Raw genomic sequence first — 72,089 nt, forward strand, 5'->3', positions numbered from 1 at the left:
AGCTTAGAATTGCAGGCTGAAGTCTCTTGATATGTATGGTGTCATCTTTTCCTTTAACAAGTTGAATCAAAAAGATTCACTCGTTAAATGTATGTTGTGGTTTAACCTGGGATGCGGGTAAGTTCCACACAGCTCTTCACTTGCTCCCCTCCAAAATGGGAAGGGGGAGAAAGAATAAGAAAAAAGGTAAAATTTATGGGTTGACATAAAGACAGCTTAATAGGACAGAAAAGGAAGGGAATAACAATAATAATAATTAATAACAATAATAATAATAATAATAATAATAGTGTGTGTGTATATATATATACACACAAAACAAGTGATGCACAATGCAATTGCTCACCTCACCACCCGCTGACCAATGCCCAGCCAGCCAGGCCACAAGCAGTGGCTGCCCCACCCTGCCCAAATCCCCCCATATTATTGTTCAGCACAACACCATGTGCCATGGGACATCCCTTTGGGCAGCCCGGGCCAGCTGTCCTGGCTGTGTCCCCTCCCAGCTCCTGGTGCACCCCCAGCCTCCTCGCTGGCAGGGCAGCACCAGGAGCTGGGATGTCCTTGGCTCTGCATGAGCACTGCTCTGCCTCAACTGAAACATCAGTGGGTTATTAGCATTATTATCACCCTAAATCCAAAGCACAGCACCATACCAGTTACTAGAAGGAAAAATAGCTCTATCCTAGCTGAAACCAGGACAATATGGTTAGATTTGCTAACAAATGGTCTTGCCTGGTTTTATTCTCAAAAACTTACACTGCAAATATGAAGCTGAAAATGCCAGAGTGAAGTTCTTCAGTTGTTCTGGATTAAAGAAATCACTAGTTGACTCAATTCACAGTAAGAATTTATTGAATTTTTTGCAATTTGCTTTCTCAAAGCTTTTTTTTTTCTTTCCCCTCTATGGACAAACTCTTCATTCTTTAAGACATGTCTTTAACACACGTGAAGCAAATATTTTTTAGCAGAAAATATTGTAAAATTTCATTAAAACTCTCTGTATACTAAAAATTATAGTATTTTTAATATAAGCTTTTTAAGATTGTATCTTATATTCATCATCATAATAGCTTCCATAATTATTTTTATGCAATAATTTGAAAATAACACATATGACTCTCTCTTCATACCATCCTATAAATTTCAGGTATTTCAAGTATTAATTTAAAGAAAATATTTTTATATTATTTTAAAAACAAAAAAATCCTCATGTATATTTATGTATTTCTTATTAAAATATACTTATTAGTATAAGGTATATAACAAAACTCAAATGTGATTGATTACTTACACTTCTTTGAAGACAAATTAGATGTTTAGCTGTGTTAAATTATTCCTCTAAGTCTTGATAATCTTCCATCGACTTCCATGGGTATTGCAGCAGCCTTTATATGAGTGAAAAGAGAAGAATCTGTGACTACCAAAATAATCTTGAGGTTATGTGTGATTACTTCAACTGCATATCCTTGTAAAAAGGAATATTCTTTTAATCCATTCTCTTCAAATAAAAAGTACACAAGCAGAATAAAAGTAACTTCAACACAACTTGTTTTTAGAGTGTCAATGTATTATAAGGATCAGAAAAAAAAAAAGAAAAAAAAAAGAATTATGGCTTAAAAGAAAAAAAAAAAAGAATTATGGCTTTAGGCCACATATAGAATTTACACTTCAAAATGACACTTGCAGATGGACATAGAAAGGTCTGAGGGAAATACTTCTTTGATCAGAAATGTTTGTAAGTGTTTTTCCCTCTCCATAATTACTTTTTTCCTGCACAAATACTAGTATTATTTTGATTGAGAGTTCAACAGTACCTGACGCTATCAATACCTAGGGGAATCAATCTATAATTTCCTTTGGTCTTTTCAATTAAATGCTTAATAAGAGACATAATGCCTTAGTGTTTGTTTGTTTGTTTGGGCTTTAAAACATATGTCTAAAAGTACAAGTTCCTTGTAGTTTTATAGCTATTTACACCACACATTTAACCCAAATTCTGTCTTCCTGGGAGGCTTCCCAATATCATGGGTTGTTTACATTGTCTCTTAAGTCCCTAAAACCAATGATAAAGTTAAGTCATTTACTACAAATTCCAGATCTGTTAAACAATGATCCATGTTGTTTATTTTAATTAAAATTCCTGACAATATTTATTGGAGAAATATTTTATTAAAGCAAAGGAAGATTTCCACTGTGGAACAGGTACTTAGCTTGATAAATCACATTATAAAAAGATTCCCCTGATACTACAGAGTGTAAATACGCAAGTGGCAGTGATTTAACAGTATTTGTGTTCCAGTTGGGAAAATAAACAAACGTTACTGCATTTCTTGTGCTCTCAAGTTTAGTGGTTAGGAGACTGGCAATTTTACATGGCTTTTTCTTCTCTTTGCTTGTCTCTCCTCTCTCCCTCCCCCCACCAATTCTCCTCAAATTTGGGGTTTGGGGAACAATCATGGTAGTTTTCAAGAAAAGAAAGGCACTCTAAAAGCTATAGTTGAAGGTAAATACAAAGGACAACATACAGGTAAGATACATGTCATGGTACATAGGGTGGTACAGCAGCATAGAAAGAAATTAACTCCTTTCAAGAGCAGGGTCAAAAATTCACAGTTGAAGGCACTGATGATCAAGTATTACCATTTTCCCTCCCAAATTCCATTTCAGCTAATTGTACCGATACTTCCAAATAACTTCAGTTAAAATGATTAAAGGTATATTTAAATTTTTGTTTTGTTTTGTTTTGTTTTGTTTTGTTTTGTTTTTTCAACCCTAAAGCACTGTGCCTGGCCTGGGCTTGAAAGGGTTTTTCATGAGGTTGCTAGCTGATATGGGTACTAACCTCTAGCATGGAGAAATAACAAACCATGGTGATGGGGCTGGGGATTGATGCCATCTTTGTTCAGCACAGGCAGATACAAAGAACATTGGTCAGCAACAACTTAGGACCCTATGGCAAAGAAAGAAATGTGATAATTAATGTGCGTATTACATCACAGACGCCAACAGATACTTTATATATAAAAGGTAGGAATCTGATTTGGATATGGCAGATACTGATTCAAGCTTTTTTTTCCTAGCATTTTATGCTATAAAATGCTTTTTTTTAGCATTTTTTCTTTCTTATTTTGACCAGTGAAGTTTAAAAATCATTATCTGATTTTTTGGAAACAAAGTAATTATTTTTTTTTTAATTAGCATGTCTTTTGACCAGAAAGATGCTCATTTTTTTCATAATTCATTCAGGATGGAGCAAATATCTGTGAAATAATAGAAGCTACATGTAGGACTGCAAGGAATTTATCAGCTTTAGTTCTTTACAGTTACTCTAGAACATAGCAACTTGTGACCGGCTTATTTACGGAAGAACATCATCTTACTTGATAAAAAAAAATAATCAAAAGTGCCTTTATGTCAAAGATATCTCCTGTGTTCTGGACGCCTTTAATCAGACATTGGGTCTAAACACTTACGTGTATTTTTGGATAATTTCTCAAGCAACTTTCATTGTCTTCAAATTAATATCTAAGGAAAAATAGCATTAACTTGCATTCATGTGTTTAAAAAAACACATAGGTAAGAATGTATGGGTTTATTAACCAAAGGATCAAGTGATGGCATGTCATGCTTAGTGGAATCCTGTACTGGGGAAATTCTAGTTGTACACTGCAGGAGGGATGCAAACAAAAAATGTCAGATATAAATACGCACTACTCTTTTTCCGAAAGGCTGCCCTGCACTTCTTCCCTTTTTCTGACTAGCTCCAGGTACGCAGACTGGCCTGAGGCCCTCCGGGGGCCAAGCACATAAAGAGGGAAGAGGGGCAGGACTCGGGAAAGGAGGCAGGCTGGGAAAGGTTTTTTGGTTTGGTGGTGGGTTGCTTTGTTTGTTGTTGTTGTTTTGCAACAGAAAGCCTTGAGTGTACTTAACAAACTGAAGACATCTTGAGACATTAACTGTGAATTTCTTTGGTTGAATCAATGGCATTTTCAGCTATGACAACTAGTTCCAGCAGATATTCATATGCTTAATGTTGTGTCCAAATAAATGAACTTCTGTTAAATACAGTCCCTTGAAAGTGGTCCTGCAGGAAATGCCTTCTTTAAAGTACCTATCAATAGGATGATTCCTGAGCATCTCAAACACAATCACAGATGAAGCAGTCTCAGAGAAAAAGTCATTTTTGTCACTTCTTAGAATTTATAAATGTGAAGTCTGGACAGTGAATTATGAGACTAGGCCAACGTGGTAGCATTGGCTTCACAGAAAAGGCTTTTGGAGGAAACTCTAAGTGGCCTTTAGAACGAAAGTCCATGTTTCAGTTTCCTCTGATGACTTGAGTGTTACGTATCATGGCACTGCTCAAACACCACTGTCAAGTTTAAATAAAGCATTGTGCTGTGCTCTCTCTCACTGTCTCTGTCTTCTGATAAAGCCTATATGCATTATGGGTATATCAAAGCCTTTCACTATGAGAAATAAAATCAGGCATCATTTAAGGACACTGGAAAAAAGCTGTCTCCCAGAAGTCCAACTCCAAAAATAACATTAAGTCAAAATATTTTTCTGAGAAACAGAGTTTTACTTTGAAGAGTGGCCAAGAAGTGAATACAGGGCTAATTGGTTGCAATGATAATTACCAGCAAAGTGGATTTGTTAGTAAACACTCACTCATTCCAGAGGGGCTAGCCTGCTGCTCAAGCATGGCAAATCTGTACACATAACTCCTCTTTACGCTAAATCTTAAACACATTATGACCAAGCTTCTTCCACTTTAATGATATTTGTGAAAAGGCAGCGATGGCACAGAGTAGCAATAATGCAATAAAATACCTCCGCAATATTCATTTGCTATCTACAAGAGGGGATATATGTGGTGTTTCATCTTACCACAAGATGTATGCAAAGATAACTTTTAATTCCCAAAGAAAAGAAAATAGATCAGAAGGGAGAGTACTGCTTGCAAAACAACTCTTCCCTAACAGTTCTTATAATGATGTGAAATTTCATCTCTTAACACTGTGAAGTGGGCAATTTCCAAGCCTGGCCTGTATATTGCTGTGACTGAAAAAGAGACAACTTTTAGGTGTCAGGTAAGATAATTATCTTTCATAGCTCTGAATAGAGATGAATCTGTAGAAGAGTCATTTATGATACAGCAGGAAGAGATGTCAGCTAGGTAGGCTGTCTACTTTTAATGTGAAGTGAAGGAGGAAACCTCTTGTCATCACACTTGGAAGCCAAACAAAGTAAAATCTAAATGAAAAATGTTAGCACTTGAAAAAGATTTCCTCCAAAAAAATTGAAATTCAGAATTTTTCAACAGATTCCTTTTTCCACAGATTCACATGACTTTTAGTTCTCCAGACCAGCCAAGCTGATGGGCAGTCTTTTATTAATACACCTGATTGGTACTTTCCAGGGATTTCTTCTAACACAGGAAATTTTCTGTCACCTGCTGAGGAGAACGGAATGGCATCACCATGGTTTATGAAGTCCCTGTGCCAATTGTGTTTCTTTTGGTAAATCTAGAAAGGATTCCTTAAGCAGAGAGATGGAAAGATGAACTGTACCACATTCATACTGAACACTCTGATCGCCATATTTCAAAAGCTTTTTGTTGTTTTTTACAGAACAATTAGGAAATCATATAATCCATTTGCTATTTTCTAATCACATCTTACATGTCACAGACCTGTGTGGGAGAAAGGTAGGATGTGCTCCCTAAAGATGTTTCTTTTAGGTTAAATATCATTTGAAAAGTAATTACTGATGCTTAAGGTGGAATAATAATGGCACTCAGATCATTAGAATAATGTAAAAACATTAATATAGTATCATGAACATTAATACCATCCAAGCTCGCAAGACCATTAGGACTTACCACATTAAGGAAGAAACACGAAAACCTACTCATTCAAGAGCACAGTGGCAACCAATTTATTCCTCTTATCTTAAACTACAGTCTGTTAGGAGACTGGAAAGGTTAAAGAGAAACAGTAGAGGGAAAGATTTGCTTTGTTTATGGAAAACCGTATACTCCAAAGCTAAATAACATACAAAGTCATTTGAAAGATTCTCTCAATCTAATTTTCTCTGTTTCCATACATCAAAAGAAGATTACAATTTTAAGACACATGCTACAATTACTCAGAGAGCTTATCTGTAAATGAGATTCAAAAACATGACATGAACATAATGTGCTGCCAGAAGACACCACGACACAGCTAATCTGCCTCATATCACATTTCATGTCACTGTTCCCATTGAGAAGGGAGACTACCCTTGCTTAAAGATATGTTGTGAGCACAGTCATGCTTTCACTGAGATCCCTGACAAAATTTTCCTCACTTCAGCATACAGCTGCACATTTATTTATGCTATCTATTGTCTTCTGCGTTAGAAGTAAAATAAAACAAAATAAGAGCTGTCTGGAAAATACTTTTCTATGCAGCTTTTATCAGAAAGGAATTGGCATGCAAACACATACCAAAAAAGGCCCCTGCAGGTCCTCAAATCCTTTGTTATGCACAAAAATACATCATGAAATCATTAAGCAAATAGTACCGGATTTATTCCTTGTTAAATACAAACACTACGAAAAACATCATAAAGAAAGTTTTCCAGATGCATTTTCACAGAAAACTGAAAATGAGAACACATACTTATAGCCTGCCTGTGTTTGCACACTAAATAAGAGATAAAAAAGAATGGCAGAGACCTGAGCTTTAGCATGTCTGAGGGTCTAAAGTAATCTGCATTTCCTGGAAAATTTGCACTGTTCAGCAGAACAACTGAAATCCCAAGCCAGTGCAATTTCACTGCAGTTATCATCTATGGTACAAAGGCAATGATTAGGCTTTTTTTTTTTTTTAATGTCATCAGAAGGGAGTCCTTCTGGAATAAAAGAGAGCAAAACGGTGTTCAAATGAGCTCTTTCAAAAAATTCAAATTTAAGGGGATTCCATCTCTAACAAGTATTCTGTTGTCTCAGGGCAAAGGAGCATTATAACACAGCCCGGGAAACATTGTTTAGGACTCTGCAAAAAGATCACCACAATCAAAAAGTCCAGTCAGAAGACAATGAATAGACAAACTTCAGTGCATTCTCAGCAAACCAGCTGGCATGTTTGATTTCTATTTCAAGTAGATTTCAGATGCATTATTATTTCACAGCAACAAAATGACAGAAATTAAGCAAATGATAAAGATCAAATCAACTTTTTGAACTTCCATGATATACTTTTATGTAATAAACGAGGAACAGCTGAATTAAACCAAAATAAGTATTTATGTTGTATCTCAGATGATGAGCTACTCAGAGAATAAATATGAAAAAGCAAACAAACCCTGTATCTAACAATCTTTGATAAGGGATATTCCACCACCAATATCATAGCAGCAGGCCTACAAATCTCCTTCACTATTATGTAATTCTGAAGTCAGAAAATGTTGTTCTTGGTATCTGGGGAAGAAAGACTGACCGTTTTGGAAGGAAAACTCTGGTACAGAAGAGAACTGAACTCAAATCTTTTTAGACCCAAACCAGCCCTCATTAGACTAATCTTACTTGTTTGGCATGGACTTGCTATTCTAGGGTATTGCAAAACTCTCATTTTTTTTATTCCCTCTACATTTTAAGATTTCTGATGACACCGTGTGAGTCAGCACACACAAGCAGCAGACCCATGGGTAAAATGCAAAGAGATTTATTTTCATTACCTCGCCAGCTGAGGTATCCCCAAAGCAACACCCCAGCAGAGGCACACAAGTGAGGATGCAGGCACTGCTAAGCTCAGTCCATGACAGATTACCAGCCTACTGTTTACACATGGTTTTATCCAGAGTTTGCACAGGCACAGTTTTTACCACCATGCTGTGATTCTCACTGTGCTTCTTTGATCTCTGCAGCATCTTCTCAAGCGCATCTGATAGGGTGCCTCCAAGTCTACCAAACACCTATGTTATCTATACACACGTGCTACTTGCCAAACACACAGAGCACAAACAGCATGAAATGCAATCTATGTGCTTTCCTACATTACTACTCCCCAGATATTATGCATTCCCAGATGCAAGGTCACCTGAGTGTCTTTACAGTTCTTGCCAGTCTTCTGTTCTGATCCCATCCTACTTGCCAATCTTCTGTTCTCAACCTATTCCTCCCAACAGACATCCACAATGATTGTCATTATGACATTTTGCAGTAGTCTGAAGTAGGTATAGAGTAGCTACTCAATAATTTCCTCTTATGTATATATACATATTCAAGTAACTTTTTACTGAAATTAAAGGATAAAAGCTGTGATACACACCAGGATCATATAGTAGCTTCTCTTAACAAATTGTCACAGGAAATATTAAAACATTTCTACTGTACCCAGCTGTTACATGACAAGAAATCCCAGAAAGAGATCCTAAACTAGATCTCTGTCAACAGTGTAGTCTAATTTGTGTATTGAAATATATCTTGAGATTTTAATGGAGCCAGTTTTGTTAACTTCTGATTTTTTTCTTACTCATAAGATTTTGGTCAGGGCTGGCATGATTTTAATGTTCAGAGACATTCTTATTGTTTTATCCACCACTGAGCGCAACCGCTGATTATCTGATCTATGCATATTCACACCTCTTTTAAAAAAGCAGCTAATTAAAGTCTCAGCTGTCCTCCTCTGTTCTCAAATGATAATATGTATTTACAGGAAGAAGGCAACAGGAGGAAGGGAGGAAAACTTCTTTGGCACTTCAACTTCTTTGGTAAAAACAGGCCAGTTGATTGTTTCTTCCACCTTCCCTCAATTCAACATTAGCTTTGGGAGAGGAGAAACAGAAACCTTGCAAGCTGGAAGAACACAGCTGATATTGGGAAGAACATAATAAAAATTCTTCTGAATAATACTGAGGCTATGGAAATACCAAATGAATTAATTTGAATTTTCAGGCTTTGGAACAAAAATGGAAAATGTATTCTCATGCCATTAGAGAGAAAGAACAAGAGAGCTTCTGAAGTAGGGCAAGAAGATTAACTAACTCAACAGTCATAAATTTAATAAAAAGTTCTTTACGTATCTTCTCATATGGCTGCTACTTGTGAATGTTCTAATAAATTAAAATTCCTGAAAACCAAATTAATATGGATTTTTTAAAATATATATTTATTTCCATTTGCTTCCTGCTTTTCATTCTGGCTTTAATTACTGTGTATTTGTTGTACTACAAGCACACTATAACAAAAAGTTTCACCCAAGTTGAAGACATGCAGTCCCTTCATTCAACTACAGCTCACAGTACTTCTTGAGGCTTGGATAACTTTTTTTTTTTTTTCAACAGTGAAAAATTAATCATCTGAAGTAAACATTCAGTATATTGCTGTGCCTGTTTTAAATCCAAGCTGCAACATCTTGCTCTCTGTCACTAGTGAATTCTACGCTGTTTTCTCCGAATTAACAATACCTACTTCAAGTTCATTCTTTTTGTTCTCAGATTTTGTAACAAGACATTAAAAGGAAATTATTCCCTTCCAAATTGTTAACTTCTCTGTCAATGTGTCAGATTAGAGTACTTAAGTAATCTTACTCTAATACTATAAATGTCTTGTTTCAACAGTTCATTTTCATACATCGAATTACTTCAACCATTGTAACGGTCTTTAATTACTTGGGCATGCCAAGTTAAAGCCACAGTAAGACAGGAGTATGTCCTTCAGACAGCAGACCAAAAATGGTGCAAAGCAGTAAGCCCTCAATGGAACAGCCTCCTGCTTTGGCATATAGAAGAATGTAGCATTTGTTTCGACTCTAGGTTAATTGGTGGTATGACGGACACAGAAAGTACAGAATATATTAAAATACATTGTTCACAATCTCCCTAAGCAAGAGCCTTAAGTGACTTCCAATTCCTCTGTTTGAACAAACAGACTTTGCAGCCCTGTATCAAAAAATACAAGGATGCTTTCCCCAGTAAATACAAAGCCCTGAATATGCTACTGAATGTGCTAGGAGGGCTTCTGAATTCAGTTATGTCTCCTGAGGAAAACTTATGATGCAGTTTTTGACTAAGGATTACAGGCTCAGGCTGCTTGACATAATGGTCATTTCTATACAGATAACAGTATTTTAATTGCCAGGGCAATGAAGCACTTTGGTTTAGTACAGATGAGTGTAATTCATCTTGACTGGTCTCTCAGCTATTCCTCTAAATTGCCTCTAATTTCTTTAGAATTAATTGTGCAAAGTATAATATAAACTCAGTTGTTTTTGTCACAGCTCACCATTCCTGGAAATCCTCCAATGGCTGACAAGTGGTTTTAATGAAGCACCTGACCTTTAACTAAGTCATCTCCAAGCTTGTTAGCTATCATGCTAATGATGGAGTTTGAACAGATATTATGTGTTCAGGGACACGTGCACACACAGTGCTACATTTAAATAAAAATATCACCACTGAGCTTATGAAATAAAATGTTCCTTAGATGGTAAGTCCTAGAACTACGGTTTCAAGGCAACTTTATTTTAATGTGCAAACACAAAAGAGGTACATTACAATTTAATTGCTGTATTACTCTTCATTTTTCCCTACAGAACTGAAGTCACTTATTCATGACAGTAAGGATTTTATTGCAGTCAATGATTACTGTGTGATATTCAACATGACACACTTTTCATACTTTAATTTGAAAACGGAGCTATTAATTACCTTGAAGAATGTTTGTATTTTTTAGTGCTACACAATGAGGGTCTGTGTTATTAGCACATCTCCACAAAATGAAGGTTGTATTCTTATAATTTCCTATAAGAAATCAAGAGAAACTTCAAGGATTTAGAGTCATGAAATCACAGGAAAACACGATTTGGAAGGGACCCATCAAGTATTTTTATACAAAAAAAAAAAAAAAAAGTTTATTTGTATTATTTGTACAGTGGTCTCAGACTTATGGTTCAATTTTTGGACTGTCTTGTGTCTGGGCTCGACAATCCTTGTGAGTTATTTCTAACTTGGGATACTCTATGATTCTATATGCAAATAGCTTTTGACTCTCTCTGTTTAGTTCTGCAACACTCACCCTGGAGAGGTTCTCTTCACCAGTTTTCTGGGAAGCTTTTTCCCATGTCCAACTGCCCTATCAGTGATGAATATTTTCTTAATATGAACCTACCTTGATGTATCATTTCAACACATCTGATGTACTTAGAGAGATTCCCTTCACTCTGGAAAGCAGAGCAGAGCAGGGGAAAGGAGGGGGATTGCTGTGATGCAGCTGTGGTGTGGTGCCTGTGTTGTTTTCCAAAAACACAGGAGCCAGTGTCTGGCTGAGGTTGGAAGGCACCTCTGGAGGTCACTTGGTCCAACCCCACCTTTTAAGCAGGGCCACCTAGAGCAGGCTTCTTAGGACCATGCCCAAGGCCGTGGTATTTGCAGGCCTGTCAGTCTAACTTTGGTGCCAGGTGAAACCATGAAGAAGACCAGTCTGAGAGTTATTGAAAAACACTTCAGAGACAACACGCTCATTGGTCATAGCCAACATAGGTTCAGTAGGGGAAAGTCCTGTTTAACTCACTCAATTTCATTTTACGACAAGGTTACCCATCTAGGTGACAAAGGGAAGCCAGTTGATGTAATCTTTCTGGAGTTCAGCATAGCTTTTGATACTGCTTCTCACAGTATCCATCCAGACAAAACGTCCAGCATACAGCTAGACAAGTACATAGTACGATGGGCAAACAGCTGCCTGAAGGGCCAGGCTCAAAGGGTTATGGTAAGTAGAGCTACATCAGACTGGTGGCCAGTCACCAGTGGGGTTCTCCAGAGCTCCATTTTAGGGCCAGTTCTCTTCAATGTTTTCATAAATGATCTGGGCACAGAACTTGAATTCACACTAAGTAAGTTTGTAGATGGTTCTAAATTAGGAGGAGCTGCTGACTGCCTCCAGGACAGAGAGGCCTTGCAGAGAGACCTTGACGGACTAGAGGGTTGGGCAATCATCAGCTGTGTGAAGTTTAACAAAAGCAAGTGCCAGATTCTGCACCGGGGAGCGAAGAGGCAACCCTGAATATACGTACAGACTGGGGGATGAGAGGCTGGAGAGCAGCCCCGTGGAGAGGGATGCAGAGGTTCTGGTTGGCAGCAAGTGGAATAAAAGTCAGCAGCATGCCCTGGCAGCCAGAAGAGCCAAGCACACCCTGGGCTGCACAAAGCCCAGCGCAGCCGGTCCGGGGAAGCGACTGTCCCGCTGCGTTCTGCGCTGCTGCGGCCTCATCTCGAGTGCTGTGCGCAGTTTTGGGCGCCACAATGGAAGGAGGATACAGACCTACTGGAGAGAGTGTACAAAGGAGGGCCATGGAAGTGGTGGAGGGTGTAGAGGGCAAGACATGTGAGGAGCAGCTGAGGTTCCTGGGCTTGTTCAGCCCAGAGCAGAGCAGGCTGAGGGGAGGCCTCGTGGTGGCCTGCAGCTCCCTCACGACGGGAGCAGAGGGGCAGCTGCTGAGCTCTGCTCTGCGGGGACAGCGACAGGACCTGAGGGAACAGCATGGAGCTGGGACAAGGGAGGGTCAGGCTGGGGGTTAGGGAAAGGTTCATCACTGAGATGGCAGTCGGACAGGGGAAAAGGCTTCCCAGAGAACTGGTCACGCCACCAAGTCTGCTGGAATTCCAGAATCATTTGGACAATGCTCTCAGACACGTGGTTTGATTTTTGGATAGTCCTGTGTGGATCCAGGAGCTGGACGTGATGACCCTCATGGGTCCCTTCCAACTCAGGAGAGTCTGTGATTCCATGTCCAGATGTCTTTTGACTCTGCCTCTTTACTTCCAGAATCTCACCCAGCAGAGGTCGTCTTCACTTTGGAAAGCAGAGCAGAGGAGGGGAGAGGAGAGGAGGGGGATTGGTGTGATGTGGCTGTGGTGCCTCTGACAGCACAGAGGATGAGTCCCAGCGGGGGAGCTGTCATCAGGGCAGGCAGCAGCAGCGCCACCACACTTTGGCCTTGGCCATTGGTGAGTGCAGATTGCACCTCCTGCAAGCCATGGCTTGGCTGATCTTCCTCGCCCTGGCTGTGCTGGGCACTGCCCAGAAGCCATGGTTCCTGGATGATCGTGTGGATGCGGATGCAAATGAGCGAATGCAGCATCATGCGGAGCAGCTGATTGAAGGCATGGCTCGGCTGCTGCATGAGATGGAGGAGAGGAGCCAGGAGCAGAGCGGGGTGGCCCTGGGAGCCCTGCTCTTCACTGCCTTGCAGCAGTGGCAGCTCTGGACCTTTATTGACCTCCTTGTCCTGCTCTTCGGGCTCTGCCGGTGGCTCAGGAAATGGAGACTTGGGCTTGGCAGCAGAAGCAAGCAGGGCAGCTACCCAGGGAAGAAGGAGAAGGAGAAGAATGATGGTGTAGAAGACGACAGCCACACCGATGACACCTGGGATCTGGGCAGGGTTTGGGCCAATCGCACCCAGTGGCCGGCGCCGTACATGGCCGAGAAGTGCAAGGTGGTGGAGGAGCTGGTGGACAAGCTTCCTGGTGCCTGCCAAAGACTCTCCGGGTAATCTCTCTTCAAGGCACGGCTGCAGCCAGCCATCAGCGTGGGCTGCTTCTCCGAAGACGGGAGTACCCGGCAGGACAACGTCCTCTACCGCCTGCTCGTGCCCCTGAGGCCTCCCCCCGGGCACGCCTTCCACCTGGAGCTGGGCGCCGAGGGGGAAACGCCAGCGAGGAAGCCCGGCCTGCGTGTGGAGTTGGAGTGCGCCTGCGCGAGGGAGCGGCTGGTGGGGGACATGCTGTGCTTCCTCCACCACCCCGAGCACGAGCTGAGAAGAAGACAGGAGCCCAGCCTGCTGCGCACCCTCTGCACCGGCTCCTACCTGGATGTGGAGGAAACCACTCGCTGGTTCCAGGCCTTCATGAAAGCAGCCTGGGAGCTTCTGCCGCAGTCGCGCCACTGCCGCCTGACGGTGCTGCCCTCCCGCCGCTCCTGCAAGATCAGGCTGGCCAACGCCTCCCAGAGCACCCTCTCCATTGAGATCACGCTTGGGGTGCAGCTAGATGACTCGGACTCCTTCCTGAGCCTGGAGTAGCCGCGGCCAGCTTCACCAGCAGCACGGCGCCACCAAAGAGCTGCGCTGTGGCAGAGATGCAGTCTGTCGGGCACACGGCCAGGCATGCCCGACCCCACAGCTTCCACCTCAAACATCTGCAGCCCTGCGCCCATATGCTGGTGAGCAAAGGCTTTTCCCCCCACACCCTGAAGATGGCTGCGATTCACCAGCTGACAGCCACAGCCCTGGCAAGCCTGGCAAAGGAAAGATTGCCCCCTGCGCCTGGATGACCTCCTGCCGTGCCTCTGCTGCTGCCTGGAGAAGAAACACCTCAACTGCTTCCTCGAGAGGGAAGGCAACGAGAGGGTACCTGAGGAGATGGATAGTGTTGTCCCCGGCCTCCCAAACAGCTGGACTGCTCAACTTCTTCCAGGCAGTGAGCACCCAAACTCTTGGAGGGAATCCATTCCGTCAAGGAGCTTCATCCTATATATTGATGACAATAAACAGCCTATGTGAACAAACGCTCTGACCGTGTCTTCGCAGCACTTTGTGGGGGAACATGGGCACAGGGTGCTGAGTGCACTGCTGTCACAGAATTAGGAAATGTTTTCCAAAAACACAGGAGCCAGTGTCTGGCTGAGGTTGGAAGGGACCTCTGGAGGTCACTTGGTCCATGGTGGCCTGCAGCTCCCTCACAAGGGGAGCAGATGGGCAGGTGCTGCACTGTGCTCTGCAGGGACAGTGACAGGACCTGAGGGAACGGAATGCAGCTGGGACAAGGGAGGCTCAAGATGGATGTCAGGAAAAGGCTCTTCACCATCAGGGTGGTTGGGCACTGGAACAGGCAGCCCAGGGTAGTGCTCATGGCACTGAGACTGAGTTCAATAAGAGACTCTCAGACTTACGGTTTGATTTTAGGATTTTTCTGTGCAGTCCCAGAAGTTGGACTTGATGATCCTCATGGGTCCCTTCCCACTCAGTTTACTCTATCATTTTATGATTTCTATAACTTAAAAATATAACCATTACTTTTTTTTCCAGGTTTTATTTTTTTTTTTAAACTTGCACAATTAGCAAGTTACAACCTAGAAAAAAATGCTGTGCTTGGTTATTTTTGTTTTCGTTGATATCATTTCTAAATGAGAATAATTGCATGGAAATTTTGAACAGATTTTATGTGTACGTTGTAATGAGAAAAAATGATTCACAGGTAAAATCCAACTTCTGCTTTGTTTTGGAGTTTCCAGTACTCTCACCAAGACAACGAAAATTTAGTGTGGACACTCTCAAAATCAAAAGATGAACCAAATATTTATATTTGGCCATTCTCAACTTGCCTTGCAAATCAAGCTGTCCTTAACTGAATGAAGGAAAAAAAAAAAAAAAAGAAAAAAAAAATCTTTCAAGATGGTGAAACAGGTAACCACACTAACAAATCAGAACTAGAATGACATTTTAGAAAGTTGTCACTCCGGTCAGTATTAATTACAAAATGTTTCTGAAATATCCTATCTTTATACAGCCCTATTTTTGTTATTTCCTTATTGATTTACTCTTGGCTTTAGATGTCATAATTACGTCAATTAAGATATTACCTAACATCAGTCATGGGTATTCTTTTTCTTTTATTCATTATGCTCACAATTTTTCTCTCCAATCCGGAACTACATTTGAAATAGGAAAAATTAATGGTCATTTCTGAGCCTGAGAAATGAGAAAATTTTGCAGAAGAGAAGAAGAAGAGAAAAAACTGACAACTTGTTGGGCCACTATGTGCCACAGAGGATTTAGTATAAGGTTCTTCTAAAGCAAGCTCTGTGTAACAAATATTTTTCCTCATTATACAACAGCATATTGAAATTTCTAGTGTGTTTATGGTATTATTCCATCCTGATGAAGTGATTGTAGCAGAAATAAGAAGGATGGAAGGTATTTAAACGCAAGTGTCACAAGGAGTCAATATGTTCAGTGGACTACACACTGAGCAGGATCTCAGATCTCATGTCTACTCTTGGCTATGACAGCAGCCTGCTCTGTGACTTTGGGCAGGTCATGCTCATCTCTCTTTTTTTTTTTTTTTCCTTTTTCATTTTTTTTCACTTGTGTAATTTTCTAGTTACATTGTGAAGGTTCTTTGGCCTAAACTGTCTCTCATTTTTACGTAACTGAAATAAGGAGAACACAAGTAAATATCAACACCACTGTGTAATACTGAAATACATATGATAACTCAGAGGATGTACAACTCTTAATTACGTAGTTGCTGAATTAAAAAAAATCTAAGTTCACTAAAATTATTTTTCCCAGTTTTATGCCAGCATCCTCAAAGAATTTGTATGATGCATACCTATGGTGACACCGTGAAACACCTTATTACTTCAGCAGGTCTTAAGGATCTTTTACACTTGATTTATTACGTAAGCATGTAATGTGCCACTTAAAGAAGTAATATATACATGTATGCCACTAAATTTGGTTCAACTCCTTTTTACCATAATAGAAACTGAAGGAACGTGGCACCTTCTAATTGTTCATCACTTTCACTATCCTGAACCCTTGAATAACCTTGGCAAGTCTCTATGATTCTATGTGTTCCAATGAGAGGAAACTAAGATTGTGAAATGTCTATTTATTATTTATGATGTTACTTGAAGCAGGCATATAAATTATAAGTATGTAACAGTAATAATTTTTAGAACCACAGAAATATTGTATATAAAAACTGTAAGAAAAACAAATATAATTTTATATATACGTATGTGCATTTTTACAAACATACACATACAAATATAAATATAAAATCCAGATAGTAACCAGACTATTAACTTACATTTTCTACTCTTAACAGTAGGGTAGCTCACCTCACAAATCATATTTCTGTTTGAAATGAAAGGTGCACTGCTGCCAGCATTTTGTAAGAAATAATGACACACTTTACTACCTGTAAGTGCTGACTGAGTGCTTCTGCTCTTCCTTCCCAAGGTGACTGTAACACAGATTGATGAAAGATTCGGCAGGACTACAAAGGTTAAAGATGCAGACCCAGAGCTAGAAGGTAGCCCTGACACTGATGGAATACAGTACAATGAGAGTACCCACATTATTGTCCTATCCTCTGATAACCAGTGTAATATGAAAACTGACTACAGGAGAAGGGAACAAATTAAATCCATTAATCAAGCATATCTGTGCTAAACAGTTGTTCTGAACAGATGAACAAATGAAAAATTTACTGTTTGTTTCCATGCTTGCTAGCGCCGGAGAAGAAAATTAATTATAACACTGTGGCTAAACTATTAGTTAAGTTTTTTCTTGAGGAAACTATTTATTGCTTTGTCAAAGAACAAATGAACCTCATTAGTAAGATTAGTTTCAGCTGATCATTTTGCATTAGGACAGACTAATAATATACCCTTTAAAGATACATTGAAAGAAATAACTCTGAAGAAATAGAATACATTTTTTTACCTCTTACAGTATCAGACTGTTAAATCAGAAATGTATGATTTGTTATCCAGCTAAAAATCAACTCTGCTTTCTTCAGTTTGTTCTGATAGAGTTAAGTATATGGCTGTTGACTATAGTTAGCTGTTTGTCAGTGATTCACAAATGGATCTCTCTAGTCAAGGGGTCTCAAAATTCACTCTAAAATTCTGCACTTGAAGTGAATTATCTGAAACCTACCTAATTCTTAAACAAAATGAAAACAACAAAACCAAACAACAAAACAAAAACCCTTAACAGGGAATATTTCCTTCCTTCCTTCCTTCCTTCCTTCCTTCCTTCCTTCCTTCCTTCCTTCCTTCCTTCCTTCCTTCCTTCCTTCCTTCCTTCCTTCCTCCCTCCCTCCCTCCCTTCCTTCCTTTCTTAATAAAATGAAATGAGAGTCTAATACAAACTCAATGAACCTCTTCCAAAAAATTCCATCGATGGAAGCAAGATATACAAAAGTTCTCCAACCTATAGGGCAAACAGTACAGGCTGTTTTTTCTATATTGCTGTGTCATCCTTCCAGAAACTATTATTGAAGTAGTCACTCCCTTTTGGAATGAACGGAAACTGGCGTTCTATGAACTGTAAGCCATCATAGCAAACTCTTACTTACAGTTGGTCAGAGAAATTACATACCTTTGCAGTACAACATTTATGCTGACATTTCTAATCTCTTTTTCAAAAAGGAAGTTCTTCATGGTGAAGCCTCTGGTTTACAATGGGCTCTGCTACAGTGCTGGATTTCTCATGATATAAACATTTCCCATGGGGAACTGAACTGAAATCATGCAGATGAAACAGCCAAACATCAAAGAGTAATTAGCTTGTCCATGTGTAATTGACCTGATTCCCACTGGAACTCTACAGGCAAAGTAGTAGTAGTCAAATACTTTAGTTAATGAAGTCTGTTTCCATTGGCTTTATGTCTCTTGAGTGCCAGCCATGGTAGGTAAACCTACACGAAGAGCTTACAAAGCTTGAGACCTTTAAGCAGTGCTTTCTTCTACATAGCCTCCTCATAGCAATCTGCTGTTATTCTTCACATTTGCAGTATTAATAATGCCTGTTTTTCTGTCCAATACCTCAATATCTTATTTTCATAAGCCTTGAATTCAACTGTACTTTGCCAGTGACCTCTGTCAAACCTAGCTGGAATTGAACAACAAGTTATAATGTTACTGAGAGGAATGAGGAGAAAAGAGTTGTAACAGCACATGGAAACTCATAAATCCCAATTACATAGGTCGAATTTTCTTCTAAGTCTAAGAGCTGCTATATCCCATGATTACTCTTCTCCTGATCCATCCGGTTGTACAATCTGTATTCTTAACTGTTGCAAGTATCAATATTTAAAGATAATGTTTTGGTGCTAATGGCTTCTCTAAATTTAATTAAAAGAAAAAAAAAATCCTGTTATCAGATTAGAGCCTTTTGTTTTTAATATAGCTTGTTTAACTCCAAGAAAAATCTTGATCAGATTTGGAAATCTGACCTACTGTCTCTGCTTTCTATTGCTCAACTGTTTTAGCTGTTTTTTTCTTTCTAGAGTAGATAGTGAAATGCAACAGAAGTTAATCCAACAAAGGCAGCTGCTAAGACATCTCTGACAGCCACCCTTGAAATTCACTTCAGTTGCAAAAAGGCACTTGGTATGATAGGGACAAGTGATTTCTGAGGGTAATCTTGAAAATTACCTCAAAGACTTAACTGTAGACCTCACACCCTTATCATATGTACTGGCATTCCTGTAGTTTAAACAAGGCAACCTGTCTTTACACTGTTACAACTCCATTTTGGCAATAAATCCATCCAGCCTTAAGCTATTTTAGCAGGAAGGAATGTATTCAATACAAGTCCCACATGGTGTTTCAGTGTTTGCCTTTCATAATCCGGCTACATGATGGGTGTCCAGAGGTTATCTTTAACCATATTTCTCTTTACTATGACAGGATAAAATCTTTGACATTATGTCCTTAGTAGTAGATGACTGCATTAGCCCATATTCTCCAGAGTAACATTTGACAGATTGTAGTGTGAATGGTGCTATCTGGAAGGAAATGTGGTGTGGGCACAAAGGACCATGATTCAAAACCTCCCTTCTTCCACTGCTGGAGCACTTAGGCCTGGTAAGAACTGAAGTCATCCTTTGTGAAAAAAGCACTTTAAAGATTAGCCAGAAGAGCCTTCTCCTTTACAGTAGTAAATCTTCGGTGAATAATGGGGAACTGGCTACCATAAAAAGACGATCTTTTCTTCCCCTGTACTGCCTTTGATGACTCTGGCCTATAGCTGCACTCATAATTTTGACTGATAAAAAAGTAGTTTCTACTTCTTGCGTGAAGGATGTGTACTATGTTGTATAGATTGTGTAAACAGTAAATGGAGATGGCACATAATAAAACTATCTGAAATCTCTATTACTGTGAGAGAAGTTTCCAAGTCAAGGTAGACGAATAGAGAACGATAATAATGTCAACACTAAGTATTTTTGAAACACAGTGGAAATTATACTTTGGACTACCGATGATTAGCTACAAATTATAAAAAACATGTTTAGATTTCCTTCTAAATGATACGGGGGGGCTGTCTAATCAAATGCGCTAGGAAATGGATAGCGGATGCTATTATATCTGCAATATTTCATAGCATCAAATGATGAATTAACAGAAGATATATATTATTAAAATGGAAATTATTTACTTTCTTTATTCAGATTCCCTACTGAAAATTAAAGATTAATGAACAACTGAGAATATGCAAACAGAATATTGGAATTTTGAAGACTCACAGATTACCCAAACAACTTAAGAGTTGTTTTGAGGTCAGCTTGAAAAAGACAAATTCCAAATTAAACTCCTACTAAAAGTGCCACTGTATGTGATGTGAAAGGTTTAAATTATTGGTCTGAAATAGGCAAATCCTAAAACTCTGTGTCCCATTTTAGAAAGTAGTTGCTTCATTGTTTAATGGAATCAAGTACTTTCTTCTGTTATTTTTGACAAAATGCTTCAAAAGGTCTCTTCTTTTCTTTTTCTTTAAGTCAGAATAAGAGAAAAAAAAACTTTTTTTTTTATGAATAGACTTTTTTTTTTTTCTGGGTTGGAATTGCAGATGAATCGCGCCATGCTAGATGAGACTTTGGAATCCCTGGAATGTACCAATTTTTGTCCCCTGCCGTAACACGTTAATCTATTTTACTCGTTTCAGAAAATTATGTTGACATAAGGTCTTTTAACAGGTTTGTTCATTGAAATCTCAAGGGTGCTTTTTTTCCCCCCACCAAGACATATAATTGATTCTGGGAGAATGACCTCTCTTGAGGCTCTTTGTTGTTTCTGTGATAATTTTGTGTTTCTTAAAGTGGTACTCTGGTCTTTAGTCTTTTGGCTGCCTGCTAGTGTAACATGGAGTCTTCAAAAACTCATGTAAGACTAAGTTTTTGAGATAGTCATCAATCATCTGATAAACATACTTGCATCAGTATTTTATCAGAAAGCTCAAGTGTTACCAGGAAACATAATCAACCTGACTTCAGACATTCATGATTTGGAAGCAGAAAAACAAAAACAAACAAACAAACAAAAAGCACAAAAAATAGCAAAACCTTATCAGCTTTGTAATAAGCAGTTAGAAGACAAACAGCGTATTTCAGTTAGGTCTCTGGAGACTCCATATCCCCAGAAAGGGTCTTACTGCAAGCACCTGAGTAATGGTGTGCTTCTGGAGTGCCCTCCTAGCACTACCATATGCATCTGTACAGACACACAAGACACACTGCTCCTCTTCATGTTCTCAGAGCTATCAAGAAACTCAGCAAGGCCCATGCTTAGATCATATGAACCAAATTAAATGGTAAATACATGGTGACTCCTTGCAAAGCCTTGTTCCTGACAAGAACAAGTTTAAGCTCCTACACCAGTCAACAACATTGACCACTAACTGCTCTTTGTTATGATAAAATTAACTTCTCTGTCTTCAAGATTTGTTATATTGCCTTCAGATATATCTAATCCCTAATGGTACTGAGCTACACATTTCTTACCTTATTAAACTCTTGCCTCAATGAGCGCTGAAAGCTGAATTAATTTCAAGAACCAGCCACAATCTTCTCTATCAAGTTTATATCTATATATATAGTATATATCTATATTAATATATAATATAATATAATATAATATAATATAATATAATATAATATAATATCTATATTATATATAGAGTATATATCTATATTAAGTTTACTTTCTTAAAATACTTAAATCCAGCTTTGACCAATGAAGGCATTTCTCCAGTTCCTGTCTTAGACCTAGGATAAAGAACCATAAGAAAACATGAAAAACAGAAAAGAATTTTTCATGTCTCACAAATTATTCTATTCTAGTTTGTTCAGCAATTTGAGACAGTTTCACTCTAGGTTGTTTGTTACTTTAACAATATAAGAAGCACTTTCTCATACATTAAAAGATTATTCCTAAGGAAAGAGTGAAGTTAATGTATGCTCATCTACAATATTACAAAAACTTTGCAGCCAGTGTTATCAAATGTATGATTTTCAAAAAAAAAAAAAAAAAATCCGAAATTCAAAATTTTCTACAAATTAAGCCAAAATCAAACAACAGAAGTATGAGAAAAAGATTTTTGTTAACTAGATTTGTTACATTTAAATTAGATAACAGATAGATAAAAACAAAACCAGATTTCTTTCCCTTAGAACTTCATGTCAGAAAGTATAACTCCATATCTGATGAGAAAGGAATAGAATTCAGAAAGACGGGTCAAATAAAACCTCTCTTCACTGCTAACTATCAGTGTTTGTTCCACTTCAAAGAGCTCCTTCTACAAACAGAAGTTTCTCTGGTTAAACTAAATTATCAGGGACCAAACATTGATTTCAATTGCTCCCATCTGGAATGACTCAATTGATTTTAATGAGATAGACAGAGTAACAATAGCAAAGTCTACAATGTTACAATATAAGTCAACATAGCTTACTAGGATTTATACTGAAGAAACTTGTATCAGGACGTGAACCCCATTCACGTAGTCAAAACAAATAAACAAATCCCCCTCTTTCCTTGGTAAAACGAAGTCTTTTAAAAAGAAAGGGAAGTTGTTCTTGTGAAATTTCTATCCCCTTAAAGAACTTCCCAAAATAAATCTGATTCTACCCAGTCATAGGGCCCAGTCTTGTCATTTCTACCTGACATCTGTTGCACTCCAGTTCACGTGGTTCAGTAACTTTCACGTAACAACAGTATTAAAAATTCAGTGTAGTTCTATTAATTGAAAGTAAGCAAAGAACAGATGAGTTTGGAGTTAAATTCTGAATCACCAGATAGATTTCAGATATACCTGTTTGTCCCATCCATTTTAAGACATTCCAGTTTCCAAATTGCATTGCTTTCTACTGCAACTAAGTGAATTTGCAACAAAGTAGAATTTATTAAAAAAAAAAAAAAAAAAAAAAAAAAAAAAAGCTAGCAGTAGCTCAGCATTTTGCAAACTTGGGCCAGTGCCTAACTACAGGTTTCTGAAAATCTTAATCATAGGATTTATTTCTCTGCTGCAACAGAGAATAGAATAAATGAGATTATGAAACCCATAAACTGTTCCATTTTCACTTGGTTGGATTTCTAGACAGGTAAAATAAAGATAAATGTTCTCCAAATCAGGCTTCTCATTTTGACATTCTTATTACAAATAATATAAATTGTATATGAAGCCCTCCCTCAGATCTGAGGGAAAGGGCTTTCACATAAGGCTTTGCAAATTTATGATCAGCATTGTTGCTCTGTGTGTGTGTTTGGAATGGTATTTCAAAGATTTTTTACTGGAGATTAAGATCCTCTATTTCTGTATGTGAATACTAATTCTTCTTCAAAGTTTTACCACCCAAAACTCTCTATCAAGTGTGTGTTATTTCATATATAACCCACGATTAATGCAAAATATGTTACTAGGTACACCTAAGTTTGACAGCTTTTCCACATTTCTTTTTATTATCTAATATTGTTCAAACACTAGATCTTTGTTGTCTGCTAGACTTCCACAGTATAGTTCAGTTTAGCTACTGCCATGACAGTGGTATCAGTCACGGGAAAATAATGAATTTTATCTGCTTTCTGCTGTATCATATACCTTACTCTGTCTAGTGTCAAAATCTTGTACTTTAAAGCCCTTCCAGAACCTCATGGATTAATCACAATCACTGTCATTTAGTAACGTTGTTATAATGACATCAATGCATGCAAGACAAACAGCAAAATCTATATAGTAGTTTCAGACAAAAAGCAAAAATCTCTCAAGCAACTGAAAGGACAGTTTACACAGGCAGAACTCAGGCCCTTCACTAGTGCTTGACAACAACACACATAGTTCCTCCTATAATCTTTGACAATTTCAGAGTTTCAATAGCCAGAGATTATGGATTCTATTCGCGTTTCCTTTAGTTTTTATTTTTTTGTTTTCTTTTTTCAACCTCCAAACAGACTGGCTTTCAAATAGCATAGTTGTTTCTAGCACTATGAATGTTCACTATTGACTAAGAAAGAGAGAAAATGAAACTACTTCACAGTTACGCAATTCCTGGCAGTAGGTATGTTGTACAGGAGACCTCCACCAGCAAGTGCATAACAGGACTGCGCCTTTTCCTTTCGAAAGGGGCAGGGTGGTTCCTGAGAGCATGCTGTATCTTCTAAGCCTTCTTACAATTTTCTCAATTACTTCTTTGCTCACTGCAGTGTTTTTCCTTTAATAGCTGGTCTGCCTTCTATGTTGATAAACTGTGATCTTCTACTAAATGGTCCCAGTTCATATTATGTTTATACGGCCATCTCCTTATTCAATAGAACCAGTATCTTCATTAAGAGAACTGCATTCATAAGCACAGTAGAGACCACTGAAAACTGATTGTATCTGCAAAAAGGGATTTACATAGTTTGAGAGGATCTACAGGGAAATCAAGGAAGCAAAATTATGTATGTTGTTCTTTGCAGAAGAGAATACTGAAAAACCTTGCAGGAACCCCTTAGAAAAGTGAAGTGTTGACAAGCAAAAGATCATTAAAAATGGTATTTTGACATGGGCCTTCTAATTTTTGTTTTAAACTAAAAAAAAAACAACAACAAAAAAAAAAAACAACTTTGAAAATAGATGTGTGAAAAGAATGAAAGGTTCAGATAAAGGTATGGAATAGAAACCGTAAATGTAAGACAAGATTAAAAGTTCTTTAAAAGAATACAGTACTACAATAATATGCAGTAAGCAGACAAGAGGATAAATAGAGCTTGTCATCCCTTCATTTAGAGCATTATTAATGATTTAGGTTGACAAAATTGTAAAATAATGCAATTCAAATTTCAGGTATAAAAGGAAAAAAAAAAAACAACATTTGAAATCACTCCGCACAGTATTAGAATAACATGGTAAGAATGCTTCCTACTTTTGGAAGCAATCATTTATCATTTTCACATTAAGTTTAGTTTTGTCCCTCTACCAATTGATGCACCCTCCCTGAAGGGGTACAAGAACAGGTATTTTTCCTTGGAGAAAATAAAACAAAACAACAATGCACTAACTGTGTTAAACAAAAAGAGGACAAAACCAGAATTATTAACTGCCTTTCTGTATCATTTCAAAAATACAGACTGCATATGTACGTGCACAGATACAGAGCTTGGGAGCTGTTCAGAAGTCTGTAAGTCTGTTCCACAAATACTCGGACTGACCAATGAAGAAGTTCCCTAATTTGCAGAGGAAGCTTAGGTTGTCTGGCTGACACCCTAAATCTGAAGAGAATATAACAAAGAACTTCTGTCATGGCAGGAAGGGAGGAGGTGCAATTATATGTAATCTGAGGACAATAAATGTAAACAAATTTGAAAACTACTTCCAATGTTGTCACAGGTAGTTAGATACAAGCAGATAACGTTACATATATAAACACAATATTCTTTTAAGGAACTATTTTGGTGTAAAGTAAACAAGCAACAGCCCTAGAATGCATGCAAAATGAAGGACTGTCACACAGAGGTCTTGAAAGTATGGGGTACGGACAAAGGCCTATGGCTATAAATACAGGTGGCTACTTACTGATCCACCTGGACACGAACCAGATTTAGGGCATAACAAAAAAACACTTACAAAACAAGGCTTCATGCATGGCTTAATTGTGCTATTGAGACCATTATTTATCTTCACAGAAAAACATATTCTAAAGAGTACTGAAATCACCTAATAAAGAAAAACTTGAATCTTGAGGAATAATTAGGAACAGAAGGAACTCTGAAATTGCATAGAATTGCATTTCAACAGATGAAACCTGTACCTATCTAACAGCGTACAGGTTTGTCTTTAGATTGTATGTATGCACAATAAAAACCACTGGTTGGACCGGCACCCTACTTCAGCATCAGGTATGCAGAATTGATCGCTCTCATATCGCATAGTAGTATGTACATAAGTATTATTTTGGTTGTCAGTAAAGGAGAATTATATTTTCATTGCTTGCGTTTGGTCTTATACTCTGCCCTTGAAGCTTGGTTTTCATTTCAGATGCAACAGTGAATCACTGGTAGCAAGCAATACAAGAGAGATTATTTTTTCTGGCTCATACCAATGGAAGTTGGGGAGCTTTTATCTTCAGGTTTTGATTCACAGACAAGGACAGAAGATATTGTGAATTTAATAATGCAGATAATGAAAACAGAGCAGCACTATGTCAGTGCTGACTTTCACTGGATGTATTACTGCAATCTCTACCTCTTACATTTCTAACTTCTCAAACAAATTAAATCAGTTCTTCACTTTGAATAACAGCTGGATTTTAACAGTTAAAAGATGACAAGATGGCCATATATTCTCTATAACACTAAGACCTTCCTTCTGGAAGTTTTATTCTGTAACTACGATTGCCTGAAGAACTTAACTTCCATTAGAAATAGGTAAGTTTGTGCGACCACATCCTAGATTAATTCTCCTTAATGCTGGAAGGCATCTATGAGCTGCCTCATCTCCGATTCACATTGAGTCACTACAGTGTCTCATGGTTTCAAAGTCAAAAACTTCCAATCTAGATGTGAGATGTATTTAATCTTCAAATAAGCTTCAGTACAGCTTGGCTCTCTTCTGTCTTTATCAGCATGAGCTCAGTGACACCTGGCTCTTCATCAACATTAACAGTGTCTCCTGAGTGAAACACTAAGACGTGAAATGAAGGGAACTGAAAATAAAACATGCCTACCTAGGTAGGCAGCGAGAACATGAAGTTTAGGGAAGATCATGCTGCTTTGTTAGAGTCGTCTCTTTTGGATTAGACAAAATAGACACGGGAAAGTTGCTTTTTTGTAGAATATTGTGTAGAATCATGCCAAGGTTATAAGACCTTTGCCCTGGGTCCTGACACTGAAGAATTGTTCTTTACTGTGTACTTTCCACTGTTTTCTCACATAAAAAGTCCTACAGAGGATTTGATCATACCTTCTGCTAAGACTATTTTGAACATTTCAACATAAAAGAGTATTTTCCTCCTAACATTCCATCCCTTCATTTCAACGTATTGATTTCTTTTCTGATCCCAAGTGATGTCTTTGACAATAATCCTTCTCTCTCTTAAAAACTGAAGTATCTACAAATATCTGAAAGTCATTAAGCTCAGGTCATTTAGTAATATGAATCATTACTTAAATTTCCAGGAGCTTTATTTTCTTTTGTTTTCTCATGTTAATTGGCCTTTCCATTCTAATGAATTAACAGATGGGTAAAGAGAGGAAATGGTTTCGAAGAGAAAGAAAAAATAGATCTTATTCAAGAGCAGTTTTAGATCTGAAGTCCTTTAATTTCCCTGCTCTTGCCAGATAACCACTTCCTATGTTCCACAGAAACATAAGATTACATCATCCAGGTCCCACAATGGAGGTTCCCCAGACTCTGCATCCTATTGCTTATTCCTGCCATAAAAACAAATCAAGTATTGCACCACTATTCTAAAATCATTTGAAATTACTTTTACAATATGAGATCCACAACAGATTCTGCCCCAGAAACTTCAAAAGAAAGTGGATACCCAGAGAGATACCAGACAGAACTACTTCCCAAGCACCAGTAATAGCATGCATTGGTACTGGAGCAAGACTAGTTTCTATATAAATAATCCTTCCCTTTTATACTAACAACAGATGGAGATTTATCAAGGAAGTCCACAGAAGTTCTTATGTAAGCTTGAGATTTGGAAATCATTCTTTACAAGATCAAACTGCTTATCCGATTCTGATTTCTGTTTCTGATACTTATCTGATTCTGATTAACTGTGTTCATCTTTGCAAATGGCACTAGGAGAAAATAAAATAACTATTTAGTGTTGCATAGCCGTTTTATACAATTGAGATCAGGCCAGTCATTCTCACCTCTATGCCCAGCAGGATTATATAGCAGATTGTCTTGGAAACTACACTAAAGCACATGGAAAATAAGGAGGTGATTGGAGACAGTCAACACACCTTCACTGAGGGCAGACTGTGCCTGACATGTCTGGTGGCCCTTCTACGATGGGGCTACAGCATTGGTGGACAGGGAAAGAGCAACTGATATCATCTACCTGGACTTGTGCAAAAAGTTTGACACTGTCCTGCATGATAGCCTTGTCTCTAAATTGGAGAGACATTAATTTGATGGATAGACCACTCAGTATGTAAAGGAATTGGCTGGCTGGTCATCCTCAAAGAGTTGTGGTCAATGGTTCAATGTCCAGGTGGAGACCAGTGACGAGTGGTGTTCCTCAAGGGGGTCAGTACTGGGACTGGCACTGTTTAACATCTTTGTCAGTGACATGGACAGTGAAAGTGAGTACACCCTCAGTAAATTTGTTGATGACACCAAGCTGTATGGTGCGGCCAACACACTGTAGGGAAGGGTTGCCATCCAGAGGGACCTGGACAGGCTTGAGAAGTGGGCCTGTGCAAACCTCATGAAATGCAACAAGACAAGTGCAAGGTCCTGCACCTGGGCTGGAACAATCCCAAGAACAAATACAGGCAGGCAGAGAATGGATTTAGAGCAGCCCTGATTAGAAGGACTTGGGGATGTTGGTTGACAAGAAGCTTGACATGAGCCAGCAACATGTGCTTGCAGCCCAGAAAGCCAGCCATATCCTGGGCTGTATCAAAAGAAGCGCGGCCAGCAGCCTGAGGGAGGTGATTCTCCCTCTATACTCTGCTCTTGTGAGACCCCAGCTGGAGTGCTGTGTTCAGCTCTGGAGCGCCCAGCACAAGAAGGACATGGAAGTATTAGAACTAATCCAAGTGAGGGCCACAAAGACGATCAAAGGGCTGGAGCACTTTCCCCATGAAGACAGGCTGAAGGAGTTGGGGTTGTTCAGCCTGGAGAAGAGAAGGCTCTGGGGAGACCTCATTGCAACCTTCCAGTACCTAAAGACAGTCTACAAAAAAGCAGGAGAGGGACTCTTTATCAGGGTGTGCAGTGATAGGACAAGGAGTAATGGCTTTAAACTAAAAAGCATAGATTTAGATTAGATATAAGGAAGAAATTCTTTACTCTGAGGGTAGTGAGGCACTGGAACGCGTTGCCCAGAGAAGCTGAATTCCAGGGATGCCCCAGCCAAGGAAGCATTAAGTCCATGTTGGATGGGGCTTTGGGCAAGCTGTTCTAGTGGAAGGTGTCCCTGCCCATGGCAGGGGGTTTGGAACTAGAGTATCTTTAAGGCCCCTTCCAATCCAAACCATTTTATAATTCTATGATTCTAATTCAAGAACTATGGTATACTTTTATGAGAGATGTAACAAAAATTTGAATATTTTAGGTTTTGTTTTTTAAACTCCTTCTTCCCTTATTAGACTTCTGGTCATTAATTTTTTAAGATGCCACAAAAGTTTTTTTCCAGCCTATATTCCAGAAAAGGTATGAGCTAATCAGAGGGGGCAAACTAGGAATACCTTTTCTCCCATTCTGCATTTTCTTCAGTACTGTATTTGTATACACAGACATAGCTAGATTCATGTAAAATCTTGGAGATCTGCAAAGTTGATTTTCAAATCACATGGGTAGAAGTGAGATATTCTGCCTTCTTGTCCATAAAAGCCAACTTGCTAAGCTTCATATTTAGAAATGAATGTATAGACAGAAGACAACTGCTGTTCACTGTGACTTACACACTAATTTTAAACTAAAACTTGTTTGGAACTCAAATACAGGTTGCCACTTAAAATGTCACTGTACAATTATTTAGTATGATCTACTTTTCCACGATACATAGACTAGATTTTAATATTGTAGATATAATATTGCTTGTATAAAGAGAAGACAGCTATTTAATACTATCTAGAATTCAATGTGCATTACATTGCCCTTTGTTGGGGCACATACATTCTTTTTTAACGAATTATCTAGAACTTGGTCATCTTACAACCATACAAGACATCAGTAATGGTCCAGCAAGCAAAATCCAATGTTAGCATATATAGACTCTTTCACAGAGGAAAAGTACATAGGAGAATTATTATTAACTTTCTTTGCAAATATGCATTTTGTAGTCCCAGAATATTGCAAACAGTATTTGAAGTATAACCTTTAAATTAAACCTACTGGATAACAAGGCTGCTTTATCCAAGACTTTCTTCCTCAGCTTTGTTCTGCTCTTTCTTTTAAACCTGAGATTAAAGCATTTAGCTTCTGCCTATATTTAAGCTCTTAAAGCTTTCTACCTTATAACAGTGACAAAAAGCCCTGCTTCTGTCAATAAAATGTTCCGATGACCTGAACATCATTTTAGTGATAGGCTACCTGAAGGAAGCCTGAACAACCTCTTAAACTATACCTGAAAAGTGATGTAAGCATTGTACTTCATTTCAGATGCTTGTCATGGTTCTGATGTATGAAATTGCACAATTTAGCAGTGGTAGAGGAAGAACATCTCTAGGGGAAGAAGGGTTGTTTTTTATTTTTAATTCATTATGCTGTTCTTATACTGCTACATCATACTTACACAGCTGATCATTTAATGGCACTAAAGCAAAGATTAACATTGTCAGCACTGTGCCTTCACCCAAGTTTCTTTTCAAAAAATAAAACAATGTAAAAAGAAGCACTGTTTAGTGGGAATCACCTTCAGAAGATATATATGAAAAGTGGGGATGGAAAGCAAACTATGACAGCAAAGATTAACACTTCTGTCCTGAAAGGTTTTGTGCTGTTCAACATAATACTTACATTCAGTCATACTTAGTACGTTCAATGTGTGTTTACAATACACCATTGGGCACAAGAGTCATACATACTCTTTAAAGGGGTGAATTGTGAGGAAACAGCCAAGAGACAAAACAATGTGGTGGATACTAAAAAGCTATACAATGCCAAGGGGAAATGGAATGAGTTCACAGAAGTGCAATACTGCAATGAATTATTAAATATTCACTTACATACAGACATCTCTGGGTCAGACAGTCCCTGAGCAGCAAACTGGTGTTCTGGGAACTATCACTGTGTACCTGCTTTTTTTTTTTTTTTTTTTTTTTCCCCTGGTCCCTAGGCAGCCTATTCTGGTCATTCTCCAAGACAAGATACTAGATTAACTGGATCCATCCAGTGGTTATCAAAGGCCAGCTTTATTTTATATATACAGTCAGCTTTTACAGCTTTTATAGAAGGTTAGCCCATTTGGTTTAGAACCACTAATAATGGTAGTAAATTCTGTAGTTTCATCTTTCCTCAACTGCCCCTTCAGAAAGGAATGGATACAGTGAGCTAAGCAAAACCCTCCTGAATGCAAGCTTTGTGTAACTTAAAGAACAAACTCTAAAGGTTCCAGCAAAGTTTTTAAAACTAGAAAGAAAAAACAGTAGCAAGTCATGAAATACTCAAATTTTTCCTATTAATCTATTCTTGAAATTAAAAATAAAAATGAGCTCCAAGCAGAACAGCCAATATGTACCACAGAGGTGGTTCTGTGAATATTTTTCTCAATGATACCAAAAGTCTGTTTTTTTTTTTTTTTAAATAACTACGGTTTGAGTAATAATCTACAGAAAATTTGATGAAATATGCATATAGTATCACTATGTAATCCTGGAACGACAGATGTCCTAACTAAATTATCATGTATTTTATAGGTCACATAGATGAGTTGTTACTTCTTACAGCATAAGTTATTATTGATTCAGGAACTGCTAAACTATCTTATTACATATTTAATTACAAGCAGTCAGGTTTAAACAGTTAAAGTTGTTTGTAATGGGTCATCAAGTATCTTTGAGAACCATTCCATTGCAAGTGAGCTCTAAAGGTCTGTCTAGCCCAGTACCCTGTTTCTTCACAGTTGCCAGCAGAAGACAGAGCACTCAAATTATATAGCTCCCAGCTTTCTACAGTTTATAGGCCTTCTGAGACAGATTAAATATTAGTACATAATAAAAGGATATTCACAAACATTAAGTATATTTATATTTAATATCCCTTGATTACTTTTTCTATGTTTGTAATCACTTTAGATGATCACTTTTAGAACTAGTCTAAAGCTACGGCTTTCTGTGACAATGTGATCTTCGTCCATCTGTTATATGAAGGGTATACTTAGTCCCATTTTACAATCACTCCCAGTTTTTACTTGGAAAACTTCATCTTCTTCACCACAGTCCTGACTTTACAGTCTTCTATCATATCCCCCTTCAGTGCTCTTCAAGTCTGAAGAGTCCTCTGTAAATTATTCGTACAGAAACCATTCCACAGCTTGACCGTCTTTATTGATTTTCCTTCTAGCTTCCTTCCTAGAACTTTCTAGTTCTACTATACCTTTCTTAGATGAATAGTTCTGAGAGAAAAAAACAAAATCTTCCGGTATTAGACTAGGGATTATATTCCTCTGTGTCACAGATCTTACGAACTATTCGGTCTTTTTATTGGCTTAATTTTGAGTCACCATTCACTGCTAAGTGAATATATTCTTCTAAAACAGAGAATATTTCTACTTCCAGCATGTGGAACATAACCGTTATAAGGTAGATTGACCTGATATTAGTATTTAAGTGGGGTTAACTATGGCATGGGGTTAATTTGAACTTCTTTTAAGTTAATTGAGACCCTCATATCTGCTTTTAGATCAAACCCCTACCAAGACCTGAAGGTAACTCTGGGTATCTCAGTTCTCCTGCATTCATCTTACAAAAGCTTAGGGAAAGGACCAGTTTAAAATGGCACTTAGCCAAGAAAGTTAGGCGTCCTTAATCACTGACATATTTATGGATAATAACTTTACTCCTTTGTTTAACCTGCCTTAGTCACATCCACTATGCCAGACTTAGCACACTGCTGTATCTTCAGAAGGAGCTGTACTTCAGTGACACTGCACATTCATTAAGTCAATTCCTGTATATGGAATTGCCATTGGTTCTTAATAATTTTAGAGGAAAAAGAATATGCTTAATTGTCCTACAGATGTCTTTTTCTGGGACACAAGCTTTTCAGAAACCGAGATTCTAAACTACAAGCAACTCCAAACTATGAGTAAACTTGTGATAAAAAAAAATCAATTGTCTGTATGATCGTTTAAGTCAAAACAGCCCATCTCATTTTCCATTTAATTCACATAAGTGGTTATTATGAAGGTGTAAGAAACAGACAAGCAAACAAACAGTCCTCATTCGCTATGTTGCAAATAAATATTTTATAAATAAAAAATAGCCATTGAACTTCCCTAATACGGAAGCACTGTTCAGTAATTCATTTTACGCCCTAAAATTGGTAATGCTGAGAAATCTGGAGAGAATGCTGGATTTTGTTTTTGCGAGTGTTGACATCGCAGATGACACCAAGTTAGGTGCGTGTGTCGATCTGCTTGAGGGCAGGAAGGCTCTGCAGGAGGATCTGGATAGGCTGCACCGATGGGCTGAGGTAAACGGTATGAAGTTCAACAAGGCCAAGTGCCGGGTCCTCCACCTGGGGCGCAATAACCCCAAGCAGAGCTACAGACTGGGAGATGAGTGGTTGGAAAGCTGCCTGGCAGAGAAGGACCTGGGAGTGATGATGGATAGTCAGCTGAATATGAGGCAGCAGTGTGCTCAGGTGGCCAAGAAGGCCAACAGCATCCTGGCTTGTATCAGAAGCAGTGTGGCCAGCAGGGCTAGGGAGGTGATCGTCCCCCTGTACTCAGCTCTGGTGAGGCCGCACCTCGAGTACTGTGTTCAGTTTTGGGCCCCTCGCTACAAGAAGGAGATGGAGGTGCTCGAGCGAGTCCAGAGAAGGGCAACAAAGCTGGTGAGGGGTCTGGAGAACAAGTCTTACGAGGACCGGCTGAGGGAGCTGGGCTTGTTCAGCCTGGAGAAGAGGAGGCTCAGGGGCGACCTTATTGCTCTCTACAGAGCTCTCCTTAAAGGAGGCTGTAGCGAGGTGGGGGTTGGTCTGTTCTCCTACGTGCCTGGTGACAGGACGAGGGGGAATGGGCTAAAGTTGCGCCAGGGGAGTTTTAGGTTGGATCTTAGGAAGAACTTCTTTACTAAAAGGGTTGTTAGGCATTGGAATGGGCTGCCCAGGGAAGTGGTGGAGTCACCATCCCTGGAGGTCTTTAAAAGACGTTTAGATGTAGAGCTTAGTGATATGGTTTAGTGGAGAACTTGCTAGAGTTAGGTCAGAGGTTGGACTCGATGATCTTGAGGTCTCTTCCAACCTAGAAATTCTGTGATTCTGTGACTTCTCCAGTGATAGTCACTGATTTCTGAAGCATTATATCCAAATAGCATCTATTGTGTCACCTTTCATTGCCAACCTGTCATTTATAAACAAGGCTTTTTTTAATTTTTCTTTCCTATATTTGTGTCTATTGAGCAAAGAGAGAAGCTTCAGCACAACGCATGTGGCATCATGCCAGAAAAGCAAATGAGGAACATTTCAAACCAAACGAAAAAACAGTTGAACTCCATAAATCCAATCACTGGATAATCTCTCTGAATTTCTGAACCTTGCCATGGAGCCTTAGGCACCTCAGCTGGAGTCCAATGATCCTTAAGACCTTACTCACATTCTCAGACCCAAGCCTAATTGACATGCAAAACAGACCAAAAAAAATCCGCTGTAGGAATCAAAAACTTGTAATGAATTTTGTGGCAAATTTACTATTTTTTTCCAATGCACAAAGCTCAGTGTAGTTAGTAGAGACAGGAAAGTACCACAAAACTCATTTACCTCCCTTCCTTAAGCATTTATTCGCACAGACGTGTGAGTATGATGTGGCGCAATATCAGAACAAGTCCTAAATATTTAGCAGCTACTGATTTAGTTGGGAAAGCATTTCCAGAATCACTTTAAAACTGACAAACAAAAAGCAAACAACAACAAAAACAACAAAATAAGATAGGATTGTTTTCAGTTGCTTTATCTGTGGATGTATAATTTGAAAGATTGTGTTTTGTTCTTTTTTTTTCACTCAATGCGCAGAAAGTGTTTTCAGAATTCCCCAAACAAGTCAGCCCATTCATGTAGAGGTCTTACCATCAGGTCAAGCCCTTCCTTTACAAATGACATGAAAATAAAACGGGAATTCCTTTTGTGCTAAGTGATTTCCTGGGTTCCTGTCATGAGACACACTGCCTTTCCCAGCAGGTTTCAACAAAATACTCCAGTTGCTCCATTGTGGGAGGAGGTAAGGCACACAGGCAGACTTTTTCAGCTCCCCCTGAGCTGATCATCAACTCAGGTCTATCCACGGCAGCAACACAACGTTCATGCAGAAGTTGTCAGAATTCTGTTCATCACATAATACATACAAGAACGAACATAAAAAGAGCACAGAATAATCCTCCAAGGATGACAGCTCTCCTCATGCACTCACTCCAGCCTCACAGAGGCCCACCGTTTAACTATTCCATTTCCCTGGCTTGCATTTAATTTGATTTTCCACTTAAGGAATGACTGCATTTATTGACTCATGTAAGCCCATCTCTGCGGAAAAAGCGAAGCCTCCAAAATTTATCAGGGAAGAATCTAATAAGCTTATTAGATCCAAGTATCTCCAAAACATTGCCTAGTAAAGTTTTACTTCATTTTATAGCGAAAGATTCTGAAACAAAGACTACTGTAGGGAAGCCACAAATAAACAAAATGTTGTGGACGACTGGTTACAGAACTACAGAAAATAAAATGAAAAAAAAGCTTGAGTATAGTCTTATGTAAGGTTAAAGCCTGTGATGTAGCATACATTATAAGCAGAGTGCACTACAAGAATAATAGTAATATCAACCGATTTTATGTAATGAAACAAAACATACCGTATAAATGAATAACCACTGTCAAAATTCTTGTATTTTCCACACTTACTCTAAGATGACCCAAACAGTGAAGGCTTCAAGATAATTTCATTTGCAAATCTTGCAGATGCTTTTTGCAATTTCTAGGTGTACTATTGCTATTACTTAAAATGAAAGCATAATTAACAGTCATATAATTTGTTATTACACCTAATTTTTTGCAGGCCTGTGCTTTTGAAAACAAACATGCTTAGACATTGAAAAGGGAATGCACATTTCAGAAAAAAAAATCTTTACTTAGCGTTCATGGTCAATATATGCAGCAATCATGTTTAAGCAATTAATCACATTCCCGAACTCTCCTTATGCAAATAATCTTCATGCAAATTACATTTTGCTTCTGTCCACACTACGGTTTCTTATGTTCAGATATCCAGATTCTTGGAGATTTTTTTCTCCTTCTAAAAGGAAACTGTAAATTTGGTGTGTATCTGTTTTCATCTATGCCTGCACAAAGACTTTGCAGACAGCTGAAGTTTTGTTCTGCAAGGTTCTATGCAAAGAGCAGCGTGTCACCTTTTCTAACACCATCTTTCACTACAAAATTACTTTGGTCCCCATGTTTTTTTTATATAATTTTAACTAACCACTGCAAATGGCTCTGCTCACAAACTAATATCAAACTCTAAGAGTCCATGAACACTTTTAAACAGCAGACAAAGATCATGTGATAAAAACCTAAACGGGGAAAACCTCTCAGCCTTGCTAAGGCATACTCATTTTGCACAGGCCTTAATTTCCACTGACTGAACGACTCTAATAAGCAGTCAATTTGATCGGGCTATCTTAAAATCCTTGAATATTCACAGCTTTCAAAATTTTCAAATTTTGGAATTCAAAATTAAATTTTAAAATTTAGTTTTGCAATAATCAAGTGTCTGGTGTTAGATGCTTTCAGAATCTACTTCATAGTGGATCCTCAACTAACTGAGACCAGCACAATTCATGTACCGATCTTTTCAAAGGCTGCTAACTTTCCTCCCAGGAAACCATACTGCCTGTTTACAGAAAAAAAATCTAGTGTCTGCAGACATTGTATGACACACACTACTATGAATTCCCTTCCATACCTGCAGCTGGAGCTCAGCATATCTGTTAGTGCCCTATGTCTGCTTACTCATGAGTGGGACTTCCAAAGTCAATTCCCAGATCATCTAACTAGCAGCTACTGATTATAGATTACTATTATCAATATTAACAAGAAATATTAATGGAATCATTGGTAGCATTACATTAGACAATTAGATAAAATTAGATAATAAGTCTAGAAGTGCAACATTTCTATGGAATATTCTTAGTGTATCTTTTAGTCTTTAAGTGCAACACCTTCTTGGGCATCACAACCTTTCACTTCTGTTTCTCTACAAGAAGGACAACTTGAATGCAATAATAAAGAAATAAAATTGAGATGGAATTTTTAAGTTTCATCCAATGTATATTCCTAATTGAAAACAAACAATTTTTTTCCATTTTCCTTATAATTTCAAAACATATATTTATACTTAGGCATTAGAAGCATGGCCATATGGATAACCCAAGAAACACAACAAAATTTCCAGATATATCCACAGACTGCTTATGTCCAGTAAAAGACAGGTTTAGATCTTTATAACAAGTGCTGACTTACTAAGTTATCTGTTTTCATTTATCTGCCAGTGGCAACATTCATTGAATTGGCACAGTTTATTTCCTGCATATGACCTTAATGGGAATCAGTGTAAATATTCAGGAACAACAGAATGAAAACATACTCATGTACACACAACTAAACCTTTTACCAGGCTGATAAAAAATACCCATTTCCTGAAACATTTATTTACTTATCAGATCAGTTATCTGGTAAGTAAATACTTACTGAAATTTCTGTGGTAAAAAACTTGACATATGCCTTACGCTGAATTCTGCCATTGACTTTATTTTTCTGAGTTTTCATAAATAAATATTTGTCATAGTTCACCAGTTTAAAAAAGTATATTCTGTTCATGGGATACATGTATTTGTGAGCTCATCATATAGTAAAACTGGGCTGTGTAAGTTATTTAAAAATGGAGATTATTTGGTCAAACTGTATGGTGGGATCCCTATCAAAAAATCCACAGTAGTTACAGGAAAAAAAAAAGACTGGACATTGAATTAGGCTCTCTGTGAGATCAGATCTCAGTACTTAACAGATAAAAACCAGTCTTTCACCTTTTCTGTGCAGAGGAATAACACTGAAATATATACACACACACATATATATATACACACACACGTTTTCACAATTGGAATATTAATATACTAGGATATTGCCATGGATTTGTCTTGTTTCTGCAGTTCCCAGATAAATTGCTTACTTATTTACACTTTTGTGTATATTTGTTCACATATATAAATATTGGTTTGACATGTCTTATTTTTCCTTTCTGATTTGCAGCTCTTCACCTGCATGGTGTACAGACTTTGCACTTTTAATTGGCTCAGCCTTTCATTCAATATTTGCTTGTGTTAGCTCTGTGGAAACGAGGTGTTGCAACACTTCACATTTATATTCATGTATGTAGAATTTATATTTTTTCTGTAATGGTGTTGGTCCTTTTGAGGTTTCCAAAGGAGTTTCATCATCTTTGTTTTAAATGCATGGAACAAAAATACCTATGGAAGATGCAATAATGAACTAAATTTGTTATTACGCTTATTTTTCCCTTTGAAAGACACATAGCCTGAAAGTATGTACCTACCTGGGAACCCAGTGTGAAAAAATACAGTGTTATTCCCCATTAAAAATGCATTGAGTGTTATTTATTATGTATGCACATACATCTACATATAAAGGGCTTGTATCTATTTTTAGCTTCTCTAGATGACCAGATTTACTCATCCCTCATTCAGCCTAAACTCGGTGTGTTCACACTGGGCATATAAACATGGTTTAGGCAACAAGGATTACTTCCACAGTAAGAAGTAATTTGGCACAGACCACAGCATCTGTGCTGAGACTCCTCAAACCTTCATTTTAGGAGGTTTTCAAAACTGACTTTAGTCTAGCAATGCACCCACTACTCCTTTCCACCTACAGGGCCTTACACCTTTACTCCAAGGCTTGCTGAAGCTATCTCACAAACCTTTCCTTCCCCACCTGCAGGCACCCCATGAGGATCTTCAGAAATCATCTGCATTTTCTCTTTAACTCAAGTAAATGACCTTAATACACCACCATTCCCCTCATACCACCATTGTTTGTGTAAGGCCTCGATCCAAGCACAAACTTTCCTAAGTAACCAACTCAGTAGCTGCAATGTTACAAAGGACACAGAGGCTGTCTAGTTCCCCTCGCAACATCACATTTGGGCATTATCACTACTATGGACTGCAGGGGAGAAGTTGTAGACAAAATGCTGCCACAGCTATGGCAGAACACCTTGAATGGATGGACATCTGTAATGCAGGACTTTCTGTTCCCTGAAGACAAGTGGAGAGCAAACTGCCTGTCTGGGAGCCCTTGACACTCTGACTGTTTTGACCGAGGTTGAGCAGAGGTTGTGGGCCTGGGGCAAGACCACAAATTCCCTTATTTACCATTTGGTAAATTACCTTATTTACCATTCATTGCAGTTAAATATAAGTTCTGAAAACTTTCCATCACAATTATTGTTAGTAATACAACTCTACCTGTAACTCACTTCCTGATATAATAAAGTTTGCTATCAGACTAGATATTATGATATGGCATCATAATATGATATACAATTTCATTTAACAAAGCCACTATGGCATATGCTTTGGTTTTCCAGTTCACCTCTTTTTTCATGGACAATAAAAAACATTTTTTGTTGTTGTTGTTACACAAATACACGCATGGTAAAGTGTAAGCTGCATTTTAGCAATCAGCTTATGTGACGAAAAGTCATCAAAACACGGCTGACTAATGCATAGTAACCACATATATTAAAGCTAAACTCAATTTTCTATCCAGAAATTCAGTCTAGTAACAGTTCCAAAGGAAAAAATTTTGTTTGAAATACATAAGCTTCAAATGTAATGAATGGTCTCTCAGCTTCTATAATGCTTCCTGAAAACTAGATTAAAGTATAGTAGAAAACCTTGCAGGAATCAGTGAAATCATAGTAATTAATAGTGGAACTTTTCAAAAAGTCCAATCAAATACCCTTCTAAAAATACTCCCTTTGCGTCATTATCCTTGTCAGTCATACCTTTAAATAAATCCCTGCTTAAAAATAATAAAAAGAAGGAAATGTATAAGTGTATACTCACTGCTGGAGTGACTTCATAAATTGATTAATTTTTGAAACATTTGACTCTGATTAATGAGAAAAAGACAGCTGAAATATGTGAACTGAAGATATAAATATACTCTAGCTATTTATATTGCCATTTTTCAAGCTGTCTTTTCTAAGGATTATATAAAATTAATATCTTATACTTTGCATAGAATTTGGCCACATATATATACTTATTTATTTTAAATCATAAGATCAGGACCTCTTGTTACTTGTTTTCTGTAAACAAAGATATTGGTGTATCTATAACTGTAATTTATGTCACATCACATGAATAATACATATGTGAAATTATAAAATTATTTCAGCACCACCTCACAAACACTGGTGTAGATCTTGAACCTACAATGGCCAATGACAAGTGAATCCCTTCATTTGTACTCTAAGGGAGCTGAACTCTGTTCAAGGACTCCACCAATGCACCAAAGGAACACAAAGTTCCTCACCCACAGCTCATTATAGCGTAAGAGTATTAGCTATACTATACACTTCTGTACTACCTTCAGCGTGTGAGAGCACTGCAGATTCCAAGAATCACATCAAAAGATCTAACAAGAGCCTAGCATATGCAGTTAAAAGCCAGAGGTGACTCAATTTCCAGGGGCTTACTTTAAATATTTACCACCTGCTCTGACTCTGGAAAGTATTTAATATTTAAAAATAAAGTAAAAAGCCTGACTGTTGAGATTCCTTTTACTGTAGATAACAAATATCACTGTTTTTTGTTTTTTGTTTTTTTTTTCTCTTATGCAAAAGTAAACCTGCAATTATTTCAAGTGTAGTTTTATCTTCAAGGTTTCAGCTGCAGAGCAACAATGATAGGAATAGGAACCAATGAGAACTGCAGGTGCTTCTTTTTAATAAAAGCTAGTGCACTGCTCTTTGGCAAATTATTTTTGTTGCTGTTGTTCTGAAGACAGCATATCTACAATTCACACTTTAAAATACTGATCAATAAAAGTATTATTATTGGTGATACAGATTGAGAATATAAGCGTATATTGAAATTTATGAGTTTTGCATGCAAGAAAACGACAGGATATAGCTGCTTATAACTGTCATCTTTAAATCTTATTTCATTTTTTGTATCTTCGTAAGGAATTAAAATTCCTTTATAAGATATTTGGTATTTAAATTCTGAGGGGTGACCAAATCCAGAAGTTAAAGCTGAGGCTTGAGATAAAATTAAAAAAAAAAAAAAAAAAAAAAAAAAGAAAATCTAGGAGGCAGAAGTAGTTTGTGCTTCAGCCTTAAATGATCCTGATATCTGATACAATGGAAAAGCTGAAGAAGAGATTAGCCATTTGAAAAATGACCATTTCAAAGCTGTTCATTGATTTCTTAAAGGTCTATTCACTAAAAATACATTTAAAGCATAAATAGCAAAGATCTTACTAGTAGGTCATTACTTGGACTCAAACTGCTTGTACTCTGCGGCTTCAAAACAGTATAAAATATCGGTACCCTCGTAATGATTGGCCAGGATTGTGGGTGTCAGCTTGTCCATTGCAGGACATGAAGGCTAAGAGGTGCTACTAAAAGAACTCGGTACAACTGCAAATATGAAAGCTTCAAATCACCCTACAATCATTTTAATACTGTTGAAGATACCTCACAGATAGTAGATGAGGCTTTTATTCTACAGAAAGATCATAGTCCATGCAGTGGACATAAGGATGCATCCACAGGTCCAGCAGCAGCCAGGGCCACATGCTCACAGAGTGACAATGCTGGATTCAGTAGAATGGGTAAGCAAATACGGCGAAGGGAGAGGAGACAGCAACTTAGCTACAGCGTGTAACTGACTGCTGGTATATTTGGATTGGTACATTAGTATATCAGGAACAGATTATTTTGTCGTCAGCTGCTATTCAGAACACTTGGTATGTTGAAGGCAGATGAGGTTCAAGAAGAAAAAATGAAAAAATACAAAGGTGAAATTCTTTCAGGTAGGAAAGGAAGAAAGAAAGAAAGGGAGGAAGGAAAATATGGGCCAGAAAGTTAAGACCAGAAAGCTTAACTACATTCTTATGATGCCTCAGGAATACTGGGATCAAGGCAGACATTATTTATAGGAGGAGAACCCACAAGCCATGTGAAATTGCCTTTCCCTTGTATTCAATACTGAGCAGGCCTCTGGTGGGTTACTTTGTCCAGGAAAGAATACTACACAAAGAGGGAGATGCATCTACTGAAACACTGCAGAGGACAGCCATGACAAGTCAGACTAGGAAAGAATGGAAGAACGGGATGGCCTAACCTCAAGAAAGAAGTGCAGGTGTTGGAAGGAGGAAAAACATCCCTCACATTCACAAGGAACAGGACTAGCAGAGCTTAATCCATAGCACAGAAGGCTGTAGTTGGCAATGACAAGAATATGAAGGTCTGTAACCATGCTGGGGACCATGTCATCTCATAAGTGGGATCACTTACACTGAAAGTAAGTTAAGCACCCACTCCTCAGGAAGATTATAACCACAATTGACTCTACCTAAGTGTTGAGAACGGAACAAGATGACATCCAGTGGCCCAGTGAGCCCACTCTTCTGCAGGTTCTATTGTGCTGGTTTCCTAGGATACATTTCACATAATTTCTGACACACACAGAATTATTCCTCAAACAGGTACCCAAACACAAACCACGAGAAATTGTGGCACTAATAGTATTGACCAAGTTCTGATTTGCAAGGACTTCTTTGTTTTAAGTGATGAATGTAGAACATTATCCCCAAAATTACTACGCAGCCTGTGAGGACAATTAATTTTTCTGAGAAATTGCAAGGTAGTTAATTAATCTGACTTAAAGTTAATTAAAATTTTACTCCTCTAAGAAAAGAGTTGGTCCATTTAGCATATGTCAGTCTTTTTCTGCTAATGACCTCAAAAAGAAAATATTATAAATTCTTGAACTTATTTTTAAAAGCTGCTGAATTCCTGTATATAACCCTCAGTGCACGAAAACTGAGTGCTAATTGTTTGTTAATTTTTACCTAACCACAGTGAGACTAAATACCAGTAGGTCATTGTGACATTACAGCTAATAGTCAACCAAATTTGCACACAAAACTTCTGCTGTATGTAATATATTAGGAGTCTGAGGGAGAATGGGTAAAGGCAGTAGAAATGTAATATGGGAGGGCTCAGTTCCCTTCTCATAGAATTTATAAATCACATTCCACTTACTATTGGGCAACAGTTCCTTAAAGACTCCCTTATTATACCATTTACTCTGCTGGAAGAAGCAGCACTATCAAGAAAAATGTGACTATATATGCCTATAGAGACTGCAGAAATGTGACTCAGAGACTGAGCTCTCCCTTTTGCCCTTATACAACAGATTGATGTCACTAATATTTCAAATTAAGGATCTTATGCATCATCAACATGCTTTGGTTGTTTCACAGTACTGTGGAGATCCAAAACAACCATAAAATGCAGCTGAACTGGCTGGCATGCTCTACTTGCTTTAGTGTGCTGATGAACCTGCTTTTAAAAGTTGAAATAAAACATAATTTAAGATACTAGGTGAAATCAAAATATACAGTAAAATTACACTCTTCTTGTGCATTATTATTATATATGTTTCAAAATAATTTTAATAGACTAAAACCAAACATACTTAGACTATATATGCTATGAATTGGTTCTTCAAGTACAACATATAAAAAGGATGGGATAATCCTCCTGGAATGTGTTACTGTAATACAAAAATACCTCTAAGCTTCATTCAAAGGACTTTAAATCGGTAAGTAATATTAACTCTGATGTGTAGCCCTACCACAAGAAAGATACTGAGAGGAAATGTGAAGGGAAGAAATCTAATTAACTCTAGAACTTTTTCTTTTAAAACAGTATTTGGATATCTAAAAGACGCCAATTATCGTGCATCCTAGCACATGCTAAAACTTCAGGCATACAAAGCTATTTTTGTAAATATTTATGTGCATAATACCCAAACTTATAAATATTATTGCTGAGAAATCTATGAATAAACATTCTGGCATTTTCAATAAAGCCTTCAACACCCTTTCATATTTTATCTTAAGGCACCTTCATCCTTTCTTATTCCATCAGTTTACTTAAACTACTTGAATACACTGAAAGAAAAGCTGTGGTTTAAATTGCACAATAAAAATTTATTTTGCTTTGGTTTTAGGTTTTCAGGTTTTGTTCTTACTTTTACACTTTTACTGGACAGGAAAGCAGACAGAAACTTATCTGAAATATACATAATATACATACTCTTTATACTCTTTTTTTTTTTTTTTTTTTCCAGAGCATAGTGGAAACTGGTAGTATTTGAAATATAAAGCATTAAAATTAGTCGTTTCAAATATACCTGAGTAACTTTGAAGAGAGAGTGACAGAGACCAAATTTAGGCTCCTAACTTGGTCAGGTACTTTATAGCACGCAATAGTGTTGTGCTGTGTTAGGTCTAGACATCAAAAAATACTTGACTCACAGTCTGAGCTAAAAAAGTGTCAATGTACTAATTGCATATAATTTTAACTTATTTTGGAAATATGATCAAGATAGTGACTCTCCTTCACATGAAAAAACACCATGGCATTTGACATTTTGACAAAATAGTCTTTTGTTGAAAAAATGGGTAACTGTAGCCAATTAGGGTCAGTGACTGCAGACAAACATAAACATGCTTCAAAGGTGCCCCTCATTTCTCTATTTCCTTGCACTGCCACGAGCTTCTTTCACCTTCAGAGAGCCTTGCAGACACTCGCCTGCCCTGGCAAAGCAACCAGACTGTCCCACCAATCCCAGCCCAGCCGTACGGAATAAGGGTTCAGGGTTTTGAGTGGAAGTACTAAATGAGGACTTCACTGTGATTTGATTTAAAGACTTCTAAAGCAGTATGACATTTTTAGGCAAAATGTTATACTGAGGATTATTACTAATAGTGACTTCATGCATGCATTCAAAGACCTGCAGATGATTGTTGGTAATTCAAACTGAATTTCAAGTCTAAAGGAATAAGTATAAATTAGAAAGTTTCAGTATAAACACCAGTTCAAGATCTAAAGTACTTATGACTTGAAACAAGCTTAGTTAATTGCTAATCAATAGACTGAATCCTGAGAGAGAATGCTTTTAACAGGATATGGATAATAGTAAACCTGATATGCAGTCTTAGGGGGAAAAAAAGAGAAGGTAAAATATATTGTCTAGAATGATAAAACAGATTTCAGAAGCACAGGAAAAAAAATAATTGTTCATAATCCATATTTAGGCTATGTAAATTTAATCTCTAAAAATCATGGAGCAGTATGTTTTTCTGCTTGCCATATTTAGTAACATATTTAGTAACATATTTAGAAATACATAACAATGACTTTATGAAACTCAAGCTTTTTGTAGGAGATATTTTGAGGCAGTTCACAGAATGGGTACAAAGTTAAAATGCTTTATATAGCAAAATTCTGCCCTTTTGTTTTTTTTTGATGAATGCATATGGATATACTCAAAAGCAAAAATCAGAAGATAAGAATTAAAAATGATACACGGAAGGTGAATTTGCATATCAACTTGAGAATACAGATGGAAATGAAGGTGTATTTAATCAGGCACTTTATATTAACATTATTGATTACCTGAAGGGTTCTAGCTGTCACAGGCAAATGTCAGATGCTCTAATTAGATTACTGTACAACTTGTATAATAATTAATTGCACAGGGGATTGCATATAAAACAAATGTAGTGAATGTGTCTTTGTTTTTCACTTTTTTTTTTTTTTCTCCTCAACAGGTCTTTTACATCTGCTGGACGATAACACCAAGTACAGTTTCTGCATGCAGATTTGTTTAGGGATGTTCGGTAATTTTATGTATGCAGACAGTGTGATTCCTATCTCTGGCTTACCAATGGGTCTACAAAGCCTCTCAGAAAGATTAATTACAGCTCACATCAATTTTGGCCTCTAGATGTCATGTAAAGAACATAACACCAAAGACAAAGCAAAAGAATTTTTATTATGTCCATCAGAGAAAGAAGGAAGAATAACAGGTAGGTACTGGAATTTTAAAAAGGGTTGGGTTTTCTGTTCGCATTTTTAAAAATAACCAAAGTTCTTAAAAGTGGGAAGTAGGTAAAAATAAGTTCAATGGAAGAAATGGTACTAATTGAAGAACTACTTCTGTAAATCAGCAAGATCTGAGGAAATATTAAATGAGGTTCAAGAACTCACAGATGTCATATAACTGATATCCAAGGTTAAAAATGGTACAGAAAATACAGTAACTCTCAAGGATGCAACAAAAATACAGTTATATACCTGACCTTTTGCACCAAACTCTGTCTGCAGTTTCAAGCATTTCTCAAAATATTTTTGATACCACTCACAAAAACAATTTTCTAAATATATTATTTGCAGTTTTAAACTGCACAGTAAAAAAAACAAAACAAAACAAAAAAAACCTTTGCTCCATAACAGCATTTATCTAAGGATCTTAAAATGCATTAGTCTTGCAAGTATCATACAAAATAAGTTAACAGAATTATATTCATTTCTGCAGATCAGTGAATAGAAAGAAAGTTATTGAAATGCAGGTCACGACTGTAACTCCAAACTGATAACAAGGCCAAAATCCTTTCCCCATCAAATTAGACATTCATTATCAAATATTAATAAAAAATCTGACAGGAAATCAATTTTGATTCTACAAGGAATCTTGCATGACGGGTTTCTAAGACAGCGTGTTTTTCTGTTTAGTAAGACACCAGAAAAGTGTTAGGTGCCTTCAGGCTTAGATGCCATCAGTGAACAGCTTCTCATCTTTATTCAGGCACAGTGCATCCTAACACAAAATACCCATGTTACGCAGAGACACAGAGAAAGTCTGTGTCCTAAATGTTGAGTCCTGCACAACAACTGTAAGACAAGCTAGTGCAGTAACACTGACCTTATCCTTGAAGACCACAAACAGTTATTTATAACCTGTGCAGCACTAGGGTGCTCCACTGCTTCTCCACTGTATGGCTCTATCAGCTATACATCCCTTACCTGTCCAACAGCTTGTGCATATTCCTGTCTTACATGCTTCTCCTAAGGTTATCATCAGGACTTGATCAACCTGCCAATATTAAAATTTTATCTTTGTTCCTACTCACTGATGATGACTTTCAAGTACAGAAGCACAAAATGAACTAAGATCCAACTTGTGCCAGTTATCACCTCTTGGTAATGGTTATTTCAAAATGATACCATAAGTTGCTATACAACACTACATAGAGTATAACAGTACTTGCATACTTCCTTAAGTATCCATTTTTAATTTTCTCTCCTCCCACTAAAATATCTTTCCCTTTTCAGTATTTTCCTTATTAATCAAAAATAGCTGCAATACACTTGCCATGCTGATCACACTAAATAGATCTAATCCTTTAAGAATGCTGTTTTCAGGACTTAAAGAATAATGAGATTAGACTCCACTTACAACCAATACATTCTGCTTGAAATTCACAAGTGCCTCAAACGCATAAATACACTCAGCCTTGATACACAACACTGAGTATTTTTAATCAATCTCTGGTATGTTTACCCACTTGTCACTTTATTTCACTTCTATTAATAGTAAAGACTCAAAGGGAAGTATTTCAATGTAAGATAATGGTTTTACCTCACATTGTTAACTCACAAAACCAAATCCCATTCCTCACCTTACTTTTTTTTTCTGTTCTCTGATTTTGAGGAACATTAAATGTTAAGCAAAAGCAACTTCTAAGAAAATTACCTCTTGCCTCAGCTTCTTGCAGTTGCGTCCTATTTAGGTCATCCACTTTCCACAAGTCAGTGCGAACTGCCAGTAGGAATCAAGAGCAGAGTTTCATGCTTTGTTTTTTACTATGCACACTTAAAATTGTGAATGATTTTGGTGTGTGGACCATTTCTGCACCAAAACAGGTATCTTCTTTCTCAATTCCTTTTTAAGTAACAGTCTATAGGAAAAAGTTGCCCTGTCCATTGAATAAACATGGCATGACACCAGTTTAGAATGAAAAGTAAATGAAACTGTGTATGAATGGCAACACTTCTACAAATGCATGGATTAAATGGTCGTAACTAGAGGTCTCTCATGATCAAAAGTTCTGTTCAGATTGACAAGTTCTCTTCTGAACAGTCCCAAATTTATGCTTAAATTGCCTTTTGGCACACCAAATCTTTGAGACTGAATTCAAAAGATTGGAATAACAGTTTATGAGTGCAAAGAATTCTCTACAAGCATAAAAAGTATGGAAAAAAATGAAAAGGTTAAGCAGGAAATTATTTAAAAGCATGTTTCTCCCTCTTCTAAGAGATTCTAACCTTGAAAAAGAAATAGTTTCTACAAATTAAACAGTGAAATACAAATGAATTTTTAAAACACCAGTTAATATTTTGTGTCTTGAAATTAATTAAATTAAAATATATTTCAGGCATACAAAGTGCCTTTTACTCAATTTAATCACTGGTTAATTTGATCCTCCATTTAATTTGATCAAAACCCCAGGAATCATATCAGCTGTATTAAAAATAGCAAAACTTTCACTCCTTATTTTGATTAATTTTCATTGCCTTAGGCAAGTAATATCGGATAATTCAATCACTGGTTATAGAACACTGCCATTTTAATTAATTATGAAAATGAAAAAAATTAAGTAAGAACAGAGATAAAAGCCCAAGGAAGAAAATGTATTTATAATGAAAGGACAATTACAACTGAATGTTGTGTTATTAAGACATTGTTACTAAAAATTTTAGTTCTACCATTTATCATTCTAACCCACTTGCTTACTGTTCAAGCCCAGTAAGCAGCTTCACGTCTGATTATACTGGAAGTATAGGAAGCTCAAAATTCAATGTAAAGAACTGCTTCCTCTTGATATTTACTTACAAGTAGAAGCCACTCGGAAATAATATGCATTTTAGCCTTCTAAGGAATTTCAGTCCTGCCTTGAGGTAAATCTCCTTGGACAGGCTTGTCCCTGATTTCCCACCTCTCCAGGAAAAAAATGCTGTCAGAACTGTCTCCCAAAGCAAAGGCAATTATTTAAACAAAGCTGAAGAGAGAAGAGGGGGAAGAAAATATCGAACAGGTCTCTTCGTTACTTACCACCCTTCTTGTTCTATTCTCCTTTTCTTCTCACTACCCACAGTGTCTGGTTGGAGAAGCAGAAGAGGTAATTCTGGTGACTCAGGAGAGACAGACAGATACCCTGAAGAAGCGTTGACGCTGGCAGCACTTAGAAAAATGTAGAAGATTGGTTCCATAATTAAGTGCTGATCAAGCAGACTGGTATTATGCAGATAAATGACACTGTAACTTGTCTTCAAAAATATGGCAGGAATGCCAGTGTCAGTGATACACATAAACTCCAGATCCAGGGAACAAAGATGGTGGTGCTTATGATGCTAATTCAGCATTTAGAGGGAAAAAAAATGTAAATAAAATAAAATAAAATAAATCCTATTTTTTATGTTTTGTTTTTCAATTTTTGTTTGGGACCTCTTCCTCCCCTCCCTCCCCCCTCCTTTTTTTAAGATTCATAATATTGACTCACCAGTCCATGAATATAAAAAACATTCACTCAAAACTAGTGGAATTGTGAGATAGTATGGTTTTACCCATACTGGGCAGCTGAGCTCCACTACAACCAATCTCTCACTCCCCCCTCCTCAAAGGAAAAGGGGGAGAAAATAAAACACAGAAGGCTTAAGTGTTGAGATTAAGGACAGGGAGATCACTCAGCAATTATCGTGATAGGCAAAACCGACCCAGCACAGAGAGATGAATATAATTTATTTCCTATTACTAACAAGCTAGAACAGTGAGAAACGGAAAACAAACTAAAAACACCTTCCCCAATCCACCCTCTTCTATGTCCTCCCACACAAGCAGTGCAGGGGAACAGGTCATGGGGGGCTGCGTCCGTCCCTAATGCTTCATCACCACTGCTCCCTCAAGGTCACCCTGCCCCTGCTCCATGTGGGACCCTCCCACGGGATGCCATCCTTCCCGAACTGAGCCTGCGGGGGCTGCCCACAGGCAGCAGCTCTTCAAGCACTGCTCTCACATGGCTCCATACCAGGGGGTCCATCCCCCAGGAGCAAACTGCTCCAGCACGGGTCCCCCACGAGCGGCAGCTCCCCCCAGACCTCCTGCTCCTGCGTGGGCTCCTCTCCACGGGCTGCAGCGTGGAGATCTGCTCCATGTGGGACCCATGGGCTGCAGGGGGACAGCCTGCTGCACCAGGGGCCTCTCCACAGGCCGCAGGGGAACTGCTGCTGCCTGCCTGGAGCACCTCCTGCCCTCCTGCTGCACTGATCAGGGCGTCTCAAGGGCTGCTTCTCTCACACGTTCTCACTCTTCTCTCCCAGCTGCTGCGTCTCAGCAGTGTTTCCCTTACTTAATTCTGCTCTCCCAGAGGCCTAACCAGCGCCACTCACTGGCACGGCTCTGACCAGACGTGCTTTTGGAGCTGGCTCTGACCAGACATGGGGCAGCTGCTGGGCTCTGCTCACAGAGGCTACTCCTTAAGCCCCATTACCAAAAGCTTGCCACATAAACCCAATACAATTTGCCACTGCCCAGTCAGTCAGGCACCAGCCAAAGTTTTGATGTTGCGAGGTTTTTTGTTGTTGCAAATTAAGGTCTGCTGAGATCTAGCGTTGAGGGGAAACATGTCTCCCCACTGGTCCCAGATTTCATCGATGCACATGATACTAAGAACATTGAAAGGACATTGAGTAATTAAAGCACTGATGAGTACCAACATGAGGTTTATTTCAAAATGATAAATCAAAATATTGTTATATATTCTCCTCCCATCACACATCATTTTTTGGCTCATAACTGAGAACCCATTTCCTCGAGTAAACTGAGATATATCTCCCATGCTGTAATGACAGAAATAAAATTTACGGTGTTTTTAGCTATAGCAAGAACCAGGCCAGCATGCAATAAAGAAGTTCCCACTATTCAGCTTCCTTGAAACCAGAGAGTATTCCAGAAACATCTTTTCAGACTCAATAAACCAATGCAAACTAGTGAGATTTCACAGCTAATTCTTTTTTCATCTCTTTTTCTGACTTTTTTTTTCTTCCATTTTTCAATCCAGACCACAATGCAACAAAACTGAGAATTATTAGGCTGTCACTCACATTGGAATTTCTAAACCGTATAAAGCCCTGGCCTGGCAGCCGTGATCAAAACACACCTAGTTTTGTAGCAGATTCTGTTCTGCATAATGTACGTTGTGGGACTGGTTGGAAAATTGACCTCTCACATGAAATACAGCTATACAGTTGTTAGTTAACTGTATTTAAATTACCATGGTCTTGACACTGTCTATTGTCTTGCTTAGCCATCCCAGCCACTCCTCTCTTTGTATCCCCAGAAAGCTCCTATTTTTTGAGATTGTTCTTTTATCCACATTCCCATCCCAACACTTAGTATTTAAGATTTTTTTTTTTTCCAAATGCAAAACCCATCGCTCTGACTGTGATACAATTTCTGTTGTTGATCTTTCTCATAACCTAAACAGACTGCAAATGTTATTCCATCGCTGAACTAAATTTCTGAAAGGTTCCTACAAAGGAAAAAATCCTTCTTAGTGACTTTAACTTGGTGTATTCAGACATTTCAAGTGAAAAGGTCTGATAGCAGAAGGAAATTTTCTCAAGAATTTAGTCCATACATCCAGTTACATCTATTCTGAATTGTTCAGCTTTACCTGTACTTGTTTTGTACTTGTCTTAGGTTTAGAGCTATTCTCCAGCACAGCATACACCACCTTTTAGCAGGTTAAATTAGTACTTGGTCAGGTATGCAGGCAATAATTTCTACAGACAGTTTATACTGAAAGGCAGCTTCAAGCCCTAAACATAAATAAATAAACAAATAAATAAAATGCTTAAAGTAATACTCAGAAGAACACTACCAAGTTTCCGCAGCACTTTTTTTTTTTTTTTTGTTCAATCTGCAAAGACAACTAAAAAGACAGTGTTATTTTCAATAAATAACCTTTTAAAAGTAGTAGTAGATAGACTGTGGTTAATTTTTTTTGAGTATAAAAGGCAGACTAAAAGAAAGAAGTAACACCGGGAAGCAACTTTGCATCATTTTGAAAAAAAAAATAAATAATAATCCACTTTAAGATTTTTCTTGATTTCACTCTCTCGCACATGCAGATATGATTGTGGAGCAAACAGAAAACTTGCCTTCCTTCCTCATTCCTAGAAAGCTAGTTCTTCCATACCGTAAGGACCTGAGGTGCTGTTAGTTTCCCATGTTTAAAAGCAAACTGTTGAAATGGATTGTTTTGAGCAACTATGGCATAATTTCCCATTATAAGCATATTTTAAAGTTGCAAAAATGCAACAAAAAAAGAATTTAAATCATTTTCAAATATACTTTTATTACTTTTCAAATTTAATTATTATAAGAACAGTATCACTATATTAAAACCTAATTACCTTATACTCTTTCTGGCTTCATGACAATGCTCACAAAATGCTTAATATTCATGTAACATGCTACCTCACCCTGTAATATCACCATATTTATGGAAAGAAATTGTAATCCTCTTTACTGGATCAGGTTAATTCCAATAAAATATTAAATCCATTTTCTAATCTAAATGAGTTCATTAGGAGAGGCATGGTACTGAGAATACCAAACTCTCTATAGAGTTCAGCTTCATTACATTTCAGCACTGTGCATTTCCAGAGCTGTTGTACTACATTTATGAGAATTTATCTGTACCGTTCCAAAAACATTCATCCTAATTCTACTCCTTCTGTGCATGCTAATCATGAATATGTTAAGTGGAAATACTAAGCGAGCAGCCAATCTCATCCCCAGATGGGTTCAAGTTATGATTACAGAAGCAAATTTGCCATAAGCACTCTTAAAGCAGTGCCAGAGAAGAGGAAATGAAGGTTGGGAGATTCTGTTCTCCCCCAAATCCCTCCACCCCACCTTTTTTTCTTTTTTAAACTTAGTGTAGGTGGGAGGACAAGGGGATGTTTGATAAAGAGCAGAAATACAACGTAAAAGTTTTAAAGGGCTGGTATTTCAGGCCTGATGCAAACTATTTACCTTGCATTAGGCTTTAAATGTTATGCATGAAACAATTGTAAACAATACAAAACAAACTCCTTTGGGCTAAATGCTGGCACCTTCTGCAAGTTTAAGGGCACCTCTCCACAAAAATAATCCCAACGACACTATGAAAACTGCTGGTTTAGTACCACTTGCTCAAATTTCAGTCTAAACAAAACTATTAACTTTATTAAACTAAAAAGCAGTGGATACAATTACTTCTACCCTGTATTCTACTGCACCAGAAGTAAAACTATTGCATACATAAAATCTATATTTTAAAGGAAGAAATCATAAAATAAAATGCATACAACAAAAGATATTCTCAAATTATATATACTCAGGTACCATATGTTATGTGCATTAATGGCACATCAGTCAAAAAAGATGACCTTTTTCCTCAAACCTTTTCTCTTAGGATAAACTAAACCAGGATCTTTGCACAGGTAATGATCCCCATGTGTTATCGCCACAGCAAGTCACTGAAACCTTCAATGGCCATACCTATTTATATTCACTACAGAAAAACAGGCAACAACATGGGTCACATTTTTTATCTAAATACGTCAGCTCTGTCCTGATTTGATAGAAGACAACTGTTCTTAAGTAGTGAAACACTGCTTGGTTTTAAACTGCTCACCGGAGTTAAGAAGAGTAAAAGGAAATAAATTAACTCTGTCTTTTACCTCTGAAGAATGGATATGGGTGACTGGTAATCTGAAGGACATCCACTTTGAATAACTTGGCCAACGTTAGGTAACTGGCCGCTGGTTGTCACTGTTGCTCCACAAAAGAGGAGCTGCAGACGTGAACTTTCAAAACGAGACCTTACAGCCGCGAGCTGCAGACTTTTGGTGGATCCCTTTACATGGCCTGAGGTAAAGGCATCCACTGAATGTTAATAGGTTTCGAACCTGGATTGGTATGTTAAAAAGAGCAGCTTGTCAAAGACAAAGAGATAAGATAATTGGAAGCTGTATAGTGTTATGACAGAAAACAGAGCAGGGCTTAATGTACACAGAACAAAATTAAATGTAAGTGCTAAAAGAAACCCCATTTTAATCACAATTCATTAATTCCCTTCTGAAGTCCAATACGCAATTTAAAGATGTCATTTCTATGCTGACTTAAAGCCCATTCATGCAAATACTCCTAAATGCAGTGCTACTCACCCCAAATAGTTCTCCTTACTTCACCGTGGTTAAGTCACTTTCTATAATCCCTGCATATTATGAAGCTGAACTCCAACTATGCAACCCTCAGTACTTACTTCTCTGAGTAGTGTCAGTAGGAGTCCTTAAATTACAGTATCCACAGACTGTAGCTGCTAACACAAACCACCCAGCAGTGCTATTCACAGTGGCAAGCAATGAACTCCATAGCTCGAAAGAGCAACTCCTTAGTATGTAATTGCCACAAAATCAGACTAATTCATGTGAAGACAGTCTCCCTCCACTTGTTCCCTAAATTCTTATGAATAACTTTCCTTCTGGAGATAAAGAGATCACTAATTATTCTACTTAAACAGAAAGCATTATTTTTAAAGTCAACGGAACAAGCTTGCAGGGATTCTGAACAATATGTCCTAATTTGTCTCATTGAGAATTTCATTTTGGCTCTAATACAATTAGGTTACAGCACAGAAAGGGCCAAGTTTCACAATTTGCTTTGGATTTCCTCTTTAATTAAAATATATATATATATATATATTCAGAAGTGAGGATTAATTCTAGGTTGCCAGTCATGGGCTCTTCTTTAGTCAGAAAGAAAAAGACCGTTAGTTTGAGTTTCCTTGACATAAGCAAAAATCAAGTCTTTAAGACTAAGGAACACTGATTAGGCTGCCTTTTTAGAGAATATTTTTGAAAACATGAACACAACATTCTACCAAAAGCAAAGAGCATTCATTAACACTTGCCATTCTAAATAGTAGTACCTGCTTAATGGCAAGGAATACACTTTTCACTGTGATGCATTTATATGTCAGTTCAGTGACCATTTAATGGACAACTAACAGTGACATGAAATACACCTCAAGGGTATTTCCAGTGCTATCCAGTAACACGTCTTCAGATAGTTCCTCTAAACAGTTCAATTTGCTTGAGTATCTTATGGTTTTCTATTAGTTTCACTATTTGAATGAGCTATTTATTCATATATTCACAGTTAAATCAAACTTAATTTACCCAATCTATATTTTTGAAATAATCAGTATTACTTTCCCTCACAGACAACATATTTCTATGAGCCCAGATGGTGCATTCATTAACTGTGCAAAAACTCCCATTCTCAGTGTTCAAACATTATTTCTTTGAGTTCAAAAGGTCACGAAGCACAAAATAAATTAAAAAACAGAAAGCTGAAAACAGCAGTGGTGAGTGATGGAATCCCCACAGTGACTGAGAAAAGAAGGATCCTTTAAGTATGCTTTCCATTCCAACACACACAGATTTCTGCCCCAAAACAATGTCAGCCCCAGTTTATCAAAGGAGCAGGATTCCCAGAACAATGCAGTGGTGGGACTTGTGTTAATGGCTTGTTAAAAACAAACCTTCAGTTCAACAGTTTAACGGTGCCGTGAAATAATTTTTGTGTTTATGGAAGACGAATTGATAATCTGTCCCATATGCAGGTAGGGGGTTCCCTTTTTACATTTCTACATGCCCTACATCTATGTTTTTTAATACTTCATTCCTGTTACTTCTGAACCACAGAAGTCAGCGGAGCTGCAGTGCAGTATCAAATTTTGCAGTGCCTTTCACATGTGTCCGAGTACGCAACAGAGAGTATAGTAAGGAAATTATTCAATTATTGCATAAATTTGAGTCTTCTTTTGCAGCCTACTGCAATCGTAGGATCTCAATTTCTTAAATTAAAGAAAAAGTGAAAAGGTATTTTATTTGTAAGTACAATAATAGGGGAAAAATTACTTCAACCCCAGAAAGCTATTTTAAAACCCTTTGAAAATACGTGTATTACAGGTTATTCGCAACCTGATTACATTTCACTATATTCAATAGTAGTTAGTTTTCTTCTGATATGATGGGGTTTCTAAAAATGTCCTCTTAAACATTTTGAGATAGGGAAACCGAGTATCTATCACCAGGCTTTTTACCATGATACTTCGAAAAAGGAAGAAGCTTCCACATGTGGACAAGTCAACTTCTACATGTTTTTTGTTTTTTTTTTTGAGGAACTCTCAGTGGGGGTTTATACACACCTTTCTCATCAACTCCCTGAGAAGGTACATCAAGACCAAGCTATGACATCAAATGGAGAGAAATCCACACAGGGTGGATTTCAGAGCTGAGCCAAAGAACATCTTCCCAACAGTGAACTGGTGAAGGGTTGCAGAGTACAGTTAGGCTGAGCACCAAGTGAGGCTATCTAGCTGGGGGGGGGGGGGGGGCGGGGGCAATGGGACACAAAGGAGTGTCCCTTTTCCAGAAACAAGAGCAAGCTGCTGTAGTCATATTATTGCAGGTGTACAGATCCTTTTCATTCACAGTACTCAAGGATGTCAGTGACATTAAATCCTTTCAAAAGAATACAGAGCAGAAAAACAAACAAACAAAAAACCAGCAGCAGTTCTCAAGATACCAAGTGCACTTCAGATGCCACTTCAGTTTAGGCTATACTTTCTTTGACAATTTTGTCCAGTGATACGCGAACCTTGATTTTATTAAATACAGCTACAAACTTCCAGAAGCTGATTAATTATTAGTTCTTTTGAACATTCCTCTTTTAAAGCAAACATATCGTATCTTAAACCTTACTTCAGTGCAGCCACTAAGCAAATACTTAACTATTTCTTTGTACCAGAGCTGGACAGATGATATATGTATGTGAAAACCCAGACAACAATTCAATTATGACGCCAAAATGAGCATAAAAGTTTTTCCTATCAGGATTTCAAGAGCTGATGCTTTTAAAGAACATTTTTAAAATTATGGCAAGCATTTCTGTTCAGGAAACAAGCTAGAGTCAAAAACAACCATTAGGGTCAGTTAAGATTGTTATAAATGAAGTCTCAACTAAATCTGAATCTAGTAATATTTGTACTTATAAAAGGTATAAAAGGCAAGTAAACAGCGCTGGGTGTGCAGGGAGTCTACGCTCCACCAACACGCACACACGAACATCAAACGTTCTAAATATACAGAACATTGCTTTTACATACTAAACCCGAGTATGCCTATACATGTAGATTTGTACAATCACAAAAGGTAACAAACAATCCTTTAAGTTCCATGACTTAACAGTCTCCATTTTCCATTCCTTTTCTTGATTACATACAAGTCTTCATTTTCCATTCCTTTTGAACAATATGTCTTGCTTTAAGTTGTCAAGCAACTCGGTCTTCAGGCCTTATGTATCCCATTCTTCCCAGATCGAAGAAAAAGCATATCCATCTCCTTTTCAAGGCCAATGAGGACTGGGTCAAAAGGCACGTTCAGGTCAACAGGGGGCGTAACAGCAAAAGCCTTCGACGGCTGTAGCAGCAGAGGGGCCCATGGCGTAGCAGTCGGATCAGTAAAGGAGCCCGCAGCTCTATCTCGCCACTATCTGGCAAAGCACACGTTTCTGACTGTGGTCCCACATGGCTCTTTAAGGCCTCAGAGACTGCTCGCCAGGTGCCAAGCAATCCCACTGCAACCTTGTCAGTTTTAGTTGCAGAGTCCCACTCCTTGACCTCAATTTGGTTCCATGTTTCAGGATCATAAACTGTCCAGTTGTTAATAAGGAGAATAAGCTGTAGGGTTACCAGGACAGTCTTTGTTCCTAAGGACGTATGATTCCCCATAACGCGCAACTGCTTACCAGCAAGAGGCAGTTGTGTGCACAGCTCCGCTTCTCTCAGCTTGAGCTTCTCTCCAGCTCCAGTGCACCCATTTCCAGCGACTTTCAGTATGAGCTTCTCTGAGCGGTTTGCTGAGTTTGGCCGAACCTATCTTCACGAGGCGATCAAAGTGCCTGTTCCCGTCCTGGTCTCCATTCCTCTAGCCTGTTCCTTTCCACTCCTTTTTCCTGCTTCTTTATTGATGACATAACTTCATCACAACGCGTTGCCTTTTTTTATCTTGAGGGCAGGCTCCCCTCTTATACCCTTTTCCCCACAGCAGTTCTTTTCAAAACAACTTTTCATTGGTCAAACAAGTCTGCACATAACAACAACAGCAAACACCCAGAAACTTCCATGCTTTAAGGGCTGGAGAACAAGCAACCCGAGACTGCATGGAGTCTCCTGAATCACCCTTCTTTGTTCCCTCTAAACTCTTTTATACTCCTGATAGCCTCATCGTTAAGAGTCTAATGTTATCTCAACCATGGGGCTTTCCAACCCCCATCGCCACACTCCCAAATCTCCCCCTTCTTTATTAATATCAACCATTTTCTCGACACGAATTACTACTCCATATATAACAAGATCAACTGTAATCTTTTTATCAATTCACTTTTGACTCCGTGTTCTCAAGTTGCTGCTCTGCCCCCCAAGACATTTGGCAACACATTGCATGCAGCTATATACAGTGACAAAGCCAGAATCCCATGACCCTAAGCATTTACCAGTAACCCACCCATCTTTAGATGCATCCCATTGCTCCTCCTGGCAGAAGACTGTCCTGATGTATTTTGCACCCATAAAATGAGAGAAGGGGAGTATTTAAACCCTCTCATTGCTTCTGAGTGACTTCCAAATCCTATCCAAAAAAAAAAAAAAGGGGGGGAGGGGATCCTGTTGGTTGTGGTTTCTCTTTGTGTTTCCTCTCTCTCAAAAACCTACATATAATTTTAAAAACTCAGGTCACTATTAAAGGTGTTCAGATGCTCTTTTGCATTTCAGCTACAGTAATTCCTCTGTACAGTGTTGAACTGTCAGAGAAAGGGTCTTCACATTTATCCTCATGTCAGAGAAGAAGAAAGGAGAAAAAGAAAAAAATATGGTGTTTCTGTTACTTTGCTTATCTGTGCCTGCCAACTGAATAGACCCAGAACATCAAAGGTGTTTCTTTTTCCTTTTTTTTTTTTTTTTTTTTTTTTTTTTTTTTTTTTTCTTTCAAAAAGCAGCAAACTACCAGCTTCTTAAAAGCATTTGACCTGAGAAGAGGATTCATTTAAGCCAGCCCATTGAATGGTATCTACAGAGTCCAGTCTGGATAAGCAGAGTAACCAAAACGCCAGTGAGGAAGTCAGTGCAGCAGGGTAGTGGAAGAGGAGCAGGTAGTGATGGAGTAAGATTTCCTAGTGAACAAAAAGGGGCATATATTTCATTCTGGCAGGAATGATTTTCTAAATAGGACTAATCATTTACATCATCAATTAAAGATGAGACTTCAGTGCAGTCACTGATGAGAAAAAACAAGCATCTTTATGAGTTTTCAGTACATTGCTATTTATTTTCCATGCAAAAAAATGGAAACATAGTCTCAAACAGTACAAGAGGGAATAGAGGAGAAAGAGACCATAAGGACATATGAGACTGTAAAAAAGAAGCGTAAAACATGTAGAAAAATATGCTGTTGGCTGGCAGCCACTTGGATGTTTCACTATACACTTACTGTTATTTCTAAAAAAATGCTTTATTTTGCAGTTTAAGAGTGTTCACCAACATTAAGACATTAAGGAACAGAAGCATCACTATACAGGTCTTGGAGAAATAAATGAAAACAAACACTGCATGATTTTCCTCATCAGATCAATCCATTTTGGAAGGTTGCAGTGAGGTTAACCACCACTCCTACTAGATCTTCTCAAAGCTAAATTACTCACAAGCAGCAAAGGTATAGAGGAACCATCATAAAAATGGTCACAGAACTACTCTTGATACACTTGTTGATGGGAGAGGAGAAATAAATAATCAGGGGGAGAGGGGGAAATGACACAGATGATGTCAGCCAGGTTTAACTATAAGCAACAGAGAACCTTAACTCTGTTTTCATTTTCTAGATTTAGTTCCTTAACATGTTGCTGTAATTCAAAGTGACTTCTGTAACATAATGGTTAAATGTACACCAAACTCTAACACAGTTTATATCAAATCCATTAGAAATAACCTTCTGAAGCAAGGGCAACTAGTCACACACTTATCTTTCTTGTTTTCAAAAAACAGATGTTCTTCAAAATTCTCTCTCTTCTATTTATCAGGTATAAAAATAACAATAAGTTTTAGAGACTATTTTAGGACTTAACATCAAAGATGCTCAGTGGAACTTGCAGATTCTCAGCTATCTGAAGCACTATGGAAATTACCCTGTTTAGATATTTATGAAAGGCTACCTGCGAATGTTACTCTTTCTTTTTAACTTGTTCCCCATAAAACAACAGAGATGTTCAGCTATGAATTTGGATATGAACATGAGATTACAGTTCTCCTTTTAATATAAATTTACATACTTGTTCAAGTAAACGTGTATTTTATACACATAACTGACATTAAAAATCTTTCAGGAGTACCATAATCACTCAAGAACTTAGGGTGACGTGACTATTTTTTGCCATGACTACCTTACCATTTCCATTCAAAGGTAGTACTGTTTTGGATATTGTCTACAAAGTTCAGCATTTAACAGCTACAGCCTTACAAATACCACTGAGAGAATGGACTACATCTGCTTACGTACCAGCTGAGTACACCTATATTAAATTATCATGAATAATTCACAACCACATGGGACTACATCTGAAAGAAATTCCAGGGGGAGCCAGCGTAACTGGATGGAAACAGATGGAAACCCTTAAGCAGGCAGAGCAGAAATAGAGTGGCACTATCAGAGGCCTTCCTTGATGAATATACCTTAGGCAACACCACCCTCTTTCATTCCAGTCCTGGGACAGTCACAGGACATGAAGACACCCAGCAAGGAAACAGCCTTACATCTAAGATGCATCCGTCACTGATCAAAGTGCATACTTAACAATGCTTAATACAATCACATGATAAATTCTATAGAGAAACTTGCCGGAGTCTTGGAAACAGCATGGACATGTCACTGTTTTTTGGCACCTACACTTGGGATGCTGTCCCAAGCTCTCTTTTGCACTAGCTGCCATGTAGATGAGATCTTCAGCTTTAGCTGAGCGAGAGGAAGGCCTTTCCCCATATCCTGGGAATTCGCTGCTTTCCAGAGGCAGCCTTCCTCTACTCTTGTTTTTAAAACTCAAGGAATCATGACTCTGGTGCAAGAGACTGCGTTGCTGTTCTGCATGCACTGTCAGGCAGACAAACTGGAGCTCAGGACACCTTGTATTTACCCAGCAGATATAACATATATGGCAGACTGCCTCTTAAGATACACACAACACTCCCACCTGGATTGAAAAGAATTCCCTTAATCACTAGTATCATGAAACAGATACGTGATAAGCAGAGACGATGTAAAATAATATATATATTATATTGTTTAGTAAAATGCACAGTAACATATATAAAACATAAATATATGTATTTTGAGAAATAAGCCACAAAAATGTAGTCTCTTCAGCACACAAAAAAGTACAAAAAAAAAAAAAAAAAAAAAAAAAAAAAAAAACGAGAGGAAAGAAAAGTGAATGAAATTCCACACAGTAATTGTAAATTGTAAAGCTGTGAGAGGAAATCAGAATCCAATACTTTTATTCTTTACGATTCTATCTAGGCTTAGGAGCAATATTTTTCTTGAAATATTTTGCAAGAAAATTGGCTTACTTAAAGGAGGCTTTGCCCAGGGAATACAAGACTTGGTCTGACAATGCTTCAGCCCTTCCCTGCTGCATGGCCTTGGCAAGTCATTTCACCTCAGAGCACTTCTGGCTCCAGACCCCTCTTTCTCTCTGCTGTGTACAAAACAAGCCCTTCAGACACCCAGTGCTTAGCAGCCCATACAAACACAATAGCAGGTAGCAATCTCAGCTTTGGTTTCTAGGCGCTGCTGTATTACCATTAAAAAGAAATGCAGCTCAAAGAGAAATGCTCTTTTTGCCTACTTTTTGGCAGTATTCTGAGGCTTTACAGTTACGACTTGAGGCTCAAAAAAGCAAAGCAGACCAGAAAAAGCCTTCTAGTTTTTGATCTCAGGCAATTCTAGCTAAAGACAGTTTATTACAGAAATGAATGACATGAACTCATCAGCTCATGTTTACTTTCATGATGAATTTTTAAGCGATTAACAGTAAAATAACAGAATTAATTTAAAACATTGATCTTCTTACAGTACTAGTTGCTCATAGAAAAAAAAGACAAGCCTGCATGTGGTGCATGACACAACCATCAACCACTACCCAACCACCACAACCAGTGATGTATCTTGCTATGCAAAAAGATACATACCAGAAAAAGCTCGAAAAAGCTAGACCAAAATGTAACCTGTTTTCTCAGACTGAATTCATAAGCTTTTTGCTAAAAATCAGAAGCCAGACTTAGTGGCAAGCTTCTGAAAACTTGCACAGCTCTGATAAGAAAGGACATATCTCATAAATATTCATTAAAAATTACCCTTTCTGGATCATGAATTTTTCAAACAGACACTGGTTTGACCTCTGCAAAGAACAAAACCCAGCCCATAGGAGAATGTCTCCATTTTCTGAAAAAAAAAAAAGTGGTTTCTGGGTGAGCATCTACTTTGTACACTACATGAGGTTGCAGGTCAATTACCTTGGCAATCCAAGCATCCGAGCATAAATATTAAATTCAAATTACAGTCTTTAAATTCTGAAGTGTTACCTTCTTATTTTCTTGAAAAATTGATTGTGAGGCAAGACAATGATTTGCATTTTAAACAATTTTCTAAACTAGGATTCCCATTCCTCAGCCAGTTCAAACAAGAAAGCTCTAATTGGTAATCTTAAGGCACTTCATTAACAACTCCTGGGCTGGGAAGACTGGAATATGTTTGTAGGTCTTTTCAAGCTGTTCTGTCTTGCCAGCTGTCTGGAAGCTGGGGATTCCCTTTGCATTATTGTTACCACACTGGATAAAACACAAAGCTTACTCAGTACCATCAGATGAGAGATGCAGAAATGGGTGCTGAGATGGCTGCACCCAAAACATGTTGTGCTGCAGACACCCTTGCTGGATATGCTGTCTCCCTAAAGTCTGTTTCACATGGGCACTCCAATCTCTCTGATGTTTTGCTAGTTGCCAGTAAAGGCTTGTGATATCCATTTTCAACAGCCGTCATCATCATAATCTTGGTAGCTTCAGCTTTTTGCTATCATCTTTGCCCTAACATCTACTTGAAGCACAGGTAAGAGTACCATCAGTCAGTGTAGACACGAACAGTGGGCTTTACACCTCAACCCCGTACAGAAAGAAGTGGCTCAGAGAGAAACAGGTGACTATCCTATACAGCTGTATTTCAACTTTGCTGGTACAGAAGAGAGAAACATTGCGCTTTTTATGGATTACTATATAACCACTGTAATAATTTCTCCTTAGAATCTTACAATTTTAAAGCTACTTGAACACCAAGGATGGAAATGAGAGATTTCCTCCAATTATTTCTCTAAGTTGTAGGTATCCACGTAGGAGATGTGTTAAGCAGAAGATACAGATCATTTTTTTTCAGATGCTCTATTCAATTCCCTCTCTGGCTTCTAAGCAGGCAACCCTTACAAATGGAGTTCTAAATGTAACAGGACTCTAGCTAACAGGGAAAAAATTGGCAGGCTGGAAATTTTAGATTTTGGTATGCTTTTGTAAAATTCAGCTTAGCACGCTGCTCTCAGGCAAGATAATTCATTTAAGCAAAATTGCATGATTTGCTGCTTATGCTGAACATCCTTCCAGCGCAGAAACTTAAAAGGACATGTTAGTAGGATTTAAGCTATATATTCATACAATTTTAGCAACAAAAAAAAAAAATTACATTGGAAGAGTATGAACTGTATCTCTGCTAGCATGGTAGAGACAGACATCTGTCTGCATCAGCACACTGCTAAAACCTAGGCACACTAGTTAGCTACATTCTAGAAATGCTTGGAAAATGTTCAGCACTGAAGGTAACTTTTAGAAACTTGAATCTTTCTTACTTAACTCTTTGGCTTTACATGCATTTCTTTAACTTGTTTATGACAAAAAAAAAGTATGTACACTGAACACTGAAGTAGACTGGTTTGTTTGGTACAGAAGACAGAAATCCGTCAGTGACTTCTATTGCATTTCACATTTCAGTGGTTATATACAGGGAGGAGAGAAAGAGAGGGAGAGGGAGAGGGAGAGGGAGAGGGAGAGGGAGAGGGAGAGGGAGAGGGAGAGGGAGAGGGAGAGGGAGAGGGAGAGGGAGAGGGAGAGGGAGAGGGAGAGGGAGAGGGAGAGGGAGAGGGAGAGGGAGAGGGAGGGGGGTAGGAAATGAATCCACCTGGTTGCCAAATATTCAAGATGTGGCAAATAATGTATGCTCCCCTCTTCAAAGGCAAGGTGCATATATACATATAGGCTATTCATTATGAACAACAGAATTGCTATTTGCCTATTTCAAATGGAATCCAAATGTGCCAAGCACAGCAAGAATACTGAGAGCAAAGAGTGCTTAATATTCTAGCCCAGCTCACTGAAAAAAGCACTGAATTGACAGAGCAGTGTTCTGTAGAGCAACATGATGTGTCTGCTTTAAATGGAGAATAATGGATTTAAGTTTAGTGCAGAACTAAAGGGCTCAATTACTATTCATGAATTCTGAAATGTTCTACTACAGAAACTCCTTTTGCATGAAATGTTCATCAGAATCAATGTACAGAACTACAAAAAGTAAACCTTGCCCCCTCACACAATACAGTACTTACCTAGATTTGTGCATTTACAAGGAGCGCTGCTGTGGCATTTATCTAAAACCACCTAGACTACTATTTAAAATAAATATGCTTCAGATGGTTGTTGTAGGGAAAGCTACTCTACCAGGGCCATTTTCTCTAGCTCTTAGACAACCACATTTCCATTTGCCTAGCCTAAGGTATGCTCAGTGCTTCAGGAGAACAGTTTTCATGAGGTCTGAAGGTAGGCTTTTGGCCAGCAAAGCGAGAATACTAATTTCCAAACCCTTTGAAGGGTTTCGGCAACATACCTGTGTTTTTATCAGAAAATGTATTAATACAAACTACAGAAGTTCCAGAAGTTCCAGTGTGTTTTCAGTATAATTATTCAAAAACATACTTCTTGTTCAACATTTACAGCCCTCACCCTTCCTGTAAAGTCAGAACCACCACCACATGCAGAGCAGCTCAGTACCTCACTTGAAATGTGGGCTTTATTCCACAATTAAAGTCTCATCGGCTTCTACTGTTCTAGTCTATAATTTTTTTTATAAAATGAGTTTTCATCAGTTGCTAAAATGCAGGCTGAGAACCTGTCATCTATCTTGCACTGTATATACAGGCACGTAATGATATCTCCTGGAATTATTCCTGAATTTCAAGCTCATGAATGTTCAAATGTGGTTGCCCTTTGCAGTATCCAATTTAATTAAAGCTAATCACAGAGAAAATGTTTACTCTGAAGGACAGAAAGATAGCGCAATATGACTTTAATATTTGAAGTTATTTGTATATCCCTTCTTACTATGATCAAACCCTATTCACTCTCATAAACTCATATATTTTGCATTTCTTTGTATCTTAGGGCGGACCATATTAATCATCTATCTACTTGGAAAACATCTGCCATTCAATATTTATTAGCATACAAATGATGCTAACTCTTCAAACATTAGTGTTTTCTGTGTTATAACTGCGATTTGCACAAGATTTATTTTTTCCAGATACATTTTCTTTCTAAAAGTCAAAAGTTTTGTTTGTTTCCTGAGTATGCAGATGACTGTGTCAGTCCCGAAGGTAGCTTCTAGAGGCTTTGTGTTAACAAACTACTTCTGTTTGCATATTCCATCCCTCAAAGTAACACATGCATAATTTTATCATCGTTGTGTGCCATCTGGAGTATACTGATTGAACTGCACTTTTAAAATGAGGTCTATGGAGTATGTTTGTTTGCTTGTATCTGTACAACATATTTCAAAGCCTCTCAATTAATGTGTATGAAGTTTGGTTAGGACTTTACACATAGTCATGTTAAAGTATTAACCTCAGTTTGAAAACAGGGCGATTTTTTTTGCTTACTTTGTTTTTTTTATTTTCAACTTTTTTTTTTTTTTTTTTTTTTTTTTTTTTTTCCACACTATAGCAAGCAAGAGTTCCAAGAGTTCTGTAGAGGAAAAACAAATCTTATGCCTGTCACACAGGTGATATCCCTTAACTTTCATGGTTCTTCAACCAAGTGGCACAAACTATGAAAAAAAGCGGTGATGTTTGCTGCTTTATACTTCCACATCCAAAGAATTATAGGAAAAATTAAGCCACAAACTACCTATTAAGAAAATGTAATAAATTCATGACACTGATCCAGGGTCATTTGACAAATAAACTTGAAAGCTATATAAGTTCCCATTAAAGATTTTCAGAAAACCAGAAAAGAACCCATGTTTGAAGGAAGAAGGCCAAGAGCACAGCAGGTGAAACTACAGTGCACCTGCATTGCTGGCACACTAGATAATGTTGAGTTGAAGCCTTTGATGGATACGGGGATCTACACGAGCTAGGGACAAGATTCTGTTTTCCGAATGGGCTCCCAAACCCAAGGCAGTGAAAACCAGGCCTAGAAAACTTGTGAGGGTGCCATCCTAGCTGAACTTCATCAAGGCTATGTGACAAAGTGATTTGACTAGAATTTGAATTTTTATAAATATTATATTTTAAAATGTATCCATTGCAGGTGATCACACAAAAGGTTGAAAGACTGGCTTGCCATGGTGAAGTACATTTGACATAGTGGAGTATATTCTTCAGTAGCTAAGAAAATACGATTTATACATGGCAGTTTTTGCATCTCACAATGTAGGACCAAATAGGGCTGCTGTGTTACCTTACTCAAATTCTTTAATGCATCTTGGTTAAATGGTGACAAAGACTAGACTCAGACAATTTATTTTACGCAATCTAATGTCACTAGGACTACACTAGAGATTACTTTAGGTAGCAAAATTTATCAGGGTTCATCCAATTGAAACAGTATAGATTAACTCTGTTGCCATAGAAACGCATGGTTTTAGCTTTGCAAACACAAGAACAGTACATCTAGCCTGGTATTTCACTTCCTACTAAGGATTATCAGATTCTTCAAGGGATGATTAGAATAATTTATTAGAATAAAACATGTATCATATGCAATGCTCTATAAATTTAAGACTATGAAAACACAGTGTTCATGGAGTTATCTAAAAGTGTTGTAATACTACTTTATACTATTCTATCCACATAGAGAAAAAAACACACACACACACACACACAAAAATTACAATCATGAAATGTATGCAAGTAAATAAGTAAATTAACTTCCCGTAAGATAACACTTCAGATCTCTCTTTTGCTACTGGAAGTTAATTGTATTTATTTGGACATATTTCTGACATCTTCAAGCACATTTTATGAAAACAACTTGACCTTCTTGCAAACAACATAAACTGCATGTTAAATTGTGGTGGTAGCCAACAATTTTTCTCTTATATTTCCTTAAACTACTGATTAGTGTTTGAGTTTGCTGATTTGCAACAATTTAGTGTATTTAACAACATTTTTTCTGATACGTATGATGGTGACAATTTCCTTTCCTGGCCACACGCTTTTACTCCATCTCTTCATGCGCATGCAGGACACAGAGAAACTCACAGACGTTTAAACCAGAAGCAGTCATTTTGAGAATGGTGTCTGGTATTATGTGCAAGGAAGCAGTAGCATTTATTTCAGCCATTCCTGCATCAAATTCAGTTCATGGTTGAACTACATTGTATCTTTCAAAAAGACACCCCACTGCCAATTTAAACACCCTGTGTTAAAGATGTTTTACCAGATCTCTCCCTATCCTATTCCAGTGGTTAACTGCTGTAACTGCCAACATTATGTCTCACTATTAGTTTCAACTTAACTGCCTAGGTTTCAGCCAGTGCCTGTTTTTATGTCTTCATCTAGTAAATTTAAGAGATGTGTAACCTCATCTTTACAGATAACATGTTAGTGGCTCAGAACAACTTTCTTATTAAACTGCTTTTCAACTAAATTATACAAATGTGTTATTAAACATATTCAAAGATTAAGCTATTTTTTCACTTTACAGATTGCAAGCAAAACGTATACATATATACGTTAGAAAGAACAAGATACTGTTCGCAGTAATTCAGTGGAACTGGAGTCTATGTTTTATCTCTATAACGCCTTCACATTAAGGTGATATTCATTCTACCAAGAAATGTAACTCAGAAACTGCAAAATATTGAGACAATCTTCACTGAACTAAATGTAGTCTTTCACCACATATTAGAAGTCACTTTCTTTTCCCCTTGGGTATACCTTACTGGTATTAAACACAGATGGAAGGTTACAAGTGAGCAGAATTACAGTATTTCTATTTCTGTGTGCAGTTTTTGTATTTTTTTGTATTTTTATTTTTACTGTTCTCATATGGTAGCTCTGGTTAGAAAGTTCTTATGTATTATGCTACATTTTTCAATGTAAATGGAGGAAAATTCAGGCAGATGAAGCATTTCAAAACATGCTACACTTTGTAAGCAAGATAATCCACGTATTTAACTCAATATATCAGTTCCACCTGAACTCAATGACTCTTATTAAACATGTCTTCCATTTAATTCTATTGTTATTTGGGATCTAGAACAAATAACTGCTCAATGAAAAATACGCTAAACGTCTTTAAAAAGTATTCTGCCTTAGTAAGAGAAGGGAAATAAACATTATTCAGAAGGGAAGGCAAGCTGATTTTTGATATAGGCTATAATCTCTTTAGAGAATATTTATTATCTTAAATATTTTCCTTAGTATTGTGGGTTTCCTGTAAGTCCTTTATCTTGCCTGCCCCCAAACCTGTCCATGACAAGCCATACAGAGGTGGGAAGACCTGGGCCAGCTGCCAACCCAGCCACTCTCACTGCCCCTCCTGAGCAGGACAGGACCAGGGGGAATAAAGTGAAAAAGCTTGTGGATGGAGAGGGAGACTTGGAGATCACTAACCAAATACTGTCCTGCACAAAACAGGCTTGACCTGGGGAAAAACTACTTTGATCTATTGCCAGGTGGAACTTGGTAGTGAGAAAACAACAACAAATTAACACTCTTCTCATCCAGGTTCAACTTCCCTCCATTCCCCACTTCTCTACCTTCCCTCCCTGAACAGCACAGAGGGGTGAGGGATAGTTTCTGGGGCCATAACAGCTCTTCTCTGCCGATCCCTTCCATTCGTCCAGCTCCACAGGCTGCAGCTGCTTCAGGACATATCTGCTCCTGTGTGGGGTCCTCCACCGGCTGCAGCATGGATACCTGCTCCATGTAGTCCTCTGCACTGGCTGCACAAAAATACCTGCTTGTCTGTGATCCTCCTACAGGGCTGTAGGACAACCTCTGCTCAGGCGCCTGGAGCACCTCCTGCCCTCTTCCCTTCCCCTTTCTGTCCATGCAGGGCTGCCCCTCACACCACGGTGTTTGCCCTCCCTTCCCCAGGCTGCCCCTGAGGCAAGGCGCCGCCATCTTGGCGGCAGGGCCTGGCTGTGCCTTGCGGTGGGGCTGTTGGAGCTGCCTCATGCAGCAGCCCTGCGGCGTACGCGTTGCAATCTACAACCAAAAGCAGGCGTTAATTAGTTGTTATAATAATTTATTGCCTAATAGTAACATTATAAATTTGCACACACAACAGGTAATTAATAGCAACTGCAAATAAATCAGTAAATCTGGTGGAGGCTTCGCTAGAAATTCAGCAAGATTTGTTTTCTGATGCTGAGGCTTCCCCCTGGCCAATTTTGCAAGATATCTTACAATAAATGCTGACCCATCTTGGAGGAATCATCTGCTAAGGAGATGATTCTTGGATTTGTTTTCTGGTTTCTGGAGTTGTCTAAGATTTCCTGTCCCTCACCAGCAGTATTCAGTGACTCCATACCAGTGTTGAAGCACAAAAAGGACAGGAGAGCAGAAGCACAAAAAAAAGTGGCTCAGCCTTGATGGGGTTTCTCAATTGGTATTAAACACAAGTTACAGTGATAATCTGTGGATAAAGATATATTTGTAAGATTGTTCTCTCCCTCATTCTGCTTTCTACTCAAGAGCAAGAGGACTACTTTACTTATGCTTGGGACCAGAGAGCGAAAGAAGATGGATGGCAGGAGATGGAGGGCAAGGAAGACCAGGGATGTTAAGGGCCAAGTACTGTACCTGCTGTTACCAAGTGATGGCTTTGGTATGAGTTTGTCTTGCAGCACGTGTTATAGTTAAGCTGCAATGTATACATGAATTGTGAAACATTAATCTTGACTACAGGGTGAGAATGTCTTTCCATTTTTAAAGATTACTAGGATGGAAGGAAGCTTCAAACTAGTAAAAAATTTTGTTGCATTTTTTGCATGACTAAGAAAAGATAAGTAAACCAACAAATTTAATTCCTCATTTTATGATCAATATCTGTATTATTTATGATTAATATTTATATGATTTATATGATCAGTATTTTATTATTTATCTTGTTTGTTTGCTTGCTTATTCCCTCACATTTCTTCTAATACCTCTTCTTACCACTGGGTTTTTTAAAAATTAGGTTGATGTACCATTACCTTTCCTGTTCAGAATGATCAAGTAAACAAGTCCTATTTTATCTACATAAATAAGGAATATTTTTTTTTCTGCAATCATGCATCTTGTCAAGATGAAATAAAAGTAGAATTAGGTGTACAAAGAAATCTAGACGCATATAAGACAACTGAGTTGATCTCACTACATTTTAAGACAAAGGATGTTTTCCCCTCAACCGAATAGGGGAATGCTTGCATCACTGCTTTATTTCCATTCAGCTATTAGAAATAGAATTTAGAGCTATCTATTCTATCAATTCTAGGTACTTGAACTAAGGTGCTTTTGCTTTTAAGGATATTCAGATTGATATTCAGGAATATGTAACTTTTATTTATAAATGATAACCCCTTTTTCAAAGTAAACCTCAATAAATTTTCATAGTAGAAAAAATCCCATTTAATACTTTTTTTTTTTTTTTTAAACCTTTCTTTCACCAGCTCAAATGCAGTGCTGGCAGCTTGTAAGTTGACAAAAAGATGAATACTTTTTTATACTTGTCTTTCTGTGAAACATGATGCTATACACATCCAGCCTAGATAGCATTAAAAACTAGAAGTTCAAGAAGGAAGGCATGAACAGTACTAGTGATGAACAAACCCCAAAGGGTAAGCCTGGTTTGGATGTCCTCCAGAAGTTTAGATCTTTACACAAGATATTTTAGCACTTCACTTCTACTCTGCCATTCTAGAAATTGCAAAAACACAATCATTCTAATAACACAGTTAATGTTTCTTGTTCTAAGTCAAATAGGATATGCCACCGGAACAGCAACAATACTTCTACTGCATGTCCAGTTTTTGATACTTACTATGGCCCATTTGTGCACTTTTGCCACCCAGCAGGAGCTCAGACTTGTTGTGGTTTGGTTTCAACTAGGTGTTCACATGCTAACAGAAATGAACCAGAACCTGGGTTAGGTTGGAAAAAACATTTTCTTGTGCTGGGGAGGATAAGCAAACAAAATTACATCTGTGAATTGTTGATGTCAAAACTCAAAATATCTTACTGGCTCCTATAGCTCTATGAAATTTTGCTAAAAATTTCAAAAAATCAATCTAAAACCAGACTGTTTTAGTTATCAGTCTTCTCTGTCATGTCATCTCCATCAGGTGGGACCTTATGTCACTGTGGGCTATGCCAGAAGCAAGGGACAGGTCCAAGCTAATTTGAGTGGAGACATATTCTCCATTTATTAACAGCAAGTAACCAACCACAAGTACTACTCAAT

The 72,089-nt window shown here is 37.9% G+C and overlaps 2 long non-coding RNA genes and 1 pseudogene across 5 annotated transcripts; 2 read left to right on the forward strand and 1 right to left on the reverse strand.

Moving 5' to 3' along the window:
• Positions 1-1,293: 1,293 nt before the first annotated feature.
• LOC311430362 lies at positions 1,294-49,337 on the reverse strand. Of its 2 annotated transcripts, XR_014688733.1 has the most exons (4): positions 49,217-49,337; positions 47,858-47,923; positions 2,846-2,953; positions 1,294-1,388 (listed from the first exon to the last, which is right to left on the reverse strand). It is a non-coding gene; the product is annotated as an uncharacterized lncRNA (long non-coding RNA). The 2 variants fall into 2 exon arrangements; XR_014688734.1 differs by lacking the exons at positions 1,294-1,388; positions 2,846-2,953 and adding an exon at positions 47,121-47,197.
• Positions 13,026-14,069, forward strand: LOC311424904 (inositol 1,4,5-trisphosphate receptor-interacting protein-like 1; annotated as a pseudogene). The gene has a single exon. The product of its transcript is annotated as an inositol 1,4,5-trisphosphate receptor-interacting protein-like 1 (transcript).
• On the forward strand, positions 37,330-49,392 carry LOC311430361. Of its 2 annotated transcripts, none has more exons than XR_014688731.1 (3): positions 37,330-38,365; positions 45,873-46,130; positions 49,260-49,392. It is a non-coding gene; the product is annotated as an uncharacterized lncRNA (long non-coding RNA). The 2 variants fall into 2 exon arrangements; XR_014688732.1 differs by lacking the exon at positions 37,330-38,365 and adding an exon at positions 38,390-39,394.
• Positions 49,393-72,089: the final 22,697 nt, after the last annotated feature.

This window comes from Aythya ferina, assembly GCF_964211825.1.
Source record: "Aythya ferina genome assembly, chromosome: 1".
In the NCBI taxonomy this organism is placed as follows: domain Eukaryota; kingdom Metazoa; phylum Chordata; class Aves; order Anseriformes; family Anatidae; genus Aythya; species Aythya ferina.